Source organism: Arachis hypogaea, chromosome 20 (assembly GCF_003086295.3).
Source record: "Arachis hypogaea cultivar Tifrunner chromosome 20, arahy.Tifrunner.gnm2.J5K5, whole genome shotgun sequence".
NCBI classification, from domain to species: Eukaryota; Viridiplantae; Streptophyta; class Magnoliopsida; order Fabales; family Fabaceae; genus Arachis; species Arachis hypogaea.
This window is the reverse complement of record NC_092055.1, coordinates 118,153,929-118,216,549: the sequence shown is the minus strand read 5'-3', so window position 1 is coordinate 118,216,549 and position 62,621 is coordinate 118,153,929. Positions and strand designations below refer to the sequence as shown.

At 33.7% G+C, this 62,621-nt stretch overlaps 4 protein-coding genes across 4 annotated transcripts; 2 read left to right on the top strand and 2 right to left on the bottom strand.

Annotated features, from left to right (window-relative positions):
- Positions 1 to 15,991: 15,991 nt before the first annotated feature.
- On the bottom strand, positions 15,992 to 20,980 carry LOC112784862 (eukaryotic translation initiation factor 3 subunit B). Its single transcript, XM_025828196.3, has 11 exons — positions 20,681 to 20,980; positions 20,252 to 20,489; positions 19,831 to 19,977; positions 19,176 to 19,304; positions 18,909 to 19,037; positions 18,744 to 18,827; positions 18,538 to 18,662; positions 18,242 to 18,440; positions 17,606 to 18,138; positions 17,413 to 17,521; positions 15,992 to 16,799 (listed from the first exon to the last, which is right to left on the bottom strand). The coding sequence occupies exons 1-11, from the start codon at positions 20,800 to 20,802 to the stop codon at positions 16,461 to 16,463; spliced, it is 2,154 nt and encodes a 717-aa protein (XP_025683981.1). The 5' UTR covers positions 20,803 to 20,980; the 3' UTR covers positions 15,992 to 16,460.
- Positions 20,981 to 22,168: 1,188 nt separating this feature from the next.
- LOC112786216 (uncharacterized) lies at positions 22,169 to 22,921 on the top strand. Its single transcript, XM_025829620.1, has one exon. It carries the CDS (start codon positions 22,169 to 22,171, stop codon positions 22,919 to 22,921), a length of 753 nt encoding a protein of 250 aa, XP_025685405.1.
- Positions 22,922 to 23,711: 790 nt separating this feature from the next.
- On the top strand, positions 23,712 to 25,846 carry LOC140183180 (uncharacterized). Its single transcript, XM_072231202.1, has 3 exons — positions 23,712 to 24,180; positions 24,280 to 24,947; positions 25,421 to 25,846. Exons 1-3 carry the CDS (start codon positions 23,712 to 23,714, stop codon positions 25,844 to 25,846), a joined length of 1,563 nt encoding a protein of 520 aa, XP_072087303.1.
- A 4,380-nt stretch (positions 25,847 to 30,226) lies between these two features.
- LOC112786215 (lariat debranching enzyme) lies at positions 30,227 to 35,896 on the bottom strand. The gene is made up of 13 exons (XM_029296401.2): positions 35,504 to 35,896; positions 35,264 to 35,421; positions 35,051 to 35,172; positions 34,696 to 34,889; positions 34,199 to 34,381; positions 33,981 to 34,099; positions 33,708 to 33,847; positions 33,490 to 33,609; positions 33,226 to 33,299; positions 31,714 to 31,953; positions 31,212 to 31,391; positions 30,793 to 30,958; positions 30,227 to 30,709 (listed from the first exon to the last, which is right to left on the bottom strand). Exons 1-13 carry the CDS (start codon positions 35,624 to 35,626, stop codon positions 30,294 to 30,296), a joined length of 2,235 nt encoding a protein of 744 aa, XP_029152234.2. The 5' UTR covers positions 35,627 to 35,896; the 3' UTR covers positions 30,227 to 30,293.
- Positions 35,897 to 62,621: the final 26,725 nt, after the last annotated feature.

Sequence of the window (62,621 nt, the reverse complement as noted above, 5' to 3'; positions counted from 1 at the left end):
TTGAGTTGGAATACTCAAGTGCTTAGTTAATTTGAAAGGACTAGGACCTGCGGATAAGAATCAATCCAATCACTTGACTTTCCTTTACTCAGTAAGGGTTAACTAAGTGAAAACAACAACCGCTTTACATTACACTTGAGAAGATTCCAACAAGGATAGAACTTCCGATTAATCAATTCCCCAGTCAAGGCTTTTTACATTAATAATAAATCTTAGTTTTATTGCTTCAATTTACAATTATTTTAATTACTCATTATCCAATTCAAACCTTCTGGAAAATTTCTAATTAATAATTAGCACTCTTTCCTGCAACTCGTTGGGAGCCGACCTGAGACTCATACTCCCAGTATTTTTATTTCTAAAATTTGTGACAACCCCTTTTAAATTGAGAAGGTGGATCTTAGCTGGTTGAGAGCTGTACTTGCAACGCAATTCGTTTATTAATTTCTTAACTGGTCAGTTTCTGCCACGCATCAGTAAGAATGGCTTCATCGACATGAGCTGGAGTACGACTCGCATGTGGATTTGGTTGAGAAATAGGTTCAATGTTTTCATTGGTTCCTTTCTAATGGATTTGCTTTGATAGAAGGAGGAAAAAGAGTGATGTGGTTGACATTGATTCTTTCAGGAGAAGCTTTATCATCGACGATTTGAACTTTTGAAGATATTTCTTGAGCTTTGGAATCTTCATCCTTGTTGGGTTGATCAACTTCATTTTCACCTTGAAAGTAGTGTGATAAGACATGTCCATTAGACAATGAGGAAGGTGATTTCTCTTTGATTGGGGATTTATTCTTTGTCGATGGTACCTTCGGATTTGAGGTTGTTTCTTTGGAAGATTTTTTGTCCTGCATTGGTGAGTGATAAATGTTGAAAATAAATTTATAATGTTATAATTTAAGTAGAATAAAATAAAGTTGTCAATATACCTCAAATTCTCGAGTTGGTGAACTTGAAGAGTATATCGAATCTGTAACAATGCTGCTTAAGCTCGAAGTACTTGAAGAAATTATCAAGTTATCAGATTTGTTTGAAGAAGTTCCTTGTATAAGGAAGTGTTTAAAATAAATATGTACTAAAGAAAAAATTGTACGAGGAAAAATAGAAAGTATGTGAATCATAAGTGATACCTTGTTAGCTTGTTTGATCGATGGTAAGACTTATGTACCCTCTTTTTTCTGATGTTGTGGGTTTTCATTTTTTCTTTTGAGAACCTTGGTAGTTGAGATATCGAGAGGGTACGTCGATGACTTGATAAGCCCTTTGAAAATATTTTTCAACATTCGATTGTAGCAAGAGTAGTAGTCTCCCCATTAGTCGACAAACAACTTTGCCACATAACTACTGCAAACGAAGGAGTGAGAATAATAGTGCTTTCGAAGTTTTTCATTGTGATTGAGGCATTTAACAATTTCTTTTTTATTTTTGAAATTGATTTGACATAAGGGAGGAGTCTTGTTCGAGAACAGTGCAAAAATGGCATGGGAGAAACCCATTTGTCTGGCCACATAATAAGGAGCATGGAGTGTTACTCGAAATTGGTCTCTTTTGTATTGAGGAATTCCTGTCGAAAATTCTTGAATCGAAAGGAAATGGGACCACATTTCATCATTTATATACTATGCTTTATCGTCATTATCCTTTCGAACCATTGGTTTTCGAAACTAGGTCGGGCCACACTTTTGATCAAGAAATCTAGCAAAGTTCAAATTTCCATTTTGAAAATGTTTACTCAAGTAAAATTTCAAAAAGACTTCCCAGAAGAGTTCAGTAGTAGAGTGAGAATAAATAAAATTTTGCTACAATGTGACCAATCGAAGGCCTTCAGTACTTGGTTTGTCATAAGGAGGGATTCCACTTTTGTGCTTCATATGCTTTTCGAAGGCAACATTGAGCCAAAGTGGTCCACCAGCATTAACAGAAATTTTAGTGTGCAAAAGTTGTCGACCATTTGGCCTAATTCATCATACAAGTTTTCTAAAAGGAAGCTGGCGAAGTTGAATTTTTCCTTCTCATGAATCAGAGAAGCAAGGGAAATATATAGTCTCTCCATCAGAAGATTATGGTATTTAACCAATAGTATAAGAAAGTCACATGTTCATCATCTGTGACTGATGTTCCAGGGTCCCCCATATTTTGTCGAATAAATACACCGTAAGAGCTTTTTTCGACAATATTGTACTTGTGGTCTGGCTTCATGTCAAAAGTTGTTGAAGGCTCGATTGCTGATAATCCCGTGATTACTGACACTTCAAATAATATTGGCCCAACCATCCCACATGGTAAGTAGAAATTGTTCGTAGTTTTGCTCCAAAAATACAAAGCAGCCCCAATCATCCAACTGTGTGTTGATGGTTGAAATTCGGACAGCTTTAGAAGTTCATAGATTCCTTGAAGTTGCCAATATTTTTTCTTATTAGGCTCTAGTCTTTTGAGCCAAGCTAAAAAGTTTGCATTTTTAAAGGAGATTTTCGGGTTGTTTCGAAAAGGACGGGTGTGATCGACAAAAAGGGCAATAAAGAGATCTTATTTGATTAACCAGTCTTGGTTTTCACTGCTAGAAAAGTAATGGAAAACTTTCTTGGCTTGTTCAGGAGAATTCAAGGGGGAAAGAAAACAATGGAGTTCGTTCTCGACTGAAAAAGGAAATAGAGTTTTCTTGCCATTTGAGGTGTCTTTTGGGTTTTCAATGATGGTATCTCCATTAGTGGAGAGGATTTTCAGGCTTGCATGTTGGAAAGGTTTTGTGGTTTCTTTTAGTCCATCGCGATTTTCAATTTGTTTACCTTTTGCTTTTGCCAGCGGTGGAATTGTTGAAGGAGTAGCTTCCATGTTTTTACACAAGTCTGAAAAAGAGAAAACTAAACGATAAGTTTAATGGGTTTTTTTCTATAATAAAATAAAAATTTATTATTTCTCCAAACATGATTTTTGGACTTTAATTTTCCAAATACGATTTTTTCTTTTTTGCATTTGGGCAAGTTCGCCGGACCCCGACGATCTCTATAAAAATTGGCAAGTTCGTCTAACCTTATCCCTGGCGAACTCCACTCAAATTTTTTAAAACACGCATTTTTAATCTACATCATCGTCTAGAAAACAGTATATAAATCTACAAACAGTATATAGGAGTATACAAAAATATACGGACAACAAGCATGACTTCTTCAAGGATTTTTTAATTATAAATTAAAAAAAATAAGTCATATTTAACAATTGTTATCGTCTCTAAAAATACACAGATACACCGAAATAAGTTAATATTTAACAAGAATTTTTTTAATTATAAATTAAAAAAAATAACTATTTTCCAAAAATAATCCACTTCAAATATATCAGATTGGAAAGTTAACAATGGTAACCATTATCATCGTTTCCAGAGTACATGAGAGTACACAAGAGTACACAGAAATAAATCGTATTTTATTTTTGGGAAATAGTTTTTTTTTTAATTTATAATTAAAAAAATTCTTGTTAAATATGACTTATTTCGGTGTACCTGTGTATTTTTAGAGACGATAACAATGGTTGCCATTGTTAAATATGGCTTTTTTTTAATTTATAATTAAAAAAATCCTTGAAAAAGCCATGCTTGTTATCCGTGTATTTTTGTGTACTCCTATATACTGTTTGTAGATATATATAGGGATAAGTACGATTTTGGTCCCTAACGTTGAGGGCCAGAATCGAAATCGTCCCTCTTGTAATTTTCGAATTAAAATCGTCATTAAAGTTTTTTTTCGTATTAAAATCGTCCTTTTTATTTTTTTGGACAAAAATTCCCTCACCACTACCAACATAATTACTTCCTCCACCACCACCACCACCAACACCACAACCTCCACCAACACCAACATACACCACCACCAGCACCACCAATACCACCACCAACGCCGCCGCCGTCCCCCTCCCCCTCCTTTCCTCCCCTTCCCAGCACCCCCACCCCCACCCCGCGTCACCTCCCTCCCTGTTTTCCCTTCCCCCCCACCCCGCGGTCACCCCCCCTCTCCGTCTCCCCTTCCCAGCACCGCCACCCCCACCTCGCGTCACCCCCTCCCCGTCTTCCCTTCCCAGCACCCCCACCCCCACCCCGCGTCACCCCCCTTCCCCGTTTTCCCTTCCCCCCACCCCGCGGTCACCCCCTCTCCTCCGTCTCCCCTTCCCAGCACCGCCACCCCCACCCCGCGTCACCCCCCCTCCCCGTCTTCCCTTCCCAGCATCCCCACCCCTTCCCCCCACCCCGCGTCACCCCCTCCCCGTCTTCCCTTCCCAGCACCCCCACCCCCACCCCGCGTCACCCCCCTCCCCGCCTCCCCTTTCCCCCACCCCAAACAGAAACAGAAACAGAGAAACAGAAACTCAAGTAACAAATTAACAAATTCAAAATAGAGAAACACAAAGCCAAATTAGAAATTCAAAGCACAAAGAAGAGATCTGGACAGAAGAGAGGCAACGGCGGGACGGCGAGACTGCGGCAGCGGGACGGCGGCTTCCCTTCCCCCTTCATCGTCATCATCATCAGAGTTCTGGAGGAGGCGGCGGCGACGACGAGGTCACGGCGGCGACTACGGAGGCTCCCCGGCGCCGTCCCCCTTTCCCCTTCCCCTCTTCCCTTCCCCTCCCCTCCCCCTTCGTATACCCTTTTCTTCTTCCACCCCCAACGCGTTTTTACGCGCTTTTTTTTTTTATTTTATAATTTTTATTATTAAAATAGGAATAGGGGTAGTTTAGGAATAAAACAAAAAATTTTATTAAAAAGGACAATTTTAATACGAAAAAAAACTTTAATGACGATTTTAATTCGAAAATTACAAGAGGGACGATTTCGATTCTAGCCCTCAACGTTAGGGACCAAAATCGTACTTATCCCATATATATACTATTTTCTAGACGATGATAAGGATTAAAAACGTGGGTTTAAAAAAATTTGAGTGGAGTTCGCCGGGGGTAAGGCGAACTTGTCAATTTTTATAGAATTCGCCGGGGTCCGGCGAATTTGCCCAAATGCCAAAAAAATCGTATTTGAAGAATTAAAGTCTAAAAATCATGTTTGGAAAAATAATAATTTTTTTATTTTATTATAGAAAAAAATTCTAAATTTAATAGTAGTAGAAATCATGCGTTAATGTAAAAAAATAAAAAAAAACAAACGCTTAAAAAGAAAGGAGAAAATGTTGCTTAATTTCTGAAAATAAGAAATTGAAATAAAAATGAGTTGTTGTAATTAGAAAAGAAGAGGGATATACTAGTAAATGAAGGAGAAACATGAAGATGGTAGTCTGAGAAGCACGACAATAGTAACAATGGAGTCAAGAGATGGAGAGAGTAATTTTGGAAGATGAACAAATTTAAAGGAAATTGTAGATTTTTGAAAAAGGGAGTCTCTTTTGGTAAATTTATAGTTCTCAAGAACTGAAATGCAATTAATTAGTGGTGTGCGTAATGCATGCATCGTGCTCATTAAAACGGTTGTGAAGTATAAAAATGGACTTTCCTTTTCTTTTATTATTATTATTATTATTATTATTATTATTATTATTATTATTATTATTATTATTATTATTAGTTAAAATTTGTTTAGGATGAATTATTTTCATTTTTCGTGGAAATATTGATAGCGAGAATTTGTTGTTGATCTAGATTTTCACAAAATAGAATTCGTCGTTAAAAGTATAGTCTAGACCAACAATTAATTCCCAATCAAATGTTTAAATTCAAATTAAATAACCGAGATCAAGAGTACTTCAACCTCGGATCGTTCTCCCTAGGACGCAATTGAAAGTGTTTCTCTTTCGGTTGTAGAGGCAAAAAGGGGTTTTACAATCAAAGAACGAAAGATTAAAAGAACCAAGAAATGAAATAACTAAGCAATGAGCAAAATTGTGAGTCTAAAACTAGTGAAAATGCTATAAATGCAAAAAGAGTCTTGACTTGGGAATGAGAGTCTAAGAATCCTATCATTGCCATAACCACAACTATGGCAATTATCATGAGTCAATCTCGCCTAGTTAACCCCAACCATCGAGGAGTAAGTCAAGCAAGCATAATTGACCTTAATCCATAAGTCCTAGCTAACTTACCAAACTAGTTGATAAAAGGCTAGCGTCAATGGAAACAAGAGTCAACTAACTACCCAAGAATTACCACTAAATGTCGAACATTATGACTCTAGTATCCTAGGAACTCAAACCATAAGCCAAGGTGAAAAAATCTACTCAAAACTTAAAGTTGGCATTTTCCAAACACCTTGTGTGCATAAAAGTAAAACATGAGAAATTGTAAAGGAGAATGGAAAACTATAACCAACTATCAACAAAACCAATCATAAACAAGCAATCAAACATAAAAAAGCATGAAACATAAAATTCATTGATCAAAACTTCAAGAAACACAAAATTGCAAATATGAACAAGTAACTTGAACCAAAAGGAAAAGAAAGTAAAGACAATGTAATTAAAGAGGAAATTGAGAGTACTTACAATTAAAGAAGCAAAATTCAAAAGAAAAGCTTGCTATAAAATGCTACAATAGAGATGGAAATTAAACCCTAGGAGAGCTCTCTACTCTACACTACTCCTACTCCTAATACTATATGAAAACTATGGAAAATAAAATCTAAATCCTCATGCCTTCATATGTGTTGATTCCCCCCTTATATAGCACTTCAATTCAGCAATTCAGCCTTCTAAATTGGCCAAAAGCACTCAGAAAACACACAGCACGCGTTTCATTAACAAAAATCACGTGCAGGGACTTGTGCGGATGCACAGGTGTGTGCGTCCGCACACTTGGCTGTTTTGGCTCCTGTGCGTACGCACAGGTACTTGTGCGCACGCACGCGTGCAAATTTTCTCTTGTGCGTACGCACGCTGGCTTGTGCACATGCACACTTGGCTGAATCGGTCTTGTGCATACGCACGCACACCTTGCTGTGTGTGCTTTTCCTTGTTTTCTTCACATTTTCTCCCTTGTACATGCTTTCTTCCACTTTTGGCTATCCATTCTTGCCTCCAAGGCCTGAAATCACTCAGCAAATATGTCATGGCATCAAATGGAATAAGAGTGAAATTAAATTGCTCATTTCAAGCACAAAATTACATGTTTTCACATTTAGGATCAAATTGGGGACAAAACACAAAAGTATGCTATTTTGGTGCTTAAGTGTGAGTTCATGTGCTAGAATCCATCTAAATTGAGTCAAAATATACCATCAAATATGGACTCATCAATTCCCCCACACTTAAAAAATAGCATGTCCTCATGCTAAATCAACAAGGAAAACAATCAAGAGGGGTTCAACTTATTAAATGCAACTATCTATATGCATGCAAGTATATTATATACTATCTATATTTATATATCTATCTATGTATCCTATTGGTTTGGTGAAAACAGACAATAAAATTCCAAGCAAGAGTAATAACATATAGGGCTAAGCAAAGAATTAACTCAATGCAAACAAAATCTATTGAATTGATTTAACTCATAAAAAAGAAGCAACTTGCAAGAATGCATGATAAGAGATGTGGAAACATAGCATTGAGTGATCGAACCCTCACTAGGTGTGTATGCACTCTAATCACTCGGTGTCTAAGGGTTAATCACTCAAGTCTCCTCCTAATCATGCTTTCAAGGTTTTGCTTTTTATCTAACAATCAACAAGTATTTGATGCATGTATGCAAGTATCATGAGGTCTTTTAGAATGTTGTAATGGGGTTGGGGTAAGGGTAAGATGAATATATGGCTAAGTGGACTAAAAGATTGAATCTTTGATTAGCTTAAGTATCAAACTCAACCTATATCAATCAAATCACAACAATGCATCCTTGCCACCCATTACTTCTTTTCACACACACATTCATGCCTTAGTTTCTATTCAAAACACATATGCATTTCTTATTTATTTTTTTTCTTTCTTTGGGATAGCTTTTATCCCATCTTATTACTATATTTTTTTCTTTCATTTCATTTTTTTCTATTTCTTTTTCTTTTTTTTTCTTTTCCTATGACAAATGCATATGGTTAAAACAAATTGATACATGAATGTGTACCTATTTTTCCAAATTTTTCAATAAGTACCCAAAACAAAATTTTTCTCTACCAATGCTTCCCAAAATTTCTCCCACACTTAAATGACACACACACCTCAATCTAAGCTAATCAAAGATGCAATTCAAGGTTATTCATAGTTTTCCGCTTAGGATTGTGATGTGCTAACAGTTAGAATAAAGGGGATTAAAAAGCTCAAAAGGGGTTAACAAGGGTAGATGCAAGGGTAAGGCTATATGGGTGAGTGAGTTTAATTCAAAGATGGCCTCAATCATATGCTAAATTCAATCACAACATCAAACATTGGAAATAAAGAATCAAACAAAACCAAGATCATAATCATAGAAGAGATGTATCACACAATGAACAAAATTAGTGGTTAAAATGTGTAACCACTCAATATAGCCCAAAAACTCACAAGGTAATTGTTCTTTACTCTTCTATGTTCCAAAAAGAAATCATTCAAGCAAGTTTGAAAACAGTTTTCTCAATCAATTCAATAGAATGCCCTTGAAATAGAATTCTTGAAAATCTTTGTTGTTTTTCACTAAAACTTATTTCCTATATGTATGTATGTTGTGATGGATGCACAATTTTGTTTTTAAAATTTTCTAGTTCTTTTCCTAATTTTCAACATTGCAAAAAAATTAACATGAACAATTAGGATCAAAATAAACTAGGTGCTATACTATTCACGTCATCCAATCACAACCTCTATCTATGAACTATATAGCATGCAAAAATGCATAATACAATAGCTATGGATGAGCTAAAATGTATATATATATATATATATATATATATATATATATATATATATATATATATATATATATACTAAAAGAAAATGCGATGCAACAGTCAAAAACACTACAAATATCTACAAGAAACATAATAAAAAGAAACAAAAATAAAGTACAAAGTGTTCGGAAAAGAGAATTTACACCACAAAATGATGAATTCTCCCTCACACTTAAGCATTGCACAGTCCTCCGTGCACGAACATAATCCGGGGAGAATGTCTCTCAAGAGCTCCACCTTCATTTGGCGGATGCGGGGGCTCGGGTTGTGGAAATTTCTAAGTCTAACGTATGCTCGGCATCTCCATCCTCGGTTTCCTTCTCCTCTCCTGACTCCTTGCCTTCATGTCTCATCCTCGAAAAGAATGAATAAAGCATAATTAGAATTCATAGGCAAGTAGCACAAAAAGGTAAAGGAGATAGCAATTAAGCATCCAATTGAGGAAGTTGCATTGTAGTGTGGAATACACACAACGGCCGGTTAAAGTGGCATCCACACAATCAAAAAGTAAGAATGAGTTCCTCAATTAAATGGCCTAAGATGCAACTAAGAGATGAACATCAATTAAAACACAAGCAAGCTTAGGCAATTGCAACAAGAGTGAATTGAATGTGAAAATTATTGGATAATGAAGTTGTGCAAGTGAAAGCGCAAGATTAATATAAAATGGTACAACCAACAATAACCAATGCAATGATGAAGAGTACTACATATTCATCCTTAAGAATATGGCAATAATCACATGGGAAGGTGCTTGCTACAAAAAGTGACAAGTCTTGATAAGAATCAAGTCAAGTCAACTCAAACAAATGCAAAGCATTAACAAGGAGCAAATACCTTGTGATGTGATTATATTGACTTAAAAACCATGATGAACAACCAATTTCATTCAATTCACTAAATTCAATATGTACTTGTTAAAAATTGCACCAAATAAGAGACAAAAAGTCAAGTTTTAAATCAACTTCGTGCTAGTAACTCAAGACAATGATCAAGTACATGATTGAAATTTCAATCCAAAATAACATTATAATCATTTAAAAAAGCACAATTCTTAATTAGAATGCCAAATAAGGATATAGTCTAATACATATGGTCATGACAGCATATGAATTAAACAAAAAGTTTATTTAGCCATTTAAACAAACACATGGTATGCGGTGCACATATTCCTCAATTCAAACCAAAATTGAAGCATCAACAACCCATAAGTCAAAATTGAACACTTACAATGCACCAACAGACAAAGCAGTAAGCAAAATTTAAACTAAATAACCGAAGTTAAATAAAGAAAATAGAAATTAAGCAAGCAAATAAACATAACAAAGAAGAATAAAACAAGAAAATTGAAGAGGTGAAGAATAGAAAAGAAAGGGATAGGCAACAGTGGCACTTGTGTTAGCCACTACGAGGCTCATGGCGACGGAGTTTCGCCGGAGAAGAGAAGAAAGAAAGAAGAAAAAGAAGGAAGAAAGAAGAAATACAAGAAAGAAAGAAAATAAGAAGAGAGAAAGAAATAGAGGAGAGAGAAAAGACCTGTGCGGACGCACAAGGTCGTGTGCGGACGCACGGAAGGAAGAAAGGGGGGTATGCGCGCGCACAGAGGCATGCGGGCGCTGCGAGCAGAAGATGTATCGCAACCTGTGCGGACGCATAAGCTGTGTGCGCTCGCACAAAAGAGGAAAGAAGGCTGGGTTCACACGCGCAGCCTGTGCGTGCGCTGCGGCCAAGGGGATCGCTGCCAGCTGTGCGGCACACAGAACTATGCGCTCGCACAAGAGGATTTTTTTTTGAAAAGGTAAAAATGTCCATGTGTGCGTACGCACAGAGAGTCGTGCGCATGCACAGAATGAAAGTGTGGTGGGTGCGCGTGCATAGAGGGTGCGAGTGCTGCGAACAGAACGTGCTACAACGTGTGTGCGTACGCACACAGCTGTATGCTCGCATAGGTAGTGAAAAACAGGAGAAGTGTGCGTACGTACGAGACTGTGCGCACACACAGAACTCTATTTCTGCAACATTTTTAAAGCCTCTAAGGCACCAACCATGATATCAATCAAAGTTTTTCAAGCCCAAAACACATCATTCATTAAAAACACATGATCAAACATAAAATTCAAATAAATTCAACCTAAAATGCAATCAAACTAAGCTAATTAAAGAGACAAAATTTAATAAACAAAACTAAAAGAAAGAAGGGTTGAAAGGATATTACCATGGTGGGGTGTCTCCCACCTAGCATTTTGGGGTGTCTCCCACCTAGCATTTTCTCCAAGGGGAAAGCTTAGTTTAGGGTAATATCCTTTCAATCATTTAGGGGGTTGACCAAGGTGGACAAAAAATTATTGATGATGCAATCCACTTCTTGATCAAACTCTCTCAATTCTCTATTTACCTCTTACGGTTCACTAGTTCTACCTTCCTCATCTTTTTGCGACTCTTGTTCTAGCTCTTCCCCTTCTCCCCCTTGAGGCTCCATGTTCTTCTCCTCACTACACTCCTTCATTGCTCCTCCACATTCCTCAAGGGAAATGTCTTGATTGCTTGAGTGGAGCAAGGTCAAGCGGTGCACCGCTTTGGCTATGGTGTCCATGAACTCCCCTTGCTTCCTTCGGAACCCTTCTTGCTCTTGGAAGAATGCTTGAAGGTCTTGTTCTTTTTGGGGTAAGGGTTGGAAAACTTCACATTGAGGTGGAAGAGAAGGTTCAAAAGTTGGGAGGAAGGTTGTACAAGTGGGAGGTGTGTCATGTGGGTGGGGATATTGAGGTGGTGTATACGGTGGTAGTGGTGATGGTTCATAATGTTGGTAGCAAGATGTATAGACATTTTGATTCCATGGAGGTGGAGGGTGTGGTACTTGAAAATTTAGTGGTTGAGGATTGTGTATGGGGTATCCTTCATATCCTTGGGTTTGATGTTCATATAGGAGAGAGTGTGGCTCATTGTAGTATGAGGGAGGTGTTTGCCATGAGTGTTGCTCATACACAATTGATTCCTCCCTTAATTGATTCTCTCACTCCATGAAGCCATCCCAACTTTAATTCTTCAAACCTTACAAAAATACTCACAACCAAGCTCCAAGCAACAAGGGTGATATCTCATAAAAAAAGTAAGAAATAAAAGCAAAAGACATTATCAAACAAGAAAACCAAACACCCAAATATTAACAAAAACAACCAAATAACCAAAGAGTAAGATATTTACACTATCAACATATTTACAACAACCAAAAGTTAGCACTCAATTGCATCCCCGGCAACGGCGCCAAATTTGATAGCGAGAATTTGTTGTTGATCTAGATTTTCACAAAATAGAATTCTGTCGTTGAAAGTATAGTCTAAACCAACAATTAATTCCCAATCAAATGTTTAAATTCAAATTAAATAACCGAGATCAAGAATACTTCAACCTCGGGTCGTTCTCCCTAGGATGCAATTGAAAGTATTTTCCTTTCGGTTGTAGAGGCAAAAGGGGGTTTTGCAATCAAAGAACGAAAGATTAAAAGAACCAAGAAATGAAATAACTAAGCAATGAGCAAAATTGTGAGTTAATGCAAGTAAAGAGAAAACAAGATCAAAACTAGTAAAAATGCTATAAATGCAAAAAGAGCTTTGACTTGGGAATGAGAGTCTAAGAATCCTATCATTGCCATAACCACAACTATGACAATTATCATGAGTCAATCTCGCCTAGTTAACCCCAACCATCGAGGAGTAAGTCAAGCAAGCATAATTGACCTTAATCCATAAGTCCTAGCTAACTTACCAAACTAGTTAATAAAAGGCTAGCGTCAATGGAAACAAGAGTCAACTAACTACCCAAGAATTACCACTAAATGTCAGACATTATGACTCTAGTATCCTAGGAACTCAAACCACAAGCCAAGGTGAGAAAATCTACTCAAAACTTAAAATTAGCATTTTCACAAACACCTTGTGTGCATAAAAGTAAAACATGGAAAATTGTAAAGAAAAATAGAAAACTATAACAAACTATCAACAAAACCAATCATAAACAAGCAATCAAACATAAAGAAAGCATGAAACATAAAATTCATTGATCAAAACTTCAAGAAACACAAATTGCAAATATGAACAAGTAACTTGAACCAAAAGGAAATGAAAGTAAAGACAATGTAATTAAAGAGGAAATTGAGAGTACTTACAATTAAAGAAGTAAAATCCAAAAGAAAAGTTTGCTATAAAATGCTACAATGGAGATGGAAATTAAACACTAGGAGAGCTCTCTACTCTACACTACTCCTACTCCTAATACTATATGAAAACTATGAAAAATAAAATCTAAATCCTCATGCCTTCATACGTGTTGATTCCCCCCTTATATAGCACTTCAATTAAGCAATTCAGCCTTCCAAATGGGCCAAAAGCCCTCAGAAAACGCACAGCACGCGTTTCATTAACAAAAATCACGTGCAGGGACCTGTGCGGACGCACAGGTGTGTGCGTCCGCACACTTGGCTGTTTTGGCTCCTGTGCTACGCCCAGGTACTTGTGCGCAGGCACGCATGCAAATTTCTTCTTGTGCATACGCACGCTGGCTTGTGCGCACGCACACTTGGCTGAATCGGTCTTGTGCGTACGCACGCTTGCTTGTGCGCACGCACACCTTGCTGTGTGTGCTTTTCCTTGTTTTCTTCATGTTTTCTCCCTTGTAGATGCTTTCTTCCACTTTTGGCTATCCATTCTTGCCTCCAAGGCCTGAAATCACTCAGCAAACATGTCATGACATCAAATCGAATAAGAGTGGAATTAAATTGCTCATTTCAAGCACAAAATTACATGTTTTCACATTTAGGATCAAATTGGGGATAAAACACAAAAGTATGCTATTTTGGTGCTTAAGTGTGAGTTCATGTGCTAGAATCCATCTAAATTGAGTCAAAATATACCATCAAATATGGACTCATCAAATATCAATGAAAATAATAATCTTAGGGGACAATTTATTGGTCGAATATTTTTTCAACCGACTAAATCGATTAAATGGTAGACTTGAGGAGAGGTGCATCGATAATAAGGGCTTTGATTTAGTCGAAGCGGTCAAAGGACAAAGACAATATATTGAAGGATCGAAATCGAGGACAAGTTATGTGAAAGTGGCAGTTACTTGGGTCTGCATTTGGCGAGAACAGTTACTTCCTGATTGTTTAGAAGTGACATTTGGCAGCGTAGGATTGGTCAAATCAAACTAACCTATAAATAAACAAGACTTGGAAGGAACAAGAGTTAGAATTCTATTTCAGAAAATACTCTCGCAAACATTCTGGGTCTGCCAATAGCTTTTCTTTCTGTGTGATTCCTTTCATGTCTTTACATTTCTTTTAGAATTTCTTGTAATTTCCTTTTTTTGCAAATTTACTTTCTTTTAGCAAAGTCTCTTTTCTTTTTCTCTTTTAATGTTTCTGCCTTGTATTTGAATTCAAAGTCCTTTGATCATATCAAAAGACATTTTATTGATTATTTTAAAGACATTTAGTTTGCTTTCTTTATTCTTTCCGTTCTAAAATCTTTTTAAATTTTATTTTTTTTATTTCAAGTTCTTTCTTTCTCTCTTTGTCCAAAAGACAATTTTTGGTGCACAATTGAAAACTAATACTCATTAAAAGGAGTAGGTTTCGCTTCTAGATATTAGATATCAAACCATCCACAATTTGCTAAAAGTTTGGTATAACACATACATAATATTTTTATAATACATTCTAAATTTTAAAAAACAATTTTTGACTACATAAAGAAATTTTATTAAAAATATTGGAAAATATAAAATTTTTATTTCTAATATATTAAATAAATTAAATATTCAAACAACATTTATTATCATATTTTAAACAAACGGAACAACCGGAGTCTTTAAAATATTTCTTTTTAACTAAACTCCTTAATAAATTGTTGATATTATTTTCTGATAATTGTAGTGGCTAGATATATGAAGGTCGCCGGTTCACGGACACACACGGTTGAAGAAAACTAATAGCGGAGAGTGCTGACTGCTGACCCAATTCTAATAGGCGCTTCGAATCTAGATCTGAATTTCTCCCCAACGAAACTCGACTTATTCATATTTCTCGAATCTCCTTATTAAATAGCACATGTACAATTTAAGCCTTCGCATTTTCAATTTAATGAATTGTTTCTTGGCCCAATACTATACTAATACAAGATAAATATAAAAGAGTGAAGCTCTTGCTATTAAGGATGACAAACGGGGAAGTCCGTCCCGCTTCGCCAAAAGCCCACCATTTGGCGGGCTGATTCGCTCCCTCCGCCTAACGGCAAGTTGACAGGCTAAGTCTGTCAAATCTTTTTTTATAAACCATTAAATATTAAATAATATATATAATTTCACAGTCATTTCAATAAATTTATCATTTCTAAATTCACAAACATTAAAATTTTTATAATTATAAATATATAATAAACATAATCATAAACCAAATTTTTTAAAATAAAATAATAAAATCAACTTTGTCTAAAACAAAACAAATATTATCCAAAACATCTCCAAATTTATAATCAATCAAACATTAAACATAATCCAAAATATAACTTAAAACATCTTAAATTATAATTGTTAAAATTGGACCAAACTGACAAATTCAATTGAAAAACCAATAAACCAAACCTTATACCGATCTGAATTAGTATTCTAACCATTTAAAAAAATAAAACAGTCAAAACCGATTCAAACCAATTAAACCGACACGAACCAATCCAATCATTAGTCATCAGCGTGGGGGTTGAGAAGATATAGCAAGAGGTGTGAGAAAATATATCCTAACTAATATATAATTAAATAATTATATAAATATATCCAAACTTTAAAATTATTCTTTGAATATAATTTATAAATTGTTATTCTTAATATCCAATTAAAAAATTATTATGATAGTACGAACTAATTTTATGTCTATCTATATATTAGTTATTTTAGAATTCAAAACTTAATTATTCTTAAAATATTAATAAAAATATTTATTTTAAATTTTATATTTAAATTTTTAAATATTTTATATTTTTTATTTATATATTATTGATTTTATCAATTAGACCAATAATTTATCAATTAAACTACTGAACCAATAAATCAATAAACCAATAATTTGACCAATTCAATCACCAATTTGATTTTAATAACTGTCTTCAATTATCATCTTCTTTTTATAGATCAATAATATCACAGAAATTTGTAGAAAAAACGGCCCTGACCAAAAAAATTTGACCTGCCGTAAAAGCCCGCCCCACCACGGCAAAACCGACGGATTAGACGGTGTGGTGGCGGGCTTTTTAAAGTTTAGCGGTCCCAAATCTCCAACCCAACCCGCCTTTTGGCACCCCTACCTGCTAGAAAACAAGGGCCTACGTCGCCTATTGAATTTTGATGACCAAGAAGTCTGTGAAGCTCCTCACCATGAGTTAATACAGCTAAACAATATCCAGACCAAAAAAGAAAATACACTAAAACAGTATCAAATTATTCTACTCTTGATCCATCAAAACAGGGAAAATTTTTCCTCTCCTTCCTTTCTCAAGAAAGAAACCAAGCAGCAACTATGACGGGGAGTTACATACCATATATTTCAAAGAATGAATCACTCATGATCCAAAGGAACAACCTCCTCCTTGACATCAATAACTTCTTCGATTTCAACTTCCTTTGCCTCATACTCCTCCTCTTCGTCACTTGCTTCTCCGTCCCGGAGCTTCTGTCTCTCCAACTTCTCTTCCTCATGCTGCTTCTTCCACTCATTTACCCATCTCTCCCATTCATCTTTCAAGGCCTTCCTCTTTTCTCTTTCTTGCTCGCTCAACAGCATGGACACGTCTTGGTCCTCCGCCTCGTACTTCTTGCTGTACTTCTTCAGGTTCTTAGCAATCTCCTCCTCTTTCTCTGGGCTCAGCAGAGTTGGTGGCCTTGGCCTCCACAAGTACTGCCATAACGAGAGCACATCATTGCTCAGTATTGCACAATAGTCTCAGTAGACATAATGAACTAATTCAACAATCTAATATGACAGTGTCTTTTATATTTTAGCCCTGACAATTATGTATTTATATATTTTAAGAACAACCATGCATTATCTCACTAGATGGGTTGACTACATGGATTAAATAACGTCATTAAACCCTATTATGTATCATGTCTACCGTGACATCGTTCACACAGAGATCCTACTTGATCACTTCATACAGTCTTTTTTGTCTTCTTCAACATCTACCCGATGGTCTATCTTTACATCTAATCCACCCTTCTCATTATGTTCTACCAGCCTTCTCCCATGTCCAAACCACATAAGATGAGATTCCACCTCATGTATTTTATGAAGCAACATATTAAAAAGAAAAAAACAAATATAAATACAGTGGACCACGGAAAAGTTTCATGTACTTCCTAAATAAAAATCAATGTACTTCATTTTTGTGAGTGAATTAATATAAGCACTTAAATTGCTGTGCACCATGGTTGCATTGGATTTGCATTTTATTCATGACGTTTTATAAACACAAGACAGACACCTTGAAGACAACACAAGGAATCAATACCTGGAAGAAATGATCCTTCAGAATACGATAAAGAAGTTTGCCATGGAAAGACCATATGTTGAACCCATTTTCCATTTCATGAACTGAAGTTACAGAGGTTGCAACATACCTGCAGAAGTACATGTTAGTAGATGAAACAGGACAATACATTGCAGATGTTTGAACTCTATATTTTTACACTTCATGCTATTACCTCCCAGTAGGATCCCATTCAATGTCTGTTGCCATAAAATGCTCAGCAGTTGCCATGGTTTCCAGTTCATCCACATTATAAAATTCAAGCTGTCCATTCAGACCTTTCAATCCAGCAAGTATTATGAATCGACCAGCGGGTGACCAGAAAAGGGCATTAGCTTGCTTTCCCTTGAGAGTAGTAAGCTTTGAAACACGACCTGTATTTTGAGCAGTCTTCATCGAGTAAAAACTGATGTCAGGCCTTGGGTGATCACCGTGAATAACAGCGAACCTATGGCCCTTTGGCTCCCAGGCAAATGCAATAATCTTATCATTCTTATTTTCAAGCTCCAACACTTCAATGGGTATATCTCGCTCTTTTATGCGGAAAAGCTCAAAGCCTGTGTAAGTGCTTTTCTTGGTTTTTGTGTAACGATCAACCTTAACAGCTAGATACTCTCCATTGCTTTGCCAATACATCTTGCAATCACTGACACTGAAAAGATTCTTCTGCCTGAGTTCCTCTTTACTGGGGATCTGAACCAGACTCACCTACAAAATGAATGCAACAAAGGATATCAAATAACAGTGCTTCATACACCCAAAGAAGCTTTCCATGCATGCATAAAAAGGAAAATCAGCAAAATGAACTTACCCTAGCTGGCTGGTTCCCACCACCCAATTCAGGAACAAAAAGTGCAAGGATGGGATCAGTTGGTGACCAGCTGAAATCCATCACACTTTCAACCTTTAACGATTTCTTGTCAACAAGAGAGAATGTATCTGTCTCGTACACAGAGATCATATTTTTCCCTAGTCTTGCAAAGTACTTGTCGTCCTTTCCTCCACCCCATCTAAAAGAAATATTATCATTCCAATAAGTTAATGATAACAATAGTAATTATTACTACTATCACCATCACAAGCCAAGCCAGGAAAACAAATAATTACCTGAAAATGGGCCATGACACTCCTGCAACACCTCCAGCACCTCCAATGGCAAAATCATCAGCACTTCCCTTAAAATCTCTCATGACTTTTCCAGTTCTCACATCAAATATATTTATCACAACCCTCTAGAAAGTTAATTGGATTAGTAAGACAATGCCATAGAATCTGTAAGAATAAAATAGATACTAAAACAAGGAAATTCTTACATTTGCATCTCGAGGATTGCTTGGCTCATGGCTACTATAGGTTACCAAATACTTCTCACCGGGTGAAAAATCAATAAGTTTAACCTGCAGTTGGTACCTTCATTGCCTAAGTAACAAGAACATAGCTCATAAAACAATATTGCATGGATAAGGGCCAAAATTTACCTGGGGATGAGCATATCGCATGAGACGATTGAATGTTGTGGCACCTCCCCAAACTGCTGCTCCTTGCCTATGTATGGTTGCTAGGTATGTACCCATTGGGGACCATTGCACAAAACTCTCAGTCCAGAACTGCACATGAAAGATACATTAAACGACAGACAATCTTAAAAGCAAAGATAATTTAAAGAAGCGATGAAGCATGCAAAAACTTTGACTACGACATCATATTATCATATTAATGAAATAAAGGTCCCGAAAACTACTCACTGCACGCTTATAAACTGGATCAGGCTTCAAATGTCTTGCATCATTCCACAACACCTCAGTATCTGAACCAGCACGAATCACAAACTGGTCTCGGGCTTTTGAGTCAGTCAGCCAATGTTGAAGATTTTCCTGCAACAGATCAGATAGCAAGGCTTGTAAAAGGAGAGGAATTTATTTATCGGAGATTTATAATTGAAGATTGAAGAGTACTGTTAGTAATGCATGGTACAATCTAAACCACAGAGCATAACATAGCTATGCATATGATATGAGAGTTTAGTGTAAGGACAATGATGGAAAAAATGTAATGCAAGATAAAGGAATAAAGGCACTAGTATCCTTATTTGTACACAATCTACACCTACAAGGGAAAATATTCTTAATATAACACTTAAACAACCAAGCAATAAATAACATATAGCAAAGTAAAAAATACAAAATTTCTAGTTAGTAGTTGGGTTTAGCATATATTTTTAGCTTCAAATATCAAATAAATTCAAGGGGATTAAATGGAAAAAAAAATTAATCGTACAGAATATCACAAGAATCTCCATACTTTTCAAAACTTCTTGAAGGGAAAAGAAACGACAGATCACAATTACTCTACTTGCTATATCACACACATAAAGGGCATAGAGAATGATCAAATTATTACCCCAGGAGTGTATGGACTAGTTTCAGGTGGAGCCCACTCATCTGGAACTTTCATGAATCTATCAAAGTCATCAAACATATTCACAGAAAATATGTGTGCACGATCCAACTTATATCCATGGGTCTTCTCTTTAGCAAGCTCAGCTTCCTAGCATGACAACCAAATCAATAAAACATAATTATTGGTTAATAATAATAACATAATTACAGATATAAAATAAAATTTCCTTAAAGATGAATAAAACTCCAACCTGTTCTTCCGTTATTAATTTTCCAAACAAGAGTGAAAGTAACTTTGTTACAAACCATCTCTTTACTTTTCCATTAATTGGGGGAATAACAACTTAACAGGTATTAAACATGCAAAATATATTATTACTAATTACTTATTCAACAAGAGTATATGTTTAGCAGATAATAACCTGAGGTGTGTTATACTCAATGAAGCAATAACCCAAAGTTTTTTCAGTTTGTGGATCAACGGGCATCCAGAGTCCATCCTCCTTGATGAGACCAATCTGGCTATAGATTTTTCTGATTACACCCTCAAGCTTCTCAAACTTCTCCCTTGGAACAACGGGTAGATTGTCCACCACTATAATGTTCCCAAACCCAGTATCAAACTCGAGATTTTCCTCTTGGTAAACATCGTCATCATCACTGTCATTATCAAAAATCAACATTTATTGAAATCCGCCCCAAATATATTCTCACGCAACAATAAATATCAAACAAATCCTTCAAACCCTAATTATAGATGCCCAAGAACAAGGGGCAGTAAAATTAAAAGATGGACAACTATCCAAGATAAATTTCTTCGGTGGAGTTATGAAAAGGTAAAAAGTTGGTACCTTTGGATGCCGAGGTCGTCATCAGGAGGGAGGCGAATAGAGTCGAGATCAATGGCGGAGAGATCTACACCAAGACGTGAGGCGGTGGCCTCAATCTCTCTCATCACGGCGACATCCGCCATAATTGGTTGCTCCTCCAAGAAACAGTAACAGCAGAAAATAGGGTAAGCTGCGGGACTGAGGGAGAAGCCGAGACTCTAGAGAGGTTTAGGTCTGGGCGGTGGAACAATAAAACGTAAGGACGCAAAAATGAATGAGATTGGTACAGAACACAATATTTTATTGGGTTTTTTCTTCTACAATTTTATTCGGCCCGGCCCAAATGCTCGCTAAATATAATTAAAATAAACTATACCGGACCAAGTTTAATTAGACTCTACCCGATTTATTTAACTCAACTCTAAACTAATTTAAAATAAATTATATCAAACCGGGTTAATTCGATGTAATATAAAATTAATATACATAAATTTATAAATTTTATATAAAAAATTAAATTTAATAAATATTATATTATATTTATATTAAAATAAATATACTACACCATATAATATAAAACATATTAACTGAAATATAAAATATAATATTCTGTTATTACTTTTACTTTAAAATATATATTTTTATAAAATGCAACTTGTTATTCAAATGATAACACAAATCCGATTAAATATGATAACACCTAATAAAAATGATAAGTTCGAATCTGACAAAATATACTTCGAGTTGACACTTGAACGACTACTCCAAAACTAAAGCTTATATTCGTAAGCGCAAATTCATAAATAACTCCAAAATATGGGTAAGCTTTAAATCTTAAAAATGAACACTAATGGCAAACGAAATTCTTTAATTTCTTACTTCAGAGTTCAGAGGCACCATGGACAACTTTATGTTTGTGTTAAATAGTTAGAATTTAATTAGTGTTCAAACACAATTAGCATAATAAGTATCTTGCATTATCGAATTTAACTAGAGAGTTAATTTTTTCCGCTAATATCAACCAATTTTTTAAAATTATCTTTTTTATTTTAAATTTTAAAACCTAAATCCTAATTTTAAACCTTATCTTTTTTTTTTTGTCCTCAACCTTTTTTTCATACAAAATCGTCTCTAAGATTTAACTTGATTTTAAAATCGTCCTTACTTTAGGTTGCGTTTGATTTATGTGCAGTTTGAGACATAGACATAAATACATAGACATTGAGAGAGAAAACAAACCCTAGTACGAGAGAGTACATGAGAGTACGTGAAATGGAGAGTGGGGAGAGCAGGGGAGTCTTCGAGGGTGGCACATAGCGAGGCAGCCGGCCATGTCGGCGGAAGCAATAAGGGAGAGAGCGGAGGGGGCATGCATCAGGTGAAAAGGAGGGGATTAAAGGAGATGGTAACAAGACTCAAAGTCAGCGTATATCGTTCAGAGATAAAGTTGTTGTTGGTGCCTCAGCAAGGAGAGCTTTAGAGGTTGCTGATTCTCTTGATGGGGATAAGATGGCTACCGTAGTTGGTAAGCAAGGTGATTTGGAGATACCAACTGTGACGTTCACTGAGGAAGTAAAAGAGATATTGGCAGAGCCCGACAAAGATGCCATCGTGATCAAAGTTCTTGGAAAAAATTTTAGCTATACAGCGATCACGCACAGGCTTAAAGGCGTATGGAGAACCAAAGGAGGATATGAGGTACTAGATGTTGGTTTTGGCTATTTCTTAGTCAAATTTGATCTCTTGGAGGGTAGAGAGAAAGTTCTCCTTGGAGGACCGTGGATGATTACTGGAAGCTATGTTGCGATTAAACCTTGGAGTTCTTCATTCAGACCTTGTGAAAACACTTTTGGGTCTACCATGGTTTGGATAAGAATCACAGGTTTAAACATTAACTATTATCAAGAGAGAGCCATGAAAATGATTGCGTCATCTGTTGGCAAACCGATCCACATCGACTTAGCCACCAAGTCTGCAAAGAGGGGAAAGTATGCAAGAGCATGTGTGCAAATTAACTTGGGACTTCCAGTTATAAAAAAAATTCAAGTTGATGGTCATATGTATGACATAGAATATGAGCACTTGAATTTAATTTGTGAAAAATGTTGCTGCTTTGGGCATGTCACAAGAGAATGTGTGAAAGAGAACAACAATGGCATTGGGAAGGAAAGCACGGTGAAGGAGAAAAATTTGCCGTCACTTTTTCCTGTAGATAACAATAAGAAAACGGTGGAAGGTAGTCAAATCCCAGTAAAAAATTAAAATTTATCTTTTGAATTTGGAATTAATGCCAAATCAATTCCAATTATGGAGAAGCATGGTGCAGCAGATCTTGTGCATGATAATTTGCAAGACTCACGTATGGAAAGGGATACTCGTGCAAAAGAGAGTGAATGGGTTACAGTTAGTAGAAAAGGCAAGGAAAAAGTGGGTAAAGGCCACAATGTGGTGCCAAAAAAAGCCAATGTAGCAATATGCTCCAATTTGGTGAGTAAAAAATTTTTTTTGGGTCTAATAACATGCATGTTGGATCCTCATCAAATGCAAAGGTGAAGTCCTTATCAAATGTAAAGGTGGGGCCTAAGGAAAAGAAAGATCCTCCATCCACGCTTGGTTCTTTGGGAACAACTCAGGTGGCTTTCAAGGATCAGAGTACTCCCTTTTTTAAAGCAGGACACAAAAGGCAGCGTCCTATTTCGCTTCAAAACTCACCTACTGAAGCATTGTCAATGGATTCTCGAGTACAAAAAGAGTTTGATAAAGTTAGTGCAACAACAAACTTGGAGACCCAACCTCAACAGAAGAATGATGGTTCTGCGGTGCAAGTCCACAAAGAGACACTTGGAGACAGGGGTCCATCAATGTGAGGTAGAATGATTAAACATTCCAATTATTTAATTTATTTTTTATGGATTGTGACCATTTAAATATTATTAATTGGAATGTTAGGGGGCGTCAAATAAGATGTCTCGGGTGCACTGTAAGGAGTTGGTACGAAAATTTCAACCAACTTTTTTTTATTTTGGTGGAAACTCATATTGGGTTTGAAACTATGAAAGAATTTTGGGGGAGATTAGGCTATTATCCTGTAGGGATTGTAGATGCTGTTGGACACAAGGGAGGAATTTGGTTCCTCTCTGCTAATTTAAAATTTTCTTGTAAAATTCTTTGGGCTATGAATCAATGTGTAACTTTGGAAATTGATGGTGGTGGGCGAAGATGGATCTGCAGTGCGATTTATGGCAGCCCTCAAGCCACTAATAGAGTAGAATTATGGAGTCATCTGCTTGATATTGGTTTGTGCATTCAGGACCCATGGGTGGTGGTTGGGGATTTTAATGATATTTTGAGTGTTCATGAGGTGAAGGGGGGTAATTTCTATTCAAATCGCAGTAGTATCTTTGCAAGTACTCTAAATTCTTGTGGTCTTTTTGATCTAACAACCTTTGGAAGACGGTTTACTTGGTTCCGTAAAATTCAAGGAAACAAAGAAATTGCAAAGAGATTGGATAGAGCTTGCTGTACTACAGAATGGCGCCTTCTTTTTCCAGAAGCTTTTGTTGAAGTTCTCAGTCGTTCCCACTATGATCATTGTCCCCTACTTATCCGATGTCAATGAGTTCCTATCAAGAAAGGAAACCGGCCTTTTAGATTCCAAGCGGCATGGGCAACGCATCCTGATTACAAGGCCATTGTTCAGAAATCTTGGGATAGTACAGACTTTGGCATCCATAGGAAGTTGCTGGGGGTCCAAGAAGCTTCGTTGGAATTCAACTCTACAGTCTTCGGCAATATTTTTATTAAAAAGAGGGAATTGGAGGGTTATTTGAATCGTATTCAACGGAAAATGGAAGCTGACGATGATCCGATTCTGAAGCACAAAGAGGAAGAATTGAGAGCTGAGTATAATATAGTTTTGGCCCAGGAAGAATTGCTTTGGTACCAGAAGTCAAAAGATCAATGGGTTCGGTATGGTGATAGAAATACTAGCTTTTTCCATATGCAAACCATCCCTAGAAGAAAATCTAACAAGGTTCATGGGTTGTTAGTCAGTGATGGGTCTTGGTCTGATGATCCGAAAGTTTTGCAAAGGGAGGTTGTTCATTTCTTCAAAAATATTTTTTGTTCTACTGAGCCTGTTGAGGTTAATTGCATGGGAGAAATTCCTATGCCATCTCTTAGCCAGGATGCTTGTGATAATTTTTCTAAACCAGTAACAATGTTGGAGGTTAAAGAAGCTATGGATAATATGAGCTCATTCAAAGCTCCTGGGCCGGATGGTTTTCAAGTTTTTTTTTCAAGGAATATTGGGATGTGGTGGGTCATGAGGTATGGCGTACTGTTCAGAAAGCATTCTTAGGGGAGACGTTAAGCCATTCTTTGTTGGAAACTTTGATTGTTCTTATCCCTAAGTGCGACCCTCCAACTAGATTGAAGGATTTTCGGCCAATAAGCCTTTGTAATGTAATTTATAAGCTAGTGACTAAAGTGCTGGTTAATAGATTACGACCATTTTTGGATGAGATTGTTAGCCCAACTCAGGGAGGGTTTATTCATGGTAGAGGAGCACCTGATAATATTATTGTCGCCCAAGAAGTTCTTCACTTTCTTAAGCGGACAAAGTCTAGAAAAGGAGCTATGGCTTTTAAGATTGATTTAGAAAAGGCTTATGATAGAGTTGATTGAAATTTTCTTGAGCACACTCTTGAATCTTTTGGCTTTCCTTCTCTAATTATTCGGCTTGTAATGAATTGTGTTCAGGCCTCAAATCTTTCCATCCTTTGGAATGGGAATAGATTGGACAGCTTCCAACCTCGCAGAGGGCTCAGGCAAGGAGATCCAATTTCTCCGTATTTATTTATTTTGTGCATGGAGAGATTGGCGTGCTTCATTTCCAAACAAGTTGACGAGGGTATTTGGGATGGTGTGGCTGTTTCTAGAGGGAGACCTAGAGTTTCTCACTTGATGTTTGCAGATGACCTCCTCCTTTTTTGTAAAGCGAAGAAAAGTCAAGTTCAAAATGTTGTGTACACCTTGGAGTTGTTCTGTAAAGTTTCAGGTATGAAGGTTAACATTGAAAAATCTAAAGCTATTTGTTCTAGAAATATCTCTAATAGAAGGAAGGAAATGTTGTCTGGTGTTTCTCATATTCCTTTTACTAGTGACCTAGGCAAATACTTGGGGTGAACCCTAATCATCCTCGAGCTGCTAGATCTATTTTTTCAGACTCTTTAGAGAAGATCAAGAATAGGCTGGCTAGTTGGAAAGGTCGTCTCCTTAACAGAGCAGGCAGGCTTTGCTTAATTAAATCTGTTGCTTCTTCTCTTCCTATTTATCAGATGCAAGTGACTCTTTTTCCTACTTCGGTTTGTCAAAAGATTGATTCTGTGCTTAGACAATTCTTGTGGAAGGAAAAAGTGGGGGAGCGTTGCTTAAATTTGGTCAAGTGGAGCAAAGTTGTCACTCCAAGAAAATATGGAGGCTTGGGAATTAGAGATACTCAATGCGTAAATTTTGCTTTACTCGGAAAGCTTGTTTGGCAATTATTGCATAATAAAGATAAGCTTTGGGTAAGAATTATGTTGGCAAAATATTTATCTGGGAGTTCTTGCTTTTCACCCAAATTTTCTAATAATGTTTCAAGCACTTGGCGAGCGATTTATAAGACAATAGAAAAGCTTCGTGATGGTTTTGATTGGTGTACAGGCAGGATGTCTCAATCCTTTTGGTATCATGCTTGGCGACCATGTGGAACGCTAGCTCCTTTGGTTCCTTTTGTGCACATTTCTGATTCTCACTTGAAGTTAGAAGATGTATGGCACCTTGGGCATTGGCGGTGGGATATTCTTTGCACAATGATTCCGGAAGAAGTTAAACTTGATTTGATGCTCTTTGATCCTATCAAGCAGGCAGGAGATAAAACAGGTTGGTTTTGGACAAACTCAAATACTCTCACCTACTCGACTAAAAGCGGGTATGAATGGCTATTGAAGAAGAAATTTGGCTGGAATGATAATGAAAATTGGCTTTGGCTTTGGCGCTTGAGAATACCGGAGAAGATAAAGTGTCTGCTCTGGCTTTGCCTCAACAACGGAGTTCCCACAGCTGGTTACCGGTTTCAAAGAGGTATTTCTACTTCTGATTTTTGTCAGAGATGTTATCTTGCTCTAGAGGATATTAACCACTGCTTTAGGACTTGCCAAAAAGCTCGTCAGATTTGGATTAGCTTAAATTTGGGAATGATCGCTGAGGACTCTAATTTGGATTTTGTGTCTTGGATTCGTTCTAACCTCAACAAAAATGAGTTTCACTTTGCAGCGGCCTTTTGGTGGATTTGGAGGGATAGGAACAATGACATCTTCCACCAAGATGATCCATGGAGTAAGGAGAAAATTGTTCACTTAGTTAAACATGCTGCTCGAGATTTCTCTAATGTTGTTATCAACAAAAAACATATTATTCCTTCTTCTTTGAAATATAACTGGGAACCACCTCCAATGAATGTCTGTAAAGTGAACTGCGATGCAAGCGTTTTTGAAAATGAGCAATTAGCTGTCTTTGGATGTATTATTAGAGACAGCATGGGAATTTGGATAAAAGGTTGTTCTGCCAGTATACCTCTTTCTAGTGTTCTCTGTTGTGAGCTTCATGCTATTTGGAGAGGGTTTGTTATGGCTTGGGATTGCGAGTGCAAAGAGGTCATATGTGAAACTGATAATCTTGATGCGTTTCTTCTTGTTTCGGGAGGCACAACCAGCATGATTAGGAATGACTCTGATCTGCTTGACAAAATCAAAGAGATGCTCCAGCGCAATTGGACAGCTACTTTAGTGCTCATCCAGCGAACAGCAAACAGAGCGGCTAATTTAATGGCTAAGACTGCTGTTTTAAACAAGCAGGTGTATCTAGAGTGGTTACTGCCTCCTAATAATTTAGACATTATTATTAGAGAGGAGTACTACTCTTTTTCTTAGGTCTTTTTTCTTTGTGTTATGTTCAGTCACCAAAAAAAAAATACATAGACATTGAAGACATAGACATAGTGATACACGTATTTTTTTAATTTGTTTGATAAGTAAGCACAAGACACAACAATAAATTAACTCTTTATAAAATGTCAATATTATCCTTACCACAAAATATCACTACCACTATCACCATTTTTTCTCTGCTACTGATTAAACAACCACCTCCACTTTTCTACTACCATTAACAACTCTTGAACTAATAAAAGAAATTAATCAAATAAAATAACCTAAAATATTTAACAAATGGTCCTAACCAGCCTCCAATAAAATACAATTTGTTTTTAAAAAAGCAAAAAACATTCCATCAACAAACAATCTTAACCATTTGCCTCCAACAACACCAAGGTCTATCTTCCATCTTCAGTTTAAAGATCTACCAGCAAAGTCAGTAGCCATTGTTGTAACCTTGATTTCAAAAATGATGAAACTCTTGAATAAGAGAGAGAAATACGGAAACAAATTGAGAAAAAGAGAAGAAGAATGGCAGATCTGGAAGTTAACGACATTAAAGACGATTATAGATGCGATATAGAACAGTAACAATGGTGGATTTGGGCATAAACAAAGGTAAATACAACAAGAAGTAGAAGAGACAGAGGAATAAGTGAAGAAGAAGAAGAATAAAAAAAAGAGATTAGGGGAATAGACAAAAATGAAGAGGAGGAAGAGAAAAATATGTAGCTATTTTGGAAGAGAAATAGACTATGATGAAGAAAAAGAGAAAGATGGAGGTGAGGAGATGGAGGAGTTCAGGTTCACTGAAAAAGATGAAAGATGAAGTGGGAGGAGATGAAGTAGGAAGGAGGGTAGTGTTAAGAATTTTATAAAATTAGTAAGGGTGAAATTGTCCAAAAAAATTATATAATTTGTGTCCACCCTTAAAAATCTGTGTCTCACCATTTGGAAGAGACACAAAATACACGTATTCCATGTACTCTTGTGTATAACTGTGTCTCTCACTTTTTTGTGTCTCATACAACAAACACTGGACGTGTGACACCGTGTTCATGTCTCTGATGGACATGGACATCAACCAAACGGGCCGTTAAGGACCAAAATCGTACAGAGGTGGAGACAGAAGCAGAAGCAAAGGTGGATCGTGGACAACTTCTTCTTCTTTCCTTCTCCCTTCTCTTATTTTTCTTTTTTTATTTTATAATTTTTTTGTTATAAGTAATTTGGTTCCAAATTTTAATATTTAAGTAAAAATGACAGTTTTTAAGGACGATTTTATATGCAAAACAAGGTTGGGGACGAAAAAAATTTCCGGCCAATATTTTAGAAACCAAAATGTACTTAACCCAAAATAAAATTAAGAGAATAATTTTATAATAAAAAATTGACTACTATTAACTGATTAAAGTTGGCTTTCTGTTACAATTAGACTCAGAGCCAAACTATGGCTTTAAAGAAAAACAATAATTGTTTTTTATAGTGAGAGCATCAATTAAAAAACAAACTTGACTAGGCCCAAAGAGAGATTAATCCTTTTCTTCTAAGAAGACTATGGAGCATGGACAAGGGATATCCTTTAGCACAGAGAAGGTGCGTATGAATATTGACAGCCATGATAAATGTTAAAATGTTGTGATCTCCTCTTAATTTAGGCACTATTCTTCCTCTCAGAAATAACTCCAACATATTCAAACATTTTCCTTGTTCTATGGTTCTTGAGGTTTGAAAAGATTGACACACTAAAGATTTGGTAAATTGGTAGAATAGTTGACGCTAAGAGATAGTTTTTTGACGTCATTATGTTGATAGAAAAAAATTTATTTTAATAAAAAATATATATTTTTTAACATATTTAGTAAATTTTTAGTAGTAAAAGTAAAGAGGAATGCTAGGGGCTAGCAATTTTGGTGTTTTGTAACCATCAATTGGCTATCAATAGTGTTTTTAATGGTGTGAGATTACATCTAATGGTGGGAGATCACTCACTTTTGTTTTGATGGTTAAGTGCTGGCCAGAAAACACAAAAGTTGCTGGCCGCCTAGACTTTTCCAAAAATAAAAGTATTAAAAAAATAAAAAATATTTTTTTGTAGAAATTATTTTAATATAAAAATAAAGATAGTATTTTGGTTGAATATTGATATTTAAAATGTATTACATTATTGTGGATGTGTAAAAAAGGTGTCCAACACGTAGGATAGGCTAAAATGTTGATACATGTTTAATACACATCTTGCATGTTGCCAGAATGATGACACGTGTCCAACACGTAAGGGTAATTACACTAAATAATTCCATTTTCAACAAAAACACCAATATTTTTTCTATATAAAATAAAATTAGCCTCTTTTTTTGAGAAGCTACCGTTTACATATTTTTTAAAATATTTTTTTCTCAAAAAAAAATTTCACATAATAAATAAACAAAAATACTTTTATATTGTTATACCCAAACATATAATTGATAAATAAAAATATTTTTTTGCATAAAATATCCAAATATAAAATTATTTTTACTTTTTTTATAAAATATTTTCTTATAAACTCACCCAAACAAAGTCGTACTAAAGCTGCACAAGTACAATCTTGTAGAAAAGCTGTTTGTCTTTATGCATAGAGAACCATGTTTGTCTGTACAACCACTTTTCATTCCTTATGCATTAGTTGATGCACAAGTACGTCTAATTTCACCCTCATTCCCTGTTTTCACTCCAACACTTGTGAGCTTCAAGAAAGCTTGGCTCCAATTTACAAAGAAAAGTTCTTGATTGTTTGCAAAATCCTTCACCATTGTTCTTGTGCTGTTTTCATTCAGCAAAGCAGAATCTGACTGGAAAAGCCCTTTGTGCACCAAGAGATTCCGATAGTACTGGTTGTCAAAGACCATAGGTGTTTCAGGATCATTGTTCACTGTAGCAGATGCCATTGCACTTACTGGACACTGTTTCATTAGCTCAACAGCATAGTTACTGTCCAGAGTCTTGTCGATGAGCGTGAACCGTCCCTTCGTGTCTTCTTGGAATCGGCCTCTGAATGCGTTGCAATGAGCCACTCCGATGGTGTGAGCTCCTGCAAAGACTAGCCATCACTAATTAAGTATCTAATATGATGTTAAAAGAACACTCAGAAAGATCAAGATCAAGAACATGCACCTGAAAGAATGACAAGATCAAGAACAGACAATCCTTTAGATGTGAAAAGCTTAACCATCTCATCCATTGTAAAACTTGTGTCCACGATGTTCGGCCTGACATTCGAAGCAAGCGAAACCATCCCATCTCTTCTTCCTGTGGGAATTTGAACCATTGGTCCACCAGCCTATTCTCAAAAGCACTTCAATTAAATTAATTAACCACCTTATATTGATATGATGGTGAAGACTCGCATGCAGTTTTTTTTATATGAAATTAATGCTGAGAACGGTTAGATGATTTGATATATTTGACTAAATTACAACTTAATGATTTTCAGCTATCAATTTCACATGAAAACAACTGTATCTGAGTTTCCACCTAATATGATGCATGCATTATCGAAGAATATGAGCATGCAGTGTGAGGGAGAAACTTACAATTCCAACGGCATCTCTGGCTGCAAGAGCAATGATATCCGCACAAGAAACAGTTTCAGGGCAAAGCATCTCAAGGACTTTTTTTGCTGATTCTATAACTGAATATCCACCAACAGACCTATTTCCTGGATCAGTTTGCTCAGTATTGTTCCCAATTAGCATCAAAGATGCATCGCATCCCTGCATGTATTAATTACTTTTGAGTCATAATTGAATACAAAAACAACAAGAGTGACTTTATGTTATTTCCCTCAAAGTTGCATGCATCCTGTATAACCATCTCAGCTAATCAAATTTTGCATCACACAACAATGCATGCTTGTATCCATTTAATGTTTAATAAGGATACTGTTAAGATATAAAGCCGTTCGTTCATTTGTTTCTAACAGTTTAAGTTTTTCAATGAGAAGGTTCTTAAAACTATGAAACAAACTGAACTAAAAAAGAGAGGCAAACTTATGGTTTAGCATAGTATGTTTGGCTTGCATGGACAATGACTAACCTCCACAAAGCAATCATGGAAAACCAAGCGGAGGAGCTTTCCTGGAATGGAAGGATCATTGGAAGAGGAAGAGGTAACTATGTCCCTTATGATGAACTCAGCTGAAGGGCATGAAGCTGCATAGAAGTTGAAAGAGAGGCCATCTACAAAAGAAAAGACAAAAAGAGAAGAGACTGCAATGGAAAGAATCACTCTTCTAGTTTCCATGAAAACAAAGTGTTTAGTCTTTTTTGGGTGATTCTAAGTGCAGTGTTAGGAAGACCCTTTCACTTTGAATACAGATACTTGATAATTTATTGATGCACATTTATTCATTCATATACATATATCAAAAAAGAGGTGGCCAGCCAGGTATTTGTCCCCATACAAGCCCCCATTTAAAACTGCATTAATGCAGTTTGGTGAGTCAGTAGAAAAGTAGATGTGAGGGTTATTTATGTATGTCAATTACTGAACTTATTTCATGTCATCAAGGTCAAGGTCCTAAAGATGATTGAGGTAAATTCTTAAATTGCACACTTTTATAATAGGAAATAGTTACTGCTACATTTCATGGGGAAACTGCTTCTATAAAGGTCTTTCTATTTAGTTATGCACACTTTCAAATTAGGATATGATGTGAAGTTAAAATTAATACAGCAACCTATATAGTTAAAGAAGCATGTGATATCTCTGATCTTAGCCTTTACTAATGTTCTAGTATGTCAAGAATGTTACCACTGTTCAAGTTCGTTCTTAGGTTTTATGCAGAGTTTGTCGCAATGTATTTGTTTTGCACTTTAATTTGATAATATACATGTGTAGTTTCTGTGATGTGTTAAATTATTAATATGTTGCCTGGATAACATTTTGGTTTATAATAAGTTAAAAATAAGAAAGGCCACCGCAGACAGAAATAAGTGAAAATATTCTAATACATCCCTTTTCTAAACTTAAAGTGGAAAATGTTTACTATCTTCTTCAAATTATCGCATGAAGTATAACCTAAATGATATTTCAACTTGCAAATTTGAAAGTTGAAAATATTAGTCCCAAGGAACATAAAACATTTATGTTTTTTATCTTGGACCAGCAGCAAATATCAATTTACTTTTTTTAAAAGTTAAAAGTTAAATCACATAAAAGAAATCATGGCATACACATAAATCTTCCCAAATAGCGAATGAATGGTGATGTCTAGATACCGTTGAGAAGAACAGGGAACAGCATTAATAAATCCCTTGAAATGGAACAAATTTTCTCATTGAGTTGTTAAGTACAAGTATACAACACTATTTGTCAGATCCAGCTAGACTTTGCAGTACAAGGGGCAAAATCATGGGTGGGTCACCATTTTTTAATTGTTTGTTGGTGTGGCTTGGCAACCACAAGTCCACAACTGTAACTAAAGGCTTTGTTTTGGTTTGTTAATTATTTATGTACATAGAAACTCAAAAATAAATCTCCAGTCAATTGGTCTAAAATGCTAGTCAATTGCAAAATTGATTCAGCAGTTCAAAGTTCAGTTTCCACGTCTTGAACATTTGAGAGATCATCATCTTCCAAATCATCAATAGGAATGTCTTCACTGTCATAATCGACAGGGCCTAGATATGAATAAAAATAGTTTTATATAAGTGATTAACTCAAAAAGTTTTGAGACAAAAATATAATACCGTTGTAATGCTATTGAAGCAACTTTGGCAATGACATCAGCAATACCAATTAGAAGAGATAACTACTAAAAGCATGGCTTCCCATATGAGACGATGACAATTAAGAAAGGCTAAAGTTTACCTCTTCCAATGGAGCGAGAAGGATAAGGTGACAAGTCAGTTGATTCAGGATTCTTATCAAGGAGGTATGGAAGGTCAAGAAACTGTAAAAGAGATTCTGTTTGAGGATTCCGAGGACAACCTGCAGAAAGAATAAATGATATTAGGATATCATCTTTAACCAAAGATCAAGGTGAACTATAGTTAATTTGGAGTTTGCAATGGAAAACAAAGAAATACCAGCAAAAGAACCATGAAAATTGGATTGAGAAGGATCATAACACGGAGCAGTTTTAACAAATTCAAAAGGTTTGCACCCTCTCTGTTGTAACCTGCTTCTAACCCATTGGCGACAATCATCCATCTCAAGATTCACACCTCTGTCACCAATGCAAATAGAAATTTAGTTTTTTAAACTTTGGTAGGAGGGGAGGGGGGAACAGCAGGACAAATATGATTTTAAATGAGTACTCAAATTATATGCGTTATTTAAGGTTTCTATAATGCACACACCTGAAATCTGCACCCTTGGGTGTCAGCGGGAATATAGAGTTGAACCTCCTTGTTATGGCTAACCATTCTTCATCATACTGAATCTCATAAGGGCCTGCCTCTGATTCGATTTCCACTATCTAAACATGCAGGACATACCATGAGTTTGGTTACTAACATAAAACAGCCATTAGAGAGGATTAGCCTGCACTTAATACTTAAGCCTCTATAGTCTATACCTGCAAGAAGTCGCGCCGAGGAAGACATTTATCAAGTGCAAGGAATTTTGTCAGCGGACCTCCTTCCCCGTGCTGAACAAGAGCAGCAAACTTGCAATGTAAATGAGCAGAAAACCAATATTGTGGTTTCAGTTTACCTAGAAGTTGAGAAGCAGCTTTACTCCCAAGTCTTCCTTCCTCAATCTGGCAAAAATGAGAATATCATGCTGTCATAAACAATGTAATTAAAAAAAGAAAAGATAATGCATGCCATCAAAGATTATATGACTGCTCAAAAATGATTATGTATATGACAGCTTCATTTTTGCCTTGTATAAAAAGAAGTGAGGATAGTGTCCTGAATTTTAGGGCTTTTGAGTAGCAAGACAATGAGGTTTTAGCCAAAAGAATGAAAAAAAAAACCAAAGTCATCGACACCCAGCAAGAATTAGTCATAAATTAAATACATTGCTAAATAAGCTCCTCGATTAAAAGAACAATCAACTGCAAAATAACACCTCCTGCTTAAAAAAGGGCTTTCGCCGTACAAGCTCCCTCCAATCCCCACAATCAGTGATTCTCACGGGCCAATCATGAGAAAGAAAGATATCAATCGGTTCCTCAATTTGCATGAGTTTGTGAACATCGTATTCTCGAACATGATACACAGACCTGATGGTGCTCTGATCATAGGGAGGTCTCTCAAAGTGTCCTGCACAAAGAACAATATATAGTAATTACAACAGAAAATACTACACTCCCTACACACTAACCCTTAATGCAAGAGCCATTCAACAAATAGTTTGTTAAATGGTAGTAACAATACAAGTCTATAACTCATTCATAGCAAAGATACAAAAGCAGATTAACAACCTGATTTATAGTGGCGAGCATTATAAATTCCGGAAAGCCCACCAATTCGAACATTCCCAAACTTGATTACCCCAGCAACTCCCAAGAAATATATATTAGGTGCAGCCCATCCTCCATAATACCTAGTTACAATACACCACAACTTCAAAAGTTAGCAGTGCCCTAAATTCCTAAATCCTAAACCCTAAACTCCAAGAAAAGAAAATAACTCACATTTCCCACAAGTAATTGGAGGCTTCATGGTTGCCACCGATGAAGATGGTAGGATAAGGAGCAACCTCCAAGCCAGAATAGTACTTCCAGAAGGAATTCATGGATCGGAATTTCGGGGGAACGTTCATGCTTTTCAAATCTTGCTCATTCCTAACAGCCTAATCTTCACGAATTGCACAGTTAACTCATGAAAAGATTGAGAATTTGTGAAGTGATTGTGAAATGTGAAGTAGTAAGTACCTGGAAATCTCCGCAGCAGAGGAGGAGATCGATTTTGATGTTTTGGGTTTCCTCGAGATGCTTGAGGGTTTTGTAGACATTGTCGAGTTCGCCATGCATGCACCCTTCCACTGCTATCTTCATCCTCCTCCTTCTTCTTCTTCAAACAGTAGCAGCACTTTGGGTTTTATTGAAATCAAAACAAAACTCTAATCCCTGAAATGCGCTCGCTTATTTGATTATTAGTTTATTACCCTACCAATCAAATACTATAATTTTTCATGAATTAAATATATTTAAAAAAAAAACGCATTAAAATATCTATAACTAATTGCAGTAAAAAAATGTAAAGGCATGAAAGAATTGCTCCTTCCGGCTATACGTATGTATGTAAAGTTGTAAAGTGGGATTTTTTTTTAAATAAATAAAATAAATATATTAATTACCGAAATATATATTTACGAGTATTTTTACCAAAAAAGATCACATCACATATCGTTTACTGTGTAAACTTTCACTGAGAATAAATACAGCGTATATTTTATTTATAGTGTAAAAGATACGTATTAACTTAGTGTAAACGAGATACGTTAAGACAAATTTTCAGCGGCTATAAAAGGATTGTATCCTCTGCAAACATTTCACTACTTCTTTGCTATCTATTCCTTCCGAAAATAAGCCAAAATGCCCGGTAGTAGTGGTTTCTTGGTTGTCAGTGTGTATCCAATTGTCGTATGAGAAATAGTGATAATAAAGTAACATTTGAGTGTGAGAATCCTATTCTGTTGCATACCTGGCCAGTAAGCTCATTGGCGAAATTGAAAAGTCTGACATTGGGTAGCATCAGTGGGAGTGAGAGAAAAGAGATCGGAAGGGTAGGATATAGGTTGCTAGCACCGATGGAAAATGGAGTTTTTCGGTTCCGTCTGTTTTGACTCCATAGCGACGAACATGTGCGCCTAATGTTTGACAATTGTAACATTAACCACCATGCAGTCAATCTGTATTAATCATGTTAAGCGAAAAATGAAGAATAGTAAAACCAATTTAAACAGTTACCTCGCAACCATAGGGAACATGTGAATCTGTCGCTCAGGGGGACACCACTTAAGGAACCTCTGGTATATCCAAGAAATCAGCAGAGGAGTGCACCTGGCAATGTCTATGGTGGAGTGGTGGGCTGCTGAGCATAGGGAGTGGTATGTCCATGCTAGCACCACAGATCCCCATGACTGACTACTGCACCTCGCAAAGTCATCCAGTAGTGAAAGCCACCGGAGATGAACCTGATTATTGGACTTATCAGGTATTAGGTAACCTCCAATCATCAACAGTATGTAGCACCTCGTATAGTGTCAGAGGGTGGCTGAGTCATCAGTACTGGGAGGCATCTATTAGACACGATCTCGAAGCCATGTCAGATTCAGGGAGAAGGACTTCTTCCTCTGTGCTCCTTGCTGCTGGACTACAAGAGGCCTGGCACCGAGTAGCCTCTCAACCAACTCCCATGCCCTGGTACTGTACCACGTGTGAAAGTCACGAAAGCAACCACCGACGGGCTCTCCATTAGCGCGTAACCCGAGGTGGTATGCGATGTCCTGTAGGGTAATCGTGCACTCAACCCACAGCATGTGGAAGGTGTGGGTCTCTTAGCGTCAACGCTCAATGAATGCCGTGATCAAAGAGTTGTCAAATACAAAATTCCTGAGTGGCAATACATCACCGAATTCAGCCTCCCTCAGATATGGGACAATGGCGTCTGGTGGTGGGAGTGTGTGACTCATTCTCCTCGGAAGAAGTAGATGAGGCTCTGGTAAACAATAAGAATACCGAATCAGAAATTAATTTGGCTTATAAGTAAAATATTCAAGCAAACAAGTACAAACACTTAAATTATGAATTTATTTGCATAAAAAAGTTTACTTGAATAATATAAATGTTTACAAAAATAATTAACTTTAACGTTTGTGTAGTATAATACAAATGAAAATGTCTTCTAACATAACTAATGATTACACTAATAAATATCTATTTTAATTAATTTAAATAAAATTATTTAGAGAAATAGTGAATAATAAAATTCATTTTCCAACTCCTATATATGGTAAATTAAGTGAAAACATTTACTTACTAACCAACAAGAACGGATTTCGATTCAACCGGAGATTGCTAAAATGTATCACAATTTTGATAAGATAGGTTGAGGGACCCAAAGCGATGGATAATGTGGCGCGTGTAACTGAACATTTGACACGTTCTAAGATAAGGAACGAGTACCAAGAATCATCCGAGATGTGGTAACCATGGAAGGATTCACAATGAAAGTACAAATGGATTGTTATCAATTATGAAAGGGGTATCAAGGACTAGGATAGGAAGTAATGTTGTTAGGTGATTATGGGTCAGTTAACCCAAATCCATTCCGCCCATCGGAGCAAATTCATGTCTTATAAACTAAGTTAGTTTAAATGGCCCAAGGAGATGGACATTTCAAGCGATGAAGTCACCTTCAAGAAACTTTGAGTATGCGGAAGGACTACCCACACCTCTTTTTCAAATAACTGAATCTGAAATTTTGAGGACAAAATTCTTAATTAGGTGGGTAGGATGTAAACTCCGCAAAATTAGCGAATAATTGGTCAATAAATTAATTTTTAATAAAAGAGATTATAAATATAAATTTTATATTAAAATAGGATAGAACTAATTAAAACGAGAATTTTGACACTAATTTCAAAGAATTTGGCCCAAAATTGGACCAAACAGACTGAACCGATCGAACTGGACCTGTGGGCCCAACCAACTTATTATATATAATGAGCTGAAGCTCATTTCATTCCCATTTCAGCATGCAAAACACGCTGGGCAGCTAGCCAAAATGGGGAAGAACATGTTGAAATTTCCAAAACCCTTGATTTCATTCAAATTCACGTAACTTTTGATCCGAAACTCTGATCGCCGCACCGTTTGCGGCAACGCGACCGTAGCGTCGAGCTCTACAAGCCAAGTACATTGTAAGGTAAGAAAATCACATTTTTTTCGTTAATTTCCTCGGTTTCAGTTTCGAAATTCATGTGCAAAGAATGTTGAAAATTGTTAAATTTCGGTGTTCAGGATCAAATTAACTTGGTGGACTTTCTGAGTCTTGTCCCAATTTTCTGTTGATAAGGTGAGAATCCTAGAACTCTAGTTAATTCTCTAATTTTGTGTGTTGGATATTAAATTTGGATATGTATGTGTATGTGTGGTAATGTGAAGTTAGGTATATATATATTAATTGGAGCTTGATTTGTGGACACTTGAGACTTGATGGAGGTTGGGTGACGTTGCCTTGGTGATTCCGGACCTCTTGGGACTGTGTTCGGTGCATTAGAGGGTTGTCTCGGAAAATACGTGAAAATCGGCCAAGGTATGGTTTAGGTTTATCGTATTTAATATATAATGTTCTGTGAAAACTTAGGCTAGATGACCGTAGGATAGGAATGAATGTTTGAATATGTGAATGGCTTAGTGCTTTATTGATACCTCTTAAACAAGGTTGGGTTTTGGTTTGATGTGGATGTTGGTGTTGGAATTAATGATGATGAGCTAATGATGTTGCTAATGTATGATGATGAATATGAGTTTGAGGTGGTTGATTGATGAATCTTGTAGACTAGGTAATAAATGTTTGGTTTGAGGTTATGTATATATATGTGTATATAGGTTGATATATGATATTGTGGGGTTGAACTATGATAGTTATGAAAGGATTATTGTGGTAATGGTAATGTGATGTTGAGCTGATTTTGGTGCATGAAACATTAGGTTGAAACTGAATTTTAAGGAAAAGAGGTTTTGAAGCTTTTGTGATATTTGATTTTTGGCCGAACTTCGGCGACTCATAACTTGGCTTCCAGACTCCCAAATGGTTTCAAACTAGTTTTGTATAAAAATTGGGTCCGTGAAGTTTACGCCGTTTAAAGAATGGAGGAAAAATGTTTTAAGACGGAAAAGTTATGTGTGCCGAAAGTTCGGGGTTTAAAATAGCAAAGCTGCAGTTCAGACTAGGTAAAAATTTTTGGAAAATCGTGCATCCATGCGTACACGTGGCATGAGGGCTTATATGCGTACGCGTAACCAGGGGATGCGCACGTGTCCTGAGCTAAACGCCTACCCACGCATGCGCGTGGCCCACGCGTGCGTGTGGCCCTGTTTTCTGTAAAAACCAGATTTTGAATTTTTAAACCGAATTTTAAAATTCTAAATCTCTATTTTTATTCTTTTAACCCTAGATCTTACTAGTAAGCTTAGTAATTAGTTGAAATTAGGAATTTGAGGTAGCTTGGAGGTGAAGTAAAGAGTAAATATGATGAATCATATGAGAATGATGTGAAGGTATGAGAAGTTGATGATGACTTAACAATGATGAATGGTTGTGAAATGATTATGAATGACTGTGAATGATATGATGTTTGATGATTGAAATGAGATAGAATGAATAAGTGTATGTTTGAGATTAAATAAATGTATGTTTGAGATACTTGAGTAGTAGCAAGGATGGTGGTTCATCCCGCTTGCTCCAGGTTAATGTTTGAGAATTGATAATGATCATGCTTGATTTGAACAAAAGTATGTTTGTGATGCCTGTGTAGTAGCAAAGATGGTGGTTCGTCCCGCTTGCTCCAGGTTGAGCTTTTAAACACCCGTCTGGGTAGTAGTCGCAGTAGTAGTTATTCCACTGGCTCTGGGTTGAGCGGGTAGTAGCAAGGGGGTTATAGCTCAAGCCCACTTGCTCTGCGATGGGTGTTTCAGTCCATGGTTAGCTACCAGGACGTGTCGGGTTGGCTATATAACCGACGGATGATATCATCAACCATAGGACAGGCATGCATCATATGCATATTGTTTGAATTGCTTGCTTGTGCATTAATTGGGATTGCCTAAGTGATTATAATATGCTATTTGTGATATTTGCTATATGTATTACTTGTATCTTACCTGTGTTTGCCATTGTCTGTTTGTTTATCTTTGTAACTTCACCGGAGATGGAGGAACGGAGGGAAGGCAGAGAGATTTAGGGTATTAGTCAAGTTTTAATTGAATTTAAGGAATTGGTTAAGTTTAGAAAGCCTTAGAAAACTACCATGATTCATGGTTTCTATTTTAGTTATTTAAGTTTTATAATATGAGTGTCGGCGTTCTAGGATTGCCTCTGGCATTCCCAAGACCTTATATATTATATGTGTGGCACCTTTACCATACTGAGAACCTCCGGTTCTCACCCCATACTGTGTTGTGTTTTTCAGATGCAGGTCGAGAGGCTCCTCGCTAGGCGTCTGGACTTCCGCAGCGGAGTAGTTCCTGGGTTTATTTTGATATATAGCTTATGTATATACATACACTTAACTCTCTCCGATTGACTTGTTATTTTGTTCCTCTTAGAGGCTAGTGGAGAGTTAGGATTTTATTTATGTATTTTGGGCTTTGGGATATGTACATATGTATGTAAATATTCTTCGACCAATCTTGACTTCGCAGGTTGAGTTAGGAGCTTGTTATTATGTATCTTTTTGGCTCTCTACTCCTAGTTTCTGTTATATTATGTTCGTTGAGTTTCGGTTCCTTCGCACACAAGTAATCTTGTTTTTTGAGCGATGTGCTTTTTATTTTTGCGATTTTGTTTTACCCGTTTCTCAAGGCTCCTAGTTAAATATCTCTTTCACTATTATCATATATAAATTTTTACTTTTAGAGGTCGTAATACCTTACTATCTCAGTCTTATGACTAAAGCATAAGATTAAGTGTGGTAGGGTGTTACAGTTAATATCCTAAATTAATAAACATATGTTTAACAATAACATAGCATACTAGCATTGAAACCTAACATCATATCCGTGCATTTAAACAATTCCTAACCTTAGTTAATAACCTTAATTAATATATAAATCAATAATATCCATTTTAACTTGTACTTAACATCATATCCTAATATTTAAACCGATCCTAACATATACTGCGTACTACCTACGTAAAACTACCCTAATTAGAGCATTATATCTATGCTTTAACATAACCATAAAATAGAAAACAATACCAACCTCAAAGTCCTCTGTCCCTGCAATTCCAAGTCGCGTTGAGTTTGTTAATGTCTCCATCGTGGTCATCAGTATGCATCATATTCTTCGATTGACTCGAAAATATTATTAGAAAGGGTTAAAAGTGGAAGAAAAGACCAAAAAAAGGACGTCAAAGGGTCTAAATAAAGGTTGTGGACAATATATATATATATATATATATATATATATATATAGGCATCCACTCCTCTTATCTCGTTTATACTGTAAACGAAATAAGGCCGTTACACAACATGTGTATAAACGTGATATGACCACGTCTTCTCGTGCCTTATTTCGTTTACACTTGTTAACTTATTTCATTTATACTGTAAACAAGATAAGTGATATGATACTTTTCGATAAAAATGCTCGTAAATGCATATTTCAGTAATTAATATATTTATTTTATTTATTTAAAAAAATCCATGTAAACTATAAAGGTAATAAATATAAAAGTAACATTCCGGTAGATAAGTTATAAAAAAAAAGTAGATTATATTTTGTAGCATATTCAATAACCAAAGTCTGGATTTTTTTTAAAATAAATTAAAAAAATTCATTTACCAAAATATATAATTTGTAGCATTTTTATGAAAATTCATCTTATCTCTTATCTCGTTTTTAGTATAAACGAAATAAAAATGCAAGTATCTCGTTTACACTGTAAACGAGATAAGGCACGAAATGATTTGGTCGTATTACGTTTGTACACGTGGTTTGTGACGACCTTATCTCGTTTACAGTGTGTTGAGTTTAGCAAACAATCATAACATTTTTTATGATGACAAACATAATTATAAATGAGTTGATAGCCCAAAAGTGTTATGATTTATCATTTAGTGTTACAGGTCAAGTGTTAGTATGCAGCACAAAACAATGGAACCAAACACCTAAATCTTAGCTACTTAAACCAAGCTCTCATTCCAGCCCATTTTCTTTATGAAAAGAATAGCATCTAGCTGATGGTGGTGTTATAATGATTCAGGTATGGCATAAAGAAAAAAAAGAAGATCATTTTTTCATTAAGCACCAAAGAAAAAGAAAGGAAAAGTAAAATTCTGGTTGCTATGTTAAATCAAAATAGGAGCCGAAAGCACAATATTCAAGTCAAGCTATATCAGAAAAAAAAGGTAAAATATTTCTATAAACATCAAGTTAATTACTTGTTGATTTCACCTTTTTCCTCTACACAACTATTTCGGATAACATGAAGAAAGTGGGGGTTACTTTATTCTGCTATCAATGACTAATATTAAAACTTGGGGCCAAAGTACTAGATTAAGGGTTTGGATTTGAAAAATTTATTAAGGAAGTAAGTTGTTATTATTCATCTCTCCTCTGTTGTGCTTAACTTTGATATCTAATCCATGATTTTCTGGTTTGATGGAAGAAAAAGAAAGGGAGACTTCAGCTGGTTCAAGATTCAAGGAGCTGACTTTGAAAAGCAAATTCTAGTTGTAAAAATATAACTCAATACAAAAAGAAAAATCAACTTTAGTTTTGTTAAGGAGAGTGAACTAGAGTTTGAGTTTCATTGAGAGCTTCTCTACTATTCTTACTCAACGTTTTGGACAATGTTTTTACATCAAAAAAATATTCTGCCAAGATGGAGAGCTATATATGAGAGTGCTGAATCTGGTTCATCTTATAGCTTCAGAGTTGTTCTACATCATCTCCTTCATAGTTTATTATTGAATATTCTGTTTGTATGTTGTATCTTTTTTTTGTTTCTATTCAGTGATAAAGGTATTTAAGTGAGGCATTAAAGAAAAGCCATTGAAAAAAAAGATAAAGAGAGGTATTTGGAGAGAAAAGCCAAGATTTATGTCTTATCTCTTTTGATTGTATTTCTATTTTGTATCATGTACCTATGAGGTATCTCTTGCAAAGTTAGGTGAGTATTTAATGTGTTGAGAGTTTAGGGAGTGCACCTAGCCAAGTCAAGTTTAGATAAAAGCTTGGTTTATCCCTGATAGGATTAGGTTGAATTCTTGGAAATTGGTGTATGTAATACTTGAAAATATAGTAAAAATTCTACCACAGTTATGGTGGAGACTAGATGTAGGCTGCATTGCACAAGGTAGCTGAACTAGGATATATATGGCTGTGTCATCTTCTTCTTTTCTGCTCTGATTCTGTTTTCATGTGTTATGAGACAAAATAAAATTGTCTCTTGCATAATCAATCTCGCAGTCTGAACAGAAGCAATGTGTCATTTTCTGGTTTGAGAATTAATTAATCAAATTTAAAAGAAGGCCATAAATTCAACCCCATCTTCTCTAGGCCATCAAGAACATACATGCATTCTTATTTCGTTTACATTGTAAATGAGATAAGAGAGGATGCGGCCTATATATAGAATTCATTTTACAGCGACAATTGGATAGATATGTCATCCATTTCTTCACCTTTTCTCCAACTTCTACCTTTTCTAATTATATATCGAATTATTCGGCAATTATGGCGTGCGCAGATGCACATGATGCGGACATCAACCGACTAAACGCGGCATGGCACATCACTAGTGTAGCTGATTTCGAGGTTAGTGTTATTTTTTTATGTTTATGTTAGAGCATGTATGTGTAACCATACTTAGGGTACTTTTATAGAACTAGTATACGATATATGTTAGGTTGGTTTGAATGTATTGTTAGCAAGGGTTAACTGATAGTGTATGATTTTAGGTATTAGTGAAATTAATTTGTTAAGTAAATGTTAATTTTATTTTGTTTTTATTGAAATTAATTTGTTAAGTAGATGTTTATTAATTTAGTTATTAATGATTTAAGTAAATATATTTATTTTAATTAATTTATTAACTAGATGTTCATTAATTTAGTTATTAATTATTTGAGTAAATATTTTTATTTAAATTAATTTATTAAGTAGTAAATGTTTCTAGTTATTTGTTAAATTAATTTACTTATAAGTTAAATTAATTTGCTATATAAATGTTTATTGGGAGATTTTTTGCTTAACTTTGATAGCTTTATACCTTTATAAATGTCTTATTTAGGTTTTTATTTATCAAAGGCCTCGTCTGCTTTTTCTTAGGCGAGTGAGTCACACACTTGCACTACTGGATGCCATTGTCCCCTACTTGATGGAGGCTGACTTCGGCGACACATTGTCTCATAGGGACTTCGTGTTTGACAACTCCCTGATCACGGCATTCGTGTGGAACGCTAGTATCCTGAGATCCATACTTTCCACCTGCTATAGGGTGAGTGCACCATCATCCTGCAGGACGTTGCGTACCACCTTAGGCTATGCGCACATGGAGAGCCAGTGGGTGGGGTGCTTCTGTGATTTCCACACATGGTACGGGACCGAGAACTGGGAGTTGATAAAGCAGCTATTTGGTGCCAGGTCTCCTGCAATTCAGCAGTACGGTGCACAGAGGAAGGAGTCTTTCTCCCTCAAGCTGACATGGCTTCGGGAGCAACTCCGACAAATGCCCGATACCGCTAATCCAAACACCCTCCGACAGTACATGAGGTGTTACATACTGTTGATGATTGGAGATTACCTGATGACTGACAAGTTAAACAATTAGGTCCATCTCCGGTGGCTGCCATTGTTTGATGACTTTCAGAGGTGTCGTGCTCTATCTTAGGGTTCCGCGGTGCTTGCATGGACATACCACTCCCTATGCTCTACAGCACATCGAGCTACCACAGATTTTACTGGATGCACTCCATTGCTAGTCTCTTAGATATAACATAGATTTTTCCAATGGTGTCCACTTGAGCGACAGATTTATATGTACCCCATGGTTGCGAGGTAATTGTCACTTGTGATTTTCTTCTTCTTCATTTATGTAGTTCAATATGATTTTCGATAATTGAAGCATTGTTATTCTTGCAAATGTCCACAGGTTGATAGGTATAGCACAACAGAGTAGAGACCAGCACAAACAGAGAGTCTTTCGATGGCAATTGGGATACACACTTACAATCACATATCCACTACTATTAGACATTTTGGCTTATTTTTTGGAAGAAGACGGAATAGAAGTGAAATATTTGTGGAGAATACAATGGGTTGCACTTGCACATCCTTTTATAGCTGTAGAAAATTTGTTGTAACGTATCTCGTTTACAGTGTAAACGAAATAAGAATGCACGTAACTCGTTTATACTGTAAATGAAATATACATGTCTTTCTTTTCGTGTCTTATCTCATTTATAGTATAAACGAGATGCATGCATTCTTATTTCATTTACATTGTAAACGAGATAAGAGATAAGATGAATTTTTGTAAAAATGCTACAAATTATATATTTTAGTAAATAAAATATTTTTTATTTATTTAAAAAAATACACCAGAGTCTCGGAGCAAAGACCCCAAAAATTTACATGAGGTTGAATAAAGGGTACTTGATCACGCAAGAGAGACCAAGTGAATCCATAATAAAATATAGAGTATAGTGACAATTAGGTTCTTGAAGATTTTGACTTCGGACTAATTAGTCCCTAAAAAAAGTACCAATTTGGTCCTCTTGGATAGCAAACAGTAGACACATGATGTCCTTCTATCAATTTACCAGGATACATGCTTTCCTGATTCTCTTCTTTCATACTCTGTTTTGTTTTGATTTTAGAGATAAAACTGAAAACATCTCCCGCATAATCTGCTTCCACGAAAAAAGAGCAAAATAACTTTATATTTGAAATTAACTTGATTCAACCCCATTCTCAAATTCTAGTATTACCATTAATTGGAATCAAGAGCCCGGTCTTAAGGAGTCAAGCTTCACAGCTTGGAGTAAAAATCCATGGCCAACAACATGGGTACAAACATTATGGCATACACGTTTACTAAAGGTCAGTCTAACAATAGACCTCCCTACTTCAACAGTCGTAACTACTCATACTGGAAAGAGAAAATGGGAATCTTTGTCCAAACAATTGACTACAACATATGGAAGATTATTGTCAATGGACCTAATATTCCAACAAAATAAAATGTTGATGGAGATATGGTGCCAAAGAAAGACAATGAGTGGATAGAGGAAGAGAAGAAAAATGTTGAGTTTTGAGTAAAAAACTCATTCGATCCGACTCACTAATTTTACTTGCAATGTCGTTTGGATTGGATAATTTTTTTTTAAAAAAATCTTATCTGATTCGATTCGATCCAATTTCAAGTGGTTTGGATTGGATTGGATTTGTAGTTTTGTAAATTAAAAAAATTATATATATAACAAGTCTCAACATCAAATTTTAAATAACCAACAATGACATAATAAGTGTCAACAATATCTTGAAAAACTAATAATAAAATAACAATAAAAATAAAATTATAGCTTAATTAAAATAAATAAATAAATTACATTTTGAACATAAAATATTTATTAAATAATAATAATGCATGAATAATATAAAAATATATAATAAATTGAACATATTATAGCACATTGTGCGGTTTGGATGAGATTGGATCGGTTTTGAGAAGTAGATCCAAAATCCGATCCGATCCATGCAATTTGTAAAAAATAGAATCCAATCGAATCCAAATTAGTGCAATTTTAATCAGTTTTCGGTTTGGATTGAATTGGATGAGCAGTTTAATTTGGATCGATTTAGATTTGAACACTTCTAGTATTATCAGTTTTGAGGAGTACAAAAAAATTTTAAAGTGTAAAACTACCAAAGAAATATGAAAAAACCTGAGGCTCACCCATGAAGGAACAAAACAAGTGAAAGAGATAAGAATAGATATGATGATAAAGGAATATGAGATGTTCTTCATGAAGGAGGATGAAAGCATTGATCAGATATTCAATAGATTCTCAATAATCATCAATAATTTGGATGTTATAGGGAAGAGCTACTCCGAAGAAACTTTAATGACGAAGATTTTGGAGAGTCTCACTAAGAAATGGGAAGTAAAAGGCACAACCATCTCCGAAAAAAATGATTTGGTAAAAATCACTTATAATGAACTAAGACGCAAGCTGTTAACTTATGAAACTACCGATATGTCTCAAGATAGAGATGACAAAAAAAATATAGTATTAAAGTCAAGAATGATTGTAACACCCTAACTTTTAGCACCTCATGACCGTACTGAAAATTCAACCACTACTTACCTCTATTTCTTTAAATACTTACTATATTTATTTAATATTAAGCCTTCGCAAATACGAGACCGAAACTTTAATTAAGAAAAATGAAAAGTTATTCTTAACCACTTAATCACAAAGATATATATATATATATATATATATATATATATATATATAGACTTATTCGAAGATCCTCAAATACAAGACCTATCCATTAGAAATTTCCAGAACAATAAATGACGAGGGAAAAATAAAATCTAAGATTAAACCGAAATCCAAAGAATACAAATACATATATATAACTCTGTGGACCGGTCGTGGCTCCTTGCCAAGGGTTCCGGAACCTATTGCTGAAAAGAAAATTTGTAGGGGGTGAGAACTTCGTCCTCGCAGGATCTTAGTAGGGACAGTGAATGCCGTGAGATTAAGGAAATAAATTGCAAATAATTGCTTTATAACTTTAAAATAATTACCATTAGAATTCCTCAAAACTTACTTTAAAGACTTTAGTTCATTCTCTTCAAATCATATTACTTTGAACAAATTCCAGTTACGTTACTCAATTTTCAAGTTACAGTAATCAGTTCTCGGCTATCTCAATCCTTGACATATACAGGAATTAACAAGCACAAACAGACATGTAATACAAACACATAAATAGTTCACACATAAACTAAGCACAAGGAATTCACAAACAATACAGCACAGCACACAGAACACTCAAGCAATTCATACAAATGCATATGATGAATGTCTTTCCTATGTAAGCCATGAGCTCATGCGTCGGTTGTCTACCTGCAACCCGACGTTACTCGGGGCGAACGCCAAATATGGTTTCTTTACTGTGTCAGTCAGGCACAATTATCATCATGGGTGAATCTATGTCAGTTAGAATATCTTGGCATCATGGTAAGAAACAGACTATCAGTTAGGCGAACATTCACGCATTAGCAACCTTAAGCTATCAGTTAGGCAGGCACTTTCGTATTAGCAGTTTGGCACAAAGGCCCATTCAACATACAATATGCTATCAGTTAGACGAACATTCCCGCATTAGCAATCTTAGGCTATCAGTTAGGCGAGCATTTCCGCATTAGCACTCGGCACAGAGGCCCATTAGAATATATAATATTCAATTATCCTTTCATTCCTTTTCTTTTTGTCATACCTCCGCATCACCATATTATTATTTATACTTCCGCATCTCCAGAAAGGTACACTTTTAGTCGCTCATCCCTCATAACATCAAAATGCTTAATTCCTAAGTATCCAAGCTTCTTTAACATTTAAACAAGATAAAAGTCATTTTTTAATAAACCTAACTCAATTCATAACTTAAAACAAAATCTTTTCTCAATAGATCAAACTTAAAACATTATACTTTTCTTAATAAATCGAATTGGAAACAAGAATCTTTTCTTAATAAAACGAAATCAATTAATACGATTCAAGTTTTCTTTTAAATAATGCTTTAAACAAAGTCTCGGTGTTTTATAAAAATTTCTACAGTATTTCTTCTAAAATTCGGGCTTTGCTACCCTCCAAAGGTCCAACCAAATCATTTCTCAAACATTCCGAATATCAAATTATTTTCAATAATCCAACCGTTTCCTTTAAAAGCAAGCCACTTTTTATTCCAATAAAATTAGCCCCGTTTCAAATCTTTTTGCTTTTGAAACTAAAGAAAATTATTTTCTTCATTCAAACTTTACAAAACCCTCCGACTATATTCATTTAACATTTAATAATACTAACTAAAGTCAAATTTTCGCATATTTTTACCAGCCTTTCACCAGTACTTACTCACCATCATACTAATACCAAAATCAATTACCATTCACTTCCACAACCATAAATTCCAGCATCAATCACAGTCTTAATTCAAACTCAATTCATATTTCAATTTAACAAATAACACCAAATTTATCAACATTCACAATCACAATATAATCCATTCTCATCAATTAGATATACAAAACACGTATAAATTATTTACAATTACTCAATAAGCTTTTTGGTATTCTTAAATTAAAAACTATTAATTTTAAAATAAAACTTCCTACCTCCGTATGAAATCAAAACAATAGAAATTTTGAAAAAACTTTTTGACCGAGCTGTTGAAGAGAAAAACGTCATAAATCATCTGTGCCTCTTAAAACTCCAATCGGCCGAATTCAAGAAAAATGGGAGGTACATCACCGTTAGCTTCCACTAAACAAAAGTGACGCCAACGTGTAAAGGAAGAAGATACAAACACTTTTATCGGATTAAATTTTTTATCGAAATTACAAATTTTAAGAATTTGGAGTTGGAAGTCACGGTTCTATGGAGGTTTCTTGGTTGCTCTCTCTCGGTCCTTTCTTTCTCTTTTTTTTCTTGTATGGTTCGGTGATGAATGAGAAGAAAATGAAGAAGATTAAGGCTAATGGTGATGATTAGCTTGTATAAGGTGGGTTATGTGTTGTCATATATATATATATATATATATATATATATATATATATATATATATATACCACGTTTTGGCTTTCTTTCCTTTAGTTCCTTTGAGGCTTTGGCCAAAGAGAAAAAAATAAACAATAATATAATATAATAAATTAAAGAAATTAAGTAATTATATAATAATGATAATATAGTAATAATAATAATAATGGTAACAATGATAATATAATAATAGTAATAATAATAATAATAATAATAATAATAATAATAATTAATTTAATTTTTGTTTTATTAAAATATTTTTTTATAAATAATTTAAATTTAATAGAATAAGTTATAATTAAATTAAACTTTAATAATCATAAAATTCTATTTAATTATTTTTGTTAAAAATATTTTTTAAAAAAATTAAATCTTAATATAATATAATAACTCATAAATAGCTAATTATTCAATTTTCAAAAGTTTGGGTCTTATAATGATAGCCAAAGAAAAAAAATCTGATGATAGTATTTCAAATAATGAAATAGTATTCTTTGCAAGAAAATTGAGGAGATTAATGTATATAGTCTAACCCGAGATGATCTTAAAGTTCAAAATATAATTTGTTTTTCTTTAATGAAATCTGAAAAATGGATGTGGCATAAGAGATTAGGATATGCTAGTATGTTCCAAATCTCTAAGGTTAAAAGAGACTTAATTAGAGGTCTTTCTAACATTAAGTTTGATAAAGATATCACATGTGATGCTTGTTAAATGGTAAACAAACTAAAACTTCTTTTAAATTCGAGGAAGATGTCTATTAAAAAACCATTGAATTGTTACATCTTAACCTGTTTGGACCAACTAGGACTTAAAGTCTTGGAAGAAAAAGCTATGGATGATAATAGTGGATGACCATACTAAGTTTGGTTGGGTGTTTTTTTTAACTCATAAGCATGAAGCTTTTTCTATTTTTGAAAAATTCAGTAAGAAAATTTAAAATGAAAAAGAATTGAAAATTGTTTCAATTAGAAGTGATCATGGTAAGAAATTTAAAAACAAATATTTTAAATCCTTTTGTGATGAACTAGGTGTATCACACAACTTCTCTTATTCTAGAATACCACAACAAAATGGTGTTGTAGAAAGGAAAAATAAAAGTTTACAAGAAATGGTTAGAGCTATTTGTGTAAATATGATGTTCCTAACTTTTTATGGACTGAAGCTATAAATACAGTATGTTACATTTTAAATAGAATACTCATAAAAAAGTTTTTGAAAAAAAATACTTTATGAACTTTGAAAAAGACACCCTTCTAACCTCAAATATTTTTGTGTGTTTAGACACAAATATTTTATTCGTTCACTTTTTTTTTTATCTCTTCCTTTCACATTTATTTCATTTAATTTATTCAACCAAATCAAAAATACTAATTATTTATATTAACTAATTAAGTATTTTTTATGGCTCTGCTAACTGTGCCCTTAGAGCATAAGCTAAAAACATTATAAAAAGAAATATTTTATAAAAATTATTAAAAATAAATATTTTTAAAATGTGTCCTTAAGAAACAAATTAGCTAAATTATTTTTTAATTTAATGTGTTTAATTCATTCAACTGTATTAATTATAACTAATTAATTATATTTATTTGATTATTAGAATAAATAATATTCCATCATTTAATATTTTATTTGATTCATTAAATTACATCAATCATAACTAATCAAATATTTAATTTTTTGTTTGATTTATTAAACCACATAAATATTAAATGATTTAATAAATAATATATAAGGCAATGAAATAAATGAATTTATTTAATTTAATTTATTATCTTATTATTTTATTTATTTATTTATATATATATATATATATATATATATATATATATATATATATATATAATAAGTATTAATTAATTGATACTTAAATAAAACGAGTATTGATTATTGAGAAGGTAACAAGTTTATACTTTGTATTAATTAATAGATACTTAAATAAATTATTTAAACTGGTCACATATATTTTTTTAATTACTCTCTTATTAGTACGGTACAGTAAATAAAATGGGTATTAATCATTGTAGTGAATGAATATTTATTATTTTTAAATAAATTCATTTAATATAGAGTAAAGTATCATTTTTGTCCCCAACGTTTTGGGTAAATCCTATTTGTGTCCCTAACGTTTAAATCGTCCTATTTGTATCCCTAACGTTTGTAAAGGTGATTCAATGTTATCCTGACGTCAATTACACATCATGAGCGCTTAGTTTGAATTTTAAAAATCTCTTCTTAAAGTTAGAATACAAATATCTGTGATAGAATCGATGATCTATTTCGAAAAATAGCTCATCAAATATTGAAACTAATTCCTACAACATTTACATAATTCACTTTTCTAGGGACATAATTGAATCTAAACACAAATAGTGGGTATAATATTAAAATCGAACATATCCAAGTGAGACCTAATTGAGAATGAATACATCCAAGTGAGAATAATTGAAAAATATAATATGATTTGTTAGTATAATTGATAGTAGGATAATATTGAATCACTTTTATAAACGTTAAGGATACAAATAGGACGATTTAAACGTTAGGGACACAAATAGGACTTACCCCAAACGTTGGGGACAAAAACGATACTTTTTAAATTTTATTTAATTTAATTTATTACTTTTAGTCATCAGAATTTATTATTTTTAATAATTATTTTTAGACATCGATTCCATTTTTTTAATTTAATAATTCAACAATATATTTTAATTATATATAATTAGAATGTGCTTTCTATCTCATTTTTCTTTTTATTTTGTGTTTTGGATGTAATGTTTGTAATTTCTTTATTTTTATTTTTTTTATCTTAATTTTGCTAAATATTTTTATAATTTGGTTTCATATCAATTATTTTTTATGTATTTTGCTTAATAGAATTATTTTTTTAAAGACATTTTAAATTTATTATAATATTTTTATAAAAGTTGATTAATAGGTTCTTCTTCAAAAAATTTTTTTTGAAATTTGTTTAATGAGATCGTATTTTAATTTTTCTCCTTTATCTGTTATATTCACTGATTATATTAATCTTCTATTACAATACATTTTTTATTTATTTGACAACTTAATTTGTTTTACCTTCTTTTACTTCTTTTAATTGTTCTCTTTATTTTATTTTTACTTCTCATATATAAATTTATTATAATTCATCACATGCTTGTTCTTTTTGAATTTAAGTGACTTTTTTAGGTTATATTTTACCATTGATGTTCTATATTGTTTAGTGTGTTTGTTTTTAATTTTTTAGTTATCTGTAAATATATTTATAAAAATATGATTTCATTTTGTCCAGTATTTACTACCGCGTTTAGTAGATAAATAACAAAATTTTCATTTATTGTTATATTGATTGAGTTTGAAGATTTTATTTCTACTTTTATACATTTGTTTATATTGTATGATTTGTATTTGTGTTAGTGACATCATACTAGTAAATAAATAACATTAAGTATATAATTAATTATACTAATTATTTGATTTGACCAAAATAAATATTAAATTATTTAATAAATAATGAATAAAAAAATAAAATAAATGAATTTGATTTAAATTTTTTACTTATTATATATATATATATATATATATATATATATATAATTAGAATGTATTTTATACTTTCTTTTTCTCTTTTTTTTGTACCTCCCTTATAATCTTTATAATTTTTTTATTTTGCCAAATTTTTTTATGATTTTGTTTTGTATATTTTTTTTATGTATTTTGATTAATAGTTTTTAAAGGTGTTACTATTTTATGAGAATGTTATAGCTTGAATTTTTATTATCTAGGAATTTATTAAGTGGTTAGAGTAGTTTTACGTCACGAACTAATAAATGCTAGCAATTGGAATGATAAAAAAGGCTAGCCAATCTGGGACTAAATGGGGATCAGTAAAATTTTTACAGGTGAAATCCACATATATATATATATATATATATATATATATATATATATATATTCATTTCTTAAATTTGGTAATCTTAATTTCTGTCTCTAATTTAAACTCTTTTTTTTTTCTAGACTCATCCTTAGCCTTGATTTTGTATCTTTTTTTAGTTGCCCACAGTATCCCCCAACCCGACAGGCCAAGGACTAATTCGTCGCGGATCGGAGCTCCATTTAAGGGTCTGCCGCTGGCCAATGAGTTGCTGCATGCACAAGGCGGGATTCGAACCCCCGACACTTGCTTAAGCGGACGAGTGAGCTGACCACTCGACCAACCCAAGTTGATTCCTTGATTTTGTATCTACTCTTCCTCTAACTCACTTTCTCTGCCTCTTAAGTTCGTCATTATGTCGCTTAGTCTCGCTCTAAAATATTATATTATGTTATTATGTTGGAAGATGTTTTTATATTTTTTTTAAATGTTATTTTTTATAAGGGTAAAAAACGTAAATAAGCCAAGGGAGCTCAGAAATTACGCAAATACGCCAAACTGAAAATTGCTTCATGAATGAGCCAAAGCACTTCTCTATGTAATTCGAACAAGCTTAGTTCGATTTGTACGTGTATATAATTCGAACCGAATCAGTTCGAATTGTTTAGCAAAATTAAGAGTAATTCGAACCAGCTTGGTTCGAACTAAGAACACACATAATTCGAACAAGATGAGTTCGAATTATATAGGATGAGGCTTCTCAAAGTAATTCGAACCAGGTTAGTTCGAATTACATACACAGCACGCGTTTCTAAGTAATTCGAATTTGACTGTTAAAAAATTAATAATTTATTAAAAAAAATTTATTAAAAAAATTAATAATTTAAAAATTAAAAAATATATATATATTTTATTTCATACATAAAAAAAAAGCTAACAAAATATTTAATTACGAGACTTCTTTAAAATATTTGTGATCTATCAATTCGAATTCCATACAATACTCTTTTGTCCATTTTTAATAGCTCATGAATATTTTTTAATAAAATTTTTTAATAAATTTATTTAAATTATACTACAAAAAATATTTTATCCTATGCAAAATAATTTAAAAAGAATGGCTTAAAAAATGTTAGGAGTACTATAAAAATTTGTAATGTTCCAATAACTTAGGTAAATACATGCATGTACTCAAATTTTAAATAAAATACTCTACATAGTCAATAATAATTTAAAAATGAAAGAAAATATTTTATTCCATACAAAATAATTAAAAAATATATTTTATGAGAATAAAATATATTTCATAACATCTTTTAAGCCATTTTTTTAAAAAGAATGGCTTAAAAATGGCTTAAAAGATGTTATAAAATACATGCATGTACTCAAATTTTAAATAAAATACTCTACATAGTCAATAATAATTTAGAAATGAAAAAAATATTTTATTCCATACAAAATAATTAAAAAATATATTTTGTGAGAATAAAATATATTTCATAACATCTTTTAAGCCATTTTTTTAAAAGATGTTATGAAAATGGCTTAAAAGATATATTTTATTCTAATACAAAATATTTCATAACATCTTTTAAGCTATTTTTTTAAAAAAATGGCTTAAAAGATGTTATGAGAATAAAATATATTTCATAACATTTTTAAGCTATTTTTAAAAAATATATATTTCATTCTAATACAAAATAATTTTATGCCATTTTTTAAGCCATTTTTTTAAGCCATTTTTTAAAAATGGGCTTAAAAGATGTTATGAAAATGGCTTAAAAGATATATTTTATTCTAATACAAAATATTTTATAACATCTTTTAAGCCATTTTTAAGCCATTCTTTTTAAAAAAATGGCTTAAAAGATGTTATGAAATATATTTTATTCTCATAAAATATATTTTTTAATTATTCTGTATAGAATAAAATATTTTCTTTCATTTTTAAATTATTATTGACTATGTAGAGTATTTTATTTAAAATTTGAGTACATGCATGTATTTACCTAAGTTATTAGAACATTACAAATTTTTATAGTACTCCTAACATTTTTTAAGCCATTCTTTTTAAATTATTTTGCATAGGATAAAATATTTTTTGTAGTATAATTTAAATAAATTTATTAAAAAATTTATCAAAAAATATTCATGAGCTATTAAAAATGGACAAAAGAGTATTGTATGGAATTCGAATTGATAGATCACAAATATTTTAAAGAAGTCTTGTAATTAAATATTTTGTTAGTTTTTTTTTAATGTATGAAATAAAAAATATATATTTTTTAATTTTTAAATTATTAATTTTTTTAATAAATTTTTTAATAAAATTTTTTTAATAAATTATTAATTTTTTAACAGTCAAATTCGAATTACTTGGAAACGCGTGCTGTGTATGTAATTCGAACTAACCTGGTTCGAATTACTTTGAGAAGCCTCATCCTATATAATTCGAACTCATCTTGTTCGAATTATGTGTGTTCTTAGTTCGAACCAAGCTGGTTCGAATTACTCTTAATTTTGCTAAACAATTCGAACTGATTCGGTTCGAATTATATACAAGTACAAATCGAACTAAGCTGGTTCGAATTGCATAGAGAAGTGCTTTGGCTCATTCATGAAGCAATTTTCAGTTTGGCGCATTTGCGTAATTTCTGAGCTCTCTTGGCTTATTTACGTTTTTTACCCTTTTTATAATGAATATATTATGAGTTGTGTTGAATTATATTGAATTGATTATTTTATTATAGTTTTTTTGTTTTTTTTTTTAATTTTTAAAGAATATCCATAAATAATCGTGGGTATCTGCAATTAAATAGGGGGACTTGCGACGAAGATGGAGAGCGAATGGGGGATATTTTTTTTTTAAACGGGAGTGAAGGACGGAAAAAGGGGTTTGCCGCCGTGCCCACACGAGTATCTATTACTATATCTAACTAACAACGAAAATTCAATTTGAGTCGATTTGAGATAGGACATGTGAACTTTATCTGCATCGGGTTTTAAGACAATGAACCTAATTCGGATTTAGGATCCTAACAATAGACCTAGGTTAGATCTTACTCACTTGACTTAATATTTTGAGTCATTACTTTAATAAATACTATACTATTAAATATGATTATGTTTAGTATATATAAAAGTTAGATATACTTACAATAGATTTTATAATCAAACTAAAAAAATTCTAATTTTTTTTTAATTTTAAATATTATTTACTCTCTTATTGAAAAAGTGAATAATAATAATAATAATAATAATAATAATAATAATAATAATAATAATAATAATAATAATAATAATAATAATAATAATCACTTACATAATTAAAATAGATCATCCTAATATATACATGATACTATATATATATCAAGGATTATTATATGTGATAAATTATTTTTTTTATTTTTTTAAGATAATTTATATGTAAATTAACTAATCTTTATAATATACGATCTATTGCATAATTTTTCTCCTCTTAATATGGATAAATTGATGAATTTAATATATAAAATATAATTTATATTATTTAACATACGAAATAAGTAACTTAAGCCATTATCTAAGACAATAAATATAATAGTACAAATACCTACATATTTATTAGTATTAAAAAATATACAAATAATATAAACATGATTTTTTTTTTGTAGAAAAACAATAATAAAGGTTATTAATTAAGTTAATTACATAATAAAAAATTATGAATAATTTTTTAAATAATAATAAAAAATAAGATCACTATTTTTACATATACAAAATTTATAAAAAAATTTAGATAATATATTAATTCTCAATAAATTATACATTAGCTCTCTTAAAAAAATTAAATGATATATTAGATATTATTATTTGTGTATATATATATATCGATTATTAAGTTATAATTAATTTCTAACTCAATTTTTGGTAATTAAAATTTAAATGATTGAAATTATTAAATGCTGAATATTTTGTAACTAATTAATTTTATTTTTGTTATTAAAATTTTAAAAAAGGTGAGCTGTTAATCAATTCTAAATTTAAATTTGTGTAAGAAAATATTTTGAATTTTTTTCACTAATCAGAATTAATTTCGAAATAAAAAATTATTTTATACAACATATTATAAAATAATGTAGTCATTCATTTTTTCTTTAATGAAAATTATTGTCAAATAAAATGATATAAAAATAGAGAAAAAAATATATTCCAATCTAAGAATAATAATTCATTTTTCAATAGAATAAATTATATATTGAATAACAAAAGTTATTATAGTTTCTTTTTACACAAATTAATATACTCAACTACGATGTTTTGGTAATATTACTAAAAGATATTAATCAATCTAATAGCTTTCGTAATGACATAGGTTTATAAGTTTAGAAGCTTAAAAATCATGTCATAAAATATAAAATTTTAACCAGTAATAACGTTGATCATATTGTTTGACTTCCTGAATGAATATGATACCAATAGATAAAACTGTCACAGTCAAATTTTAACAAATGCAATCTCCATAAGTATTGCAATCATCAATGAGAATTGTTCTACTCTTAAGACAAATACTATTTTCTTTCACTGTATTTTCCAACTCGGCAGGTCGAGAACTAATCCTCCACGAATTGAAGCTCCATTTATTAAGAATCTGCTGCTAACCAATGAGTTGTTACATACACAAGGCGGGATTCGAAACTCTAATACTTACTTAAGTAGACGAATGAGATGACCACTCAATCAATCCAAATCAGTTAAAACAAATACTAATTATTTTAAATATTTTTAACATTAAAAATAATTAAACTTTAATTTTAATTATAACTTTATAAAATATTTATAATAATGATTATTATATATATTTTTTATTTAATTTTTTTTAATAAAAAAATTTATATATTTTTATTAATTATCCCGTACAGTATACGAGAATATACACTAGTTCTTTCAAAAACCAAAAAGTGAGCTTCTGTTCATAAATATTTTTACTGTGATTAATGTTACTTCCACACAAAAATAGAAGTAATGGATCCGTGGCCCTATAAATCATATTGTGTTTGGATTAGATTAAACAGTGTAATTAGATATTTTTTAAAAATTATCCATTATTCAGTTTTTAGAAGAGAAAAATTAAAAAACAAGTAATTTCCTATAAAAAGTAAGTAACTTCCTATAAAAGTGAATATTTAAATTAATTAAATAATATTATTTAAATAAAAAAACTAACTAAAAACTAAAATTTTAAAGGACAAATAGTATTTTTCTAGATTAAATCTGCTTAACAAAACAAATTTTAAACACCTTTTTATATTACTATAGTATATTTGACCCGAGGTTACATCTGGAAATTTTTTAAAACAAACAAAAGGTTCATATAATTATTGAAGAAAAGAAAACACAATTATTTACTCTATGTATTTTTTTATCTTTTAATTTCTTTATTATTGATGATTATAAGTTTAATTTTGATATATTACAGTATAAATATTTTCTATATCACATTTATTTTTTTAAATAATTATTTATACAAATAACATAAAAAACAATTATTTTTATTGATATTATGGTACATAATTAGATGTACAAATAAAATTATTTTATAAATATTAATCAAAATTAAATTCTATTGATATATGCAATTGCATTTTCATAAAAAAAGAAAATTAAAAGTGAACGAATATTAAGAGAAGACACCACATTCTTTTTTCCTTCTTCTTGTTTTAAGATAACCTAGTTAATTCACTCTTTATTTATTAAATATATATTGAAGTAATAAAAATTAAAATTAAAATTAAATAAAATGATAAGTGATTTATAACTTAATTAAGAGATTTTTTAGATTATATATAATGAAACATATTTTAGAAAAGAACGTCATGCACAAATTCTTTTCATATTTCTAAAAAAATGATAACGCCACTCATTTTTTATAATGTCATTCCATACATGATTTTTTGTATCGTATATTTCTAGAATTAGTCAAAAAAAAAAAAAAAGAGCGATATTACTAAATAGAACTGGCAATATCCATTTCTATATTTTTATTCAACTATATTAGGTATATAAAAAAAATTTATCATCAAATTAACTATTCATATTGAATATGCATTGAGATATAAAATGCACACTAAAAATAAGTTAAATAATATATATATTTATACACAAATATATTATGTCTAATTTGATAACTAAATTTTTGTGGGACATATAATTTTTTTTATTTTTATTATATATACTAATATATCAATAGACACTAACATGTCTATTTATTTATTTTTATTTATTAAATATATGTAAAAGTACTAAAAATAAAATTAATTGAGATGATAATTTATTTATAACTTAATTAAGATGTCTCCAAAATATTGAAAATAGATAAAAAAAAATATATTTTTTATGAATTATATGCTACTATATGTATGCATGCGCTACACAAAAAGAATACATGAAAATATATGAATTCTTTTTTTCGAAAAAATTAAACAAAGATACATATAGCAATTATCAGTATAAATATTTTATAAAGTCACAATTTAATCTAAAATTTATCTATTTTCAATATTAAAAACATTAAAAAGTAAAAACAATTAATTTAAATAAAAAAATTGACCAAAATTGTTGTAATATTAATGTTAAAAGTAAAATAAGAAACTATATGATTGTTTGGTATTGTTCAATAATTTAAATATATCGAAATTCAATAAGTAATAAATTAATTAATATTTTATAATTTTGATTGAGTATAAAAAATCATTTAAAAAAAATGACAAAGCTATTAATTATTTATTTAATGTATAATATCTCCTTAGTCCTTATTAAAATAAAAGTAGTAATGTTAAATAAGAATTATTTGAGAATAAATGTTCTAGACTGGGTCTTAGATCTCAAATACTATAAAAAAATAAAGGTGAATTTTGTAGGCCAAATTGAGCATGAATGTTGTTACGGACTCGTACGATCCAGCCCAAGATAAATCCGGCGGGTCGGGAACACCGCCCCGACCCGAAGCCCGATCCGCCCTCCATGATAGGGAACCCGACGGGTCGGCCCCCCGCGCCTGGCCCAAAACGCATGCAACCATGCCTAATGAACCGTTCGGGGCAGCATCTTTGGGACAACATCCAGTCCCGACCCGAACTTCAGAACAACCTGCTCCTCCCCACGTGGACAGGGACAACTCACACGCCCTGGCCAGTGGGCTAGGTCATTTATGGGCCTGCCCAGAACAGTATATAAGGGGAGAAGTCAGCTCTTCCTCCAAGGTAGACATCACCTTACCTAATTTGACTACCCTTTCGTACGGACACTGACTTGATCGTCGGAGTGTTCTTGCAGGTGGCCATCCCCCTCTCCCGTCTGTACATCCATCGGTTTCACCAGCCTCCAGCTCCGGTCCAGGAACCCGTTCCAAGCTACTTCAGGGTCTCCCTCTCTCAACCCTTCACCCTCATCCGACCCGTCGAGCACCCGAGATCATCAGGTGACGAACATTGGCGCCGTCTGTGGGAACCCTGGAGCAGACATGGAGTGACTCCCCATTTCGGAGGAACTCCGCGAAGGAGGCGGAGTCCGCCTGAGCAGGGCAAGCTCGACAGCCTGTGCCGGCGAACAGCCACGATCCTCCGTTCAGCCGAACCAACAAATCTACACCAAGACCCCCGAAAGACGTCCCTTCGGAGGAACGGGGGCCGACAGCGCCAAGATCATGCAAGAACTCAGGCATAGAGTACAAAACCTTGAGCGAGAGCTGGCAGCGAGGGGCCGATCCCACGGAGACGTCAGCCACTCCCGCGGCGACGCCAGCCGATCCTACACCCGCACTCGCTCCCCCTCTCGAAGACACGAGAGCCGAGAAAGAAGCCTAACAGAGCACGACGAGGCGCGTACACAGGCGATCTCCCGACCTACCCAAAGCAGGTCCGAGAGCCACTGGGAGTCCCAGAGAGGGAAAGCCAAGAAACAGCAGAATCCCATTATCATGGGAGCCGCTCCTTTCCACCGCTCGATCCTCAAGATCCGGCTCCCGAAAAACTTCGACAAGCCGACGGACATGAGGTACGACGGGACTAAGGATCCCTAGGAGCACCTCACAGCCTTTGAAGCAAGAATGAACTTGGAGGGGATAGGCGACGCGATCAGATGCCGAGCATTCCCTGTGACGCTAGCCGGCCCAGCGATTCGATGATTCAACGCCCTCCCACAAGGATCCATCACAGCTTTTACGGACATCTCTAAAAGCTTTTTGGCTCGGTTCACGACACGCATAGCCAAGGCAAAGCACCCAATCAACTTGCTAGGGGTTACCCAAAAATCCGGGGAGCCGACCAGGAAGTTCCTAGACAGATTCAATGATGAGTGTCTGGAGATTGACGGCCTTGCCTGGAGATTGACGGCTTTACGGACTCAGTCGCTAGTCTCTGCCTAACAAACGGCCTGCTAAACGAGGACTTTAGAAAGCACCTCACTACCAAGCCTGTCTGGTCCATGCAAGAAATTCAAAGCGTGGCCAAGGAATACATCAATGATGAGGAAGTGAGTCAGGTTGTAGCAGCCAACAAACGGCAGCTCCCAAACCCCCCAGCTCGGCAGGCCCCCCAGGTCGACAGATACAAAGAAGCTCCCAGAG

What these genes read in the sequence shown, in the direction of transcription:
- LOC112784862 (XM_025828196.3), bottom strand. Translation starts at nt 20,802, where the DNA reads ATGGCGGATGTCGCCGTGATGAGAGAGATTGAGGCCACCGCCTCACGT. An exon ending in GCAATCCTCGAGATGCAAAT is followed by an intron (nt 18,663 to 18,743) that starts GTAAGAATTTCC and finishes TTAACTTTCTAG; the next exon opens with AGGGTTGTGATAAATATATT. An exon ending in GTGGGAACCAGCCAGCTAGG is followed by an intron (nt 18,139 to 18,241) that starts GTAAGTTCATTT and finishes TTCATTTTGTAG; the next exon opens with GTGAGTCTGGTTCAGATCCC.
- LOC112786216 (XM_025829620.1), top strand. Translation starts at nt 22,169, where the DNA reads ATGGCTACCGTAGTTGGTAAGCAAGGTGATTTGGAGATACCAACTGTG.
- LOC140183180 (XM_072231202.1), top strand. Translation starts at nt 23,712, where the DNA reads ATGAAAGAATTTTGGGGGAGATTAGGCTATTATCCTGTAGGGATTGTA. An exon ending in GAGATTGGATAGAGCTTGCT is followed by an intron (nt 24,181 to 24,279) that starts GTACTACAGAAT and finishes GATGTCAATGAG; the next exon opens with TTCCTATCAAGAAAGGAAAC. An exon ending in CTGGGCCGGATGGTTTTCAA is followed by an intron (nt 24,948 to 25,420) that starts GTTTTTTTTTCA and finishes AATTGTGTTCAG; the next exon opens with GCCTCAAATCTTTCCATCCT.
- LOC112786215 (XM_029296401.2), bottom strand. Translation starts at nt 35,626, where the DNA reads ATGAAGATAGCAGTGGAAGGGTGCATGCATGGCGAACTCGACAATGTC. An exon ending in TGCTCGCCACTATAAATCAG is followed by an intron (nt 34,890 to 35,050) that starts GTTGTTAATCTG and finishes TTCTTTGTGCAG; the next exon opens with GACACTTTGAGAGACCTCCC. An exon ending in ATCTCTCAAATGTTCAAGAC is followed by an intron (nt 31,954 to 33,225) that starts GTGGAAACTGAA and finishes CACTGCACTTAG; the next exon opens with AATCACCCAAAAAAGACTAA.